Below are 72089 nucleotides of genomic sequence, written 5' to 3'. Positions count from 1 at the left end.
TTCAATTTTCTCCATGCTCTGTTTTTCTTTATTCATGGCTCATATAAATCATTATGGCGATGACAGGCAAACCGCATGCGCGCGCACACACACACACACACACAGACACATGTGCTTCTTCTCCAACGCTTAACTAAAGGGTATAAAATGTGTCCCATTCACTTGCAGAACGAGACATGACCTCAGCCTGCTCAGATCTGGTGTAAAAGTGCTTCAGCAGAATGAAAGTAGCTGTGCGCCCTACTGGGAATGCCCACAAACAGGCACTCTCCGCACCTTTAGATTATTTGAATAATTGGGTGCTGGATGATGGCCCAACAGATTCTGACAGTCAGTATCCCGACTGTTGAAATTCCTGACAGTTGGGATCCCAACTGACAGGAGTTAAGGTGCCCATACAGGTTACAATTATTGTATACAATATTGTATACAATATCGCATCTCATCCGATCTCGGTTTTGTGATGAGATCAGATGAGATGAGATCTAGTACAAAAAGTATGTGCAGCACTGATGAAGGTGCCCATACACGTTACAATTATTGTATACAATATTGTATACAATATCGCATCTCATCGCATATCGGTTTTGCGATGAGATCAGATGAGATGAGATCTAGTGCAAAAAGTATGTGCAGCACTGTTAATCTCCCACGATAATAGAACCTGTTGCAAGCACAGTGGGCCCCCAAGGGTCTTCCTTGCTCTCACCCCCTGTCCGAGTAGCAGCGGTCAGGACTCCGATGTCGGTATACTGACAGTCACAATCCCGACCGTCGGACCGTCATACCACACCCTGAATAATCTTGAGCTGCAGATTCAATTGTCATTCTAACACTATGATGCAATACATGGTGCAGGACTGCGCCTCCCCTGTACCTATCCCACACCACGACTGAGTCAGAGATGGACGCACTGCTGATGTTCGACGCAGGGAAATAATTTTATTTGGTCACATATAAGTCAATCCGCGCATGTGTCCGATTATGTTTTTACAAAAGCGCAGTTGTAATTTCAGGTGCGCGCGAGGAGAAGTGTATCGGTGTTTCTTGGCAGGGAGATGTATTAGAACACAAGCAGATGGTCTGTGTCATGGGCTTATCTGCTTGGTGGGGTGGCGTTTAGCAAAAAAACACTGCTTTGCAAGCGATCCTGGATCAGGCACTGTATACACTGAACTGGCAAAAGTCATTGGATAGCAGTGTGTAAAGGTAATGGTAGGTGGTGCCTCCCTACTGAGATGTCTTGGAAATGGCCAGCATCGGCTGTAAGCCTGACATCTTGTCAGTTGGAACACTGGCTAGGCTGTTCTTCACAAGGCCACGAGAATGATCAGAATTTGAACGGAGCATGATAGTGGGAGCCCAGCAGGTGTGACAATCCATTTCTGAAGTTGTGTGAACATTCAACATTCCTCAATCGATGATGTCAAGTGTGTACCAGGAATATCTCATGGAAGGGTTAACCCAGGGCTGGGCAACACCGGCCCTCCAGATGTTGATGAACTACACATCCCAGCATGCCTTGCATCAGTTTCAGAATGGCCACATAGCAAAACTAATGCAAAGCATCCTGGGATGTGTAGTTCATTAACATCTGGAGGGCCGGTGTTGCCCAGCCCTGGGTTAACCTCACCGGTTCACAGATCAGTGGCTGACCACAGGATCGTCATGATGGTGCCCAGTAGCATCTGCCCAGACTTATATGCAGTAGCCTAAAGCATTCTACCGCCTCCTTGGGATATGGGAGTAGAAGACCCATCAGAGGACACCTGTTAATGCTACAACACCACACACATCGTTAATTGGTGCCTGGAGGACTGGATGGAGAACATCTGGAACTCATCCCACCATGACACATGTATGTCATGGTGGGATGAGTTCCAGATGTTTCAGGCTGATGGGTAAGGTTCGGGTGTGGCACAGACCCTATGGACTCCAGGTGTCAATATGGCACAGCGAAGGCTGGTGGTGGTTCCATAATGGTGTGGGTTATATTTACGTGGCATGGGTGCGCATGGACACGTCATTGACTGGTAGCCACTATGTTGCAGTGCTTGGTGACCATTGCAACCCTTCATGAACTTCATCTATCCTAACAATGATGGAATGTTCCAGCAGGATAATGCTCCATGTCATTGGTCCCAAGCTTTCCAGAACTGGTTTAAGGGGCATTGTGGAGAGTTCTGGTGACATGGCCACCATATTTTCCCAGCATGAACCTAATTGAGCATTTGTGGTGGAGAGGTCCATTCTCACCCAAGATCCCCCACCTATCAGGGCTTTAGGGAACTGTCCAGACGGCATCTCTCCAGAGGTTATCTACCTGTGGAATCAATGTCACATCTTGTAGCTTCGCTGGGGGCTCTACACAATACTAGACCCCTATCCCATTGCTTCTGTATAATAAATAATAGTTATAATAATTGTACCCTGTGTGCTGTACATATTACAGAGGCTTTGTAGTTTGGTTCAAGAGCACAGAAATACATTCAGGGCCGGTGCAAGCCCCCCGCCCGCCCCAGGCAAAAAAAACCCCGCCGGCTGCGGACGATACTGCGGCATGGGGGGGGGGTGGCGGGCGATACTGCGGTGGGCGATCCCCCCCGGAGCGCAGGTGGTGCCGCGCAGAAATCCCCCCAGCGGGGAGCGGGCGGCGCGGGGGGAGCAGCGTTGTTTCATGCCACAGGCGGGATAGGAGAGGGGAGCGGGCGGCAGAAGCAGCGTTGTTTCATGCCACGGGCGGGATAGGAGAGAGGGGAGCGGGCGGCGCGGGGGGAGCAGCATTGTTTCATGCCACGGGCGGGATAGGAGAGGGGTGAGGGAGGAGGAAGGATGAATCACAGACTTACCTGCTCCCCGCTTTCGGGTTCCTCTCTATGGTACCTCGGCGGCTCACTACCGCCCTCCAGCGGCCGGCGCCCTAGGCAAATGCCTAGTTCTGCCTAGTGGTGGCACCGGCCCTGAATACATTGACACCCGAACAATCACAAGCAGTACTGCAAGTGTCATCAAGACACCAGGGGTAACCCACAGTGACTAATTTGTGTCACGCATTTGTCCCAAAGACCTGTGCTCCATCATACAACTGTACCTTCCTTACACATGACTTGTATAAGTCGCTAGTTAATAGCCCGTCAAAATGGCGGCTTCTGCAATGTACTTTCACTTTGAGCTGTGACAGTTTTTACTTTCAATTGGAGCTGTGACCGTTTTTAGCCCACAAACTCACCTCACCCCCAGTTCCTATCTGCTCCTTCCTCCAATCTCTCTGTCTTCGCAGCTCCCTCTCTCCATATTCAGCAAGTTTGAAACAGTGCCCCTGATTGGTTGCCCATAGAAACATCCCATCTTCAATAGAACTTCCACCTTAGTAAATTTACCCCTTTGTGACCAGGAAATGCCGTGAAATAACCCGGTATAAGACTTACAAAGTAGTGCGGGATAGATAAAGGCCATGCTCCGCACAGAATGCTGTCTGCCCTATTATCTCTGCGTCCCTGTTTTTTTAATTGTCCCCCAGTGTGATGTAGTTTAGGGGTATGAGCTGCCCGTCTGTCTATACTTCACATTTAGGGACGTCCTGTGGGCAACTACCCACTTCTAATAACTGCTAAAAATGGTCCCCAGTGGAAATAAATCCAGTGACGTCTCAGGAGCCAAAAGGGGGGTGGTGGGTGTCTGGATGGGCCGCGTGACTGCATAACGGCAGAGTGACCGCACGTCGGGCTACAGCTGAGGGATGACTTTGGGATTGGATGCTGAGGTTCCTGTTACCGGGATCAGCTCCAAGATGACCGTCACGGTCTCCTCACAGGACAAGAATGTGATCTATGTGGGTTAGGGGATTACTGGCAGCGTGTTATATAATCTCTGACTAGACACTGAAATGATTACAGCACTATGAAGGGTGTCTGCATTTACACACTACATTAACTCTTTGTGGCCTTGTCATCGCAGAATGACTTTCCAGTTACACAAGCTGGTATTTATTTATAAAGCGTATTGGGCAGCGTTGGGCATTGGGGCTCTCATAATGCCCAGAAATGACCATCTCAGACCTGCACATAACCTTCGGTACACAGCGTAATGAAACATCAATTGTAGTTGATGGCGGACAAAGGTCCTGATTCTGGTTCACTTGCAAAAGCACATTTTCTCTCTAATGGAAAAAACCATGCTGCACTGTAGGTGGGGCAGATGTAACATGTGCAGAGAGAGTTAGATTTGTGTGAGTTATTTTATTTCTGTGCAGGGTAAATGCATACCTCCCAACTTTGGAAGTTCAGCAGGCGGGATGCTGCTTCTGCGCGCCGGAGGCGTGCCGAAATTTCCCGGGGGCGTGGCCTAATTCGGGGCGTGGCCTATACTCGCGGCTCTTCCACGAGACCATGCCCCCATTTTGCCGCTATGGGGGCATGACCCAGAGGCTCTGTGAGCCTCTAGCCATGCCCCCAGCCCCCTGGCTGCGAGAATAGACGCTGTGCGCATGCGCACAGCGTTTATTCCCCGCTGCTTAGCAGCTGACAGGGGGGGACTCCCAACTGCCCCCCCACACCGCGGGACACTGCCGCCCGCGGGTGGGACAGCGGGACAGGCCCTGACAATCGGGACTGTCCCGATAAAATCGGGACTGTTGGGAGGTATGTAAATACTGGCTGCTTTATTTTTACACTGCAATATAGCTATAAGTTTAAAGTTCAAACCCCACCCAAATCTAACTCTCTCTGCACGTTACATTAGCCCAGTGATGGACTGGGCCAGGAAATCGGCATTTGTGCACACGCGTGACCTTTATGTTCAGGGGCTGTTTATCCTGGCTTTCAGGCGTGTGATGCCCCCCCTCTCCTGGACACCAGTGGCTCACAGAAAGAGACGCCGGACCTGCCACAAGTCCAGCGGCTCTCTCTGTGTGCCGATCGGGAGTCGGAGGTTCCATATTGGTGGAAGAAATTGGCCCACCTGGCCATCGGCCCTTCTGGAATTTGGCAGAAGTCCTAGATGGCCAGTCCGGCCCTGCATCTGCCCCACCTGCAGTGCACATAGTTTTGTCCATTAGAGAGTATTTGCTTTTGCAGGTGAACCAGAATCAGGCCCAAAGTGTATTAGGCAAAAGATAGGCAATGGGTATGTTGACACATGATATAGGTCGACAGGGTCGGACGGTTGACACAATCATTTTGTCTCAAAGTTTGACGTAAGTCGACATGGACATAAAGGCAATGGAAGGTTATACAGGTCAATATTAACAAAAGCCTCATTCATGGAGGATATTTCCTCAGCTATATATGAGCGCCTGACACTGCACCACCCAACTGCTGAATGCTTTTTTCTAGCACATCTGCCAATGCAGAACTCCCAACTGTCCACCAGGTGGTGCCTTTTTATCCTACTCATCGCCATGGGAGTACACATCCAAATCAGGTGCACCACCGACTGGAAAACTATAGAGTGTAATACACTAATCACTGGCAGGGGATTTACTACTTTCGACCCTCCTGTTGCTGAATCGGCATGTAATGTGGCACAGTATGAAGTGGAAACCCTGTGTGCCTGCACACTGCCGACGGCTGCTGCTGTTAGGATGGAGTCAGAGCCGGTGGGCGGGAATATGGCTCTGGGTCTTTTCCCTGCTCCTCCACCTTTAGGGGCTCAGGGTGCTGCTTCTGCTGTGTACTGATATCGCCTGACTTGTGTGTCATAATATGTAATGGACAATCCAGTGTGTGGCAATGTGTAATGGGCATAACGGTGTGTTCCATAATGTGTAATGGGCATTTCTGTGTGTTCCATAATGTGTAATGCTTCCTTTTTTGGGGCCACGCCCCCTTTTCTCCACGCATGGGTCCCACCTGCTACAGGTGGGCTTGTGTGCTCAAAATGCCAGGGCCGATTTCTGGTCCCAGTTCCACTCCCCCCCCCCCCCCCCCCCCCCTGTATGTATATAAATAAATTATCATGTGCTATAGTATGGGTTGAGGGTGTCCCCTGTTTTTGCAGGCTGGGCAGCTTTATCTAGGAGAGCTGAGGAGAGCATTTGTTATAATATTTTCACTTTATATTGTTGTGCTCTACTACTTATACCCCTTTCACACAGAAAATGAAATACCCGGGTGAAGCAGTTCCACCCGGGAATTTCATTAAATACACGGGTCCTTTTTCTGTGTGAAAGGGCACACTCGTGTCGTAAATCCCGTGTCTCCGACCCTGGAATTGACCAGGGTCAAGGACACGGGATTTATGACACGTGTTGGCCCTTTCACACAGAAGAAATACCCGTGTTATTCAGCAAATTACCGGGTAGAAATTGTCAACCCGGTAATTTGTTCTTCTGTGTGAAGGTTGGTCAGGCTGCACACGGCAAAATGACACGGCATTTGAAATGCTGTGTATTTGCCGGGATTTTCAGACTTTTCTGTCTGAAAGGGGTATTATAATGGGATGCAGTTAAAATCCCGGCGGTCGGGATCCCGGCGTTCAGAATCCCGACCGCCGGAATCCCGACCGCCGAAATCCCGACCGCCGAAATCCCGATACTTTCTCCCTCCGTGGGTGTCCACGACACCCCTGGAGGGTGAATAAATTAGCGTGCCGAGCGTAGCGAGGCACCGGGCCCGCTGCGTGGCGAGCGCAGTGAGCCCACAAGGGGGGGGCGATCCACATCCCCCCCTTGTCGGGATTTCGGCGGTCGGGATTCCGACCGCTGGGATTTCATACTGAATCCATTATAATACAGTAGTTTGTTCCTGCCTTTACGTTCATATTTGTCTTATCTATTCTCACACCCTGGTTCTGAACTCATTGCCAGGGGATATATGCTTGTTTGCCAGGGGTTTCATGCGTGTTTCCAGGGGTTTCTCATTCATTGCCAGAGGTGTCTTGCTTGTTAACAGTTGGTTACATGCCCATTGCCATTTTATTTATTTACAGTTTCTTATTTAGTTCAGCAGATTCCGTTGCGCGTTGCAATTGGTAACAGTAATGAAACAAACTGGGAAGTAACAAACTGACATAGAGGTAGGAGGGCCCTGCTCGCAAGCATACGGATTCCCTAAGGACAGACAGACCTATTGGAATCCGCAGCGACCATGCGCCCCCACAGCAACGGCTCCCCCAAGCCACCGCTTGGTCTCCAGTATCATTGTTAAACCACTGCTTGTACATGTCCTGGGAGACAGGAACCTGGCGTAGGAACTATCCAAGGACAACCAGCCTGCATCTAGCTCTGTGGGTTCACCTTACATTCACTGAAGAGCCACACATTTGATTTCAGCTTTTATGTGTTCATACGACTTTTTTGCATTGCATGAATTAAGCCTTCAAACTTTCCATTAAAAGTAAACGCAACTTGCGGGTACAAAATATGTTCTTGAAGGTACAGTATAGGGGAATCCTCAATATCTGTGCACCGTAATATAAAACCGTCCTTTGTGCTGCACAGCCTGTAACACCCTCCCAAAGCCTTCCCAGCAAATGTATCTCCTCCTGTCCTCCTAAATGAAATCTCATTGTTCGCACACTGATAGTAAAGTGGGTGCATTCATGCGTCCAATCCGTAATCCAAGTGTTTCTCTGTAAATAAAGCTATTACTGCGAAAGTAGGCAGCGACTTCCCAAGAGACTATTTGCATGTTTTCTCATTAGTAAATGAGCCTTAATAAATGTACACATCTCAAAGCACAATGGGAACAAAAACGGCTGCGGAAATCGGGCAAATAAATTGCTCATTGTGGCTTGTCCTTTCAATAGAGAACTGTGTTGTTGTAGGTGGTTATAAGCTAAATGAGGAGGGGTGCCCCCTATTTGCCTGGTCAAGCTACAGTGATTTGGTGATGATAAAACCAGTCATTCCTAAGACTAGTTTCCAAAATATATAACAGGGGTGGCAGGATGAGTCGTGGAACAGTTTTGGAACACTTCATAGCTGCCTACCCTCCTGCATTCTGCAGGAGACTCCCTGAAATAGCAGCAATCTCCCTCTCCCCTCATTAGTCTAGCAATCTCCCTCATGTCACCTAGCCCACATTACACTGTTACATCATAGTTACCTCCCCTCCTGCATTCTGCAGGAGACTCCCTGAAATAGCAGCAATCTCCCTCTACCTCATTAGTCCTGCAATCTCCCTCATCTTACCTAGCCCACATTACGCTGTTACATTTTTTGGGGAAAAAAGGAATGAGAGATAGATACATTTACATTGAATCATCAGCACCATTTCCCATCACTTTACCAAGTACAGTAGCTCTTACTAACTGCTTTGGGGCTAATCTACATTTGGATATAAGTAATTTTACATAATTCCTCTCAGATGTAGCAGTACACACCCACGCTTCTAGGTACCACGTTCACAATCTCTCCATATATGGAACTAGACACGCCCTTTGGGTGGAGCATAACACACCCCCTCAATGGGGCGCTGTGCAAAATTCTGCTACCAACTATAACCTCCCTGAGACTAGTTTTCAAAAGAAGGCAAGTATGGGTTACTTCTAATGACATTTACTGTAACAGAAACTCCTGCAAGGGCTTAAACAGGAGATTTCACGCTTCCGTAGTAATTGGAAGTAAGACTTTAGAGAGTCCCTCTACTTATTACATTTCCCGACCAGTGCCCCCATACGCCAATTAGTTCCGGTGAAGTTATTGTCCGCAGATAGATTCTCGGTAGCTGCCGCGTAAATCCTTTGGCCTTGAGCGAGACCTCTTTTTGTCCTTAAGCCAAAACTACAATCTTCTCACTTGTGTTACGTTTCCAATGGCCGGCCCTTACGTGCGCTGGTTGCTAAAGAATAAAAATCAATCAGAATTTGACTTTGTGAGCGACCTTTGCAGGATCTGGACATGACACGTTGGCCCCCGAGGGTATCCTGTAAGAATTACTTGCGGTTTGATTTGTTTTGTGAAAACAAATACCAACGTTTATTAGGAAAAGGGCAAGGTCTATGCGCGTGACTCACCTGACTGAGTCATATTGTCATCAACCGCTCCTCCTTTCCTCTGTAGCCGATATTACTAACTGACGAGAGATTATTGCCAGCACCCATTCATCCTGCGCCGTATTTGCTGTCCTTGGCAAGACTATCCTTAAAGTACATTGCCCAAAGACGATCGAATGCCCGTCTATGCCGGGTGATGGTGAAAGTGTGTCTCAGAGCACAGCAACTTGTGTACATAACAACGGGATAATGTTTGGTCGCTGTGTTTATTGTCGCCGTGTTTAAGAACAGTATACCGTCTGTGGGTGACATTTATAGAGGGGAGAGCGATCGGCGGTGGCGCCGTGGCGGTGGTGGTGGGGGGGGGGGGGGGGGGGGTTTCACTAAATGATTTTTCTCCGGCAGTACTGTTGCTCAGTGTAACATCACTTCCTGTATTATTCATGAGAATTACAGGACATCGTGGGTCAAATGTAATAGGGTGTGAGAATCAAAAAGTGAGAGATTTTGGGACTTTTTGCCATTTTTTTTAAAAGCGGCAATCAATGACATGGCAAAATCAAGCTGGTTTTTCAAAGTAGATTTAAAAAAAAAAAGGGAAATCTCTCCCAAAATTTCTCACTTTCTGATTTTCACACCCAGGGGCACCGACAGGTAGTCTAGCTCCTGTAAAATTGAGTGGCATGGCCACAGGGCAGGGACGGGGCCTCTGGGAGGGAGCTTGGTCACACTCTGTGAAAAAATAATAAACAGGAGGGATTGCCAATTAGCCCCATTGGCAGTGCCACAGACTATGCCACTAAGCCGTCTTATTCATATCACTAATGCAACAATAGAACAATACACAGTACCCTTCTCACAGGCACTGGCATTTCATGCAGTGGGAAAAGGGTCGGGGGCTGGATTGCACGACCTTGTTGCAATGTACTGTAATAGGGTCAGAGTTTGCAAGATTTTTAATTAGTCGCCTAATATCCATTCACGTCCATGTGACTTTCATTTTTTGGGATTCCCTTTTGTACACCCCATCAATACACTCTCACAAGTTAGGGAAGTCTTTACTGCCCTCTTCTGGATGTTTAGCTGAACTACATCATGGACACAACTGACAGTGATACCTGTAATACAGTAGTTGGACATACTGTATACTCCTCACCATTTATTTGTAGGGGGCGTTTTCTGGGTTTGGCCTAGGGTGGCCAATCCCGAGACTTGGGATCCCGGGATTTTGGTCTAAAAATCTGTCGAGGTTTTTTTTATGTTTCTTTTTTTTTTAATGCCGGGCAGCACCGAGCACCTGCAGGAAGCAGCACTGACTCTGCCCTCGGCTGTGTGTAGTGTGAGGTCAGAGGTCATGCACAGCCGCATCCCTATGCCAGCCATGCCTGCCCACCAAGTACCACGTGCTGTAAATTTGTCCCAATGTCTTGCATAGATGAGGCACCATAGGTGCACAGTCATCTAGTAATGTCTTCACAAACTTCTCAAATATATAGTCAGAAAGTGGCAGAAGATGAAGACCGAGGTCAATAAGTAGCATTTAAGAAATAAAACACAAATTCAAGTGAAATTAGAGAAAGTTGTGAGCACATTATATGGACCAGGAGCGTACCTCCCAGAGGCAATGGAGGCTCCAAGCCATACACAACGTCGGGCTCATCGCAAAGGGCAACTCAACACAAGAGCTGTCCTTTGCAATGATTATCGCATATGTTAGTGCATATGCGATAATTATCTATGCAGTAGCCGTCCATGTGCAGTGAAGAGGAGCTGTGGATCTTAGGGCATCCCGTCCAATGGGAGTGTGGCCTGCGGACCAAGCAGGCATTATAAGCCAGATAAAATAGGGCTACAGCCAGGAACCTGCCCTGTATCCCATTGCCCCAAACCACCCCTGTACACATTCCCCCTCCACCCCTTGACTGGATGGTGTCAGGTGTGCTGCTGCTAGTTTTGTTATTTAGCTTTTGCTATGCAACCTGGACTGGGATTTCTGTGCAGCAGACACACCTGCACTGAATCCCTCATTAGAAGACCCTTTATTAGGGTTTCTGACCAGCTGCTCCCTGCTGGTGATATTTCCTGTTTGGTCCTCAGTGAAGGGAGCATGTGCTTATCACTGTGAAATTTGAGTTCAGCTCCAGAGATCCTGCCGGCACCTGCTCCGTGTGTCATCCAGCGGTACCCCTCGATCCTGTCTGATAACAGCTAAGTGCCTTTCCCATCTATGCTATCTCTTACAGTACATTCATCTGAGTGGAGATATATGGGCTCCCATATATATGTATTTATCATCCTGCACCGCATGGGTTGTTCACTTCTATCATTAGTGAAAGTGCTGCATTACTGTATATGGGCATCTGGCTGTGATGTGTAATGTGCACTATTAACACCTTCATGCATTGTTGCATTTACGGTCGCTCGATGGGAAACGGTATCCCCATTTCCCATCTACCTACCTTCCTGAACTGGCCTACTTAAGGGTCACCCTTTGGTAAAATTGTGTACGTTGGACTGCTGGAGGATCCCTTCCTGTGGAGGACAGTTGTGCCACATATTGGTTTTGTTTCCCATTTTTCTACGGGTTTTACTTAGTGTTCCTCTTGTCCACTCTGGAGACGTCGAGCACCTTGTTTTCTGTGCAAGTCCAGATGGCACCGGAGTTGGGGTGGACTTAATTCGCCCCTGCAAATGTGGCTCTTATTGGTGAAACCTTAGCTCTGCAGGTGCCGTTTCTCTCTGGAGGGATTAACAGAGTCAGAGTTGGGATTGTGGCCATCCTCACCTCTATGCTCCTGGTTATTGTCAGTTTCTCTTGTCGGTCCTATGTCCCATATTCAGTTTAGTTTATGATATTTATCTTTATCATTCAGCAACTGCTCCAGGTACCCTATCTGCTATAGTTCCCTATTCTTTCCCTATAAAAAAATAAAAAAGGGGTTAATCCTAACAGATGGACCTGGAACAGAACACTCTGCTGCGGGTATGTGGATGGGGATGTCTAGGCTTTTGTGCATGCGCACATGTTACAACATCAAGGCAGGCTGGGAGCACATTATGAAAGGGAATCAGGAGGCAGTGAGCCCCCACTGTGATATACCGAGACGAAACGCAGCAATGGATCCATAACCTCCCAGTCACCCTGTGCCTAGGCCCAACAACTACAAGAAAACCCCTTAAGTTAAGCCCTGGACAGGAGTTACATCCTCGTTGCCAGGGGTTTCATGTTCATTGAGAGAGATACATCCTCGTTGCCAGGGGTCTCATGCTCGCTGTCAGGGGTTACTAGCTCGTTGTTAAGGGTTTCATGCTCATTGCCAGTGGTTTATTGTTTGATACCAGGGAATATCATGCCCGTTGCCAGGGAGTTACATGCCCATTGCCAGGGGCAATATATATTACTTTCTAGGCCGGACATCTTCATATATGCTGGGGTCCTGTGATTATTTTTATTGTCTGATGGGGTCCCAGAGCAAAATAGTTTGAGCACCCCTGGTTAAGAGGGTATATATAGTTTGGGTCAGGTGGTCCTCTTCCTCTTGCCTTTTTGTAAGCCCTCCGTGGATTTTATTATTTTTGTTTTTGTTGTTGGTACTTATTTCCTAGCACGGCGCCCGTCTCACTGATTGTATGCCTTACTTAAGGCATACAATCAATACAATTGACACGATTTTTTAATTGTATGGATCTCATCTTATGCATCTCATGGATCTTATGCATCCATAAGATGCATGAGATCCATGAGATCCCTGAGATAAAAAATCGTGAGCCCCCAATAACCATTGTTAACGCCACCAGCACTATCAACGCCAACCCGAAGCGCGGCGAGCGCAACGAGCCCGCGAGGGGCGGCGGTACGCGTCCTCCGACCTTTTCATACCCCCACTATCCACGTCGGCGTGGAGTTGATTCTATATAGTGTGGCGAGCGCAGCGAGCCACCGAGCCCGAAGCGTGGCGAGCGGCCGCGGACTACTTCACATGTATTCCGCGTCCCCTCGCGGTGCTCGCTGCGCTCGCCACGCTTTGGGCTCGGTGGCTCGCTGCGCTCGCCACACTCTATAAAATCAACTCCCCGCCTACGTGGATAGTGGGGGTATGAAAAGGTCGGAGGACCCATACCGCCGCCGCTCGCCACGCTTCGGGTTGTCGTCTATAGTGGGGTGGCATTAACAATGGGGGGGCCATTTCACCCTTGGGGGGGGGGGGGGGTTAGCAATTAAAATTGGGGTTTTGTGGGCTTTTTACATTGATTCCAATGTAAAAATCTCCCCGATTGCATCGTCTCATGCATCTTATGCCGCACAAACACATAAGATGCATGAGATGCTTGCAATGTAAAAATCTTGTCAATCTCGTCGATCGCGTCAATTGCATCATCTCATGCATCTTATGCCGCACAAACACATAACATGCATGAGATGCTTGAGATATCAGCCCCACACATACAATCTAGATCGTGGGCGCCGTGCTAGGAAATAAGTACCTTGTTGTTTTTGCACTATTTTGGATGCGTTTTATCTTTTTGGTTCTCAGTGTAATTTTGTTGACTTTTACAGCCAGATTGGTGGGAAGTCGCTACCAGCCAGCGGTCAAAGAATGGCATAAGCGGTCATTGTGGGGCACCCCCTTTTGATAGGACGGCGGGTGTGTCCTTCCCATGCAGGTGGAAAAGGGGCGTTCCTGTGCGGGAGCTCCCATTGCTCTGCCAGGTTAAAGGGTGGTGAGTCCCGCATGATGCAGGTTGTGCTGGTAGGAGGCGGTGGTGAGCCCCTCCTGGAGTCTTTGGGATATAAGATCAAGTTGACTGGGCTGGCGTTTGGTAGCGACTTGCTCTCTGCCAGCCTCCAAAGTTAGTTTCATTTAGGGAAATCTAGTTTAAATTTCACTTGCCAAATTTAGTTCAAATTAGTTAAACATGGTCACCAAACAATAAATGATTGGCTACCTTTTAAACTTAGCACTTGTTTGTTCGTGTCGTTGACACCAAAAGCTGCCCCCCCTGTATAATAATTTGTGTCATGGCATTACTATTATTATATTATACAGGGGGAGCAGCCTGTGGTGTCATGGCATAATACAGGGGGAGCAGCCTGTGGTGTCATGGCATTATGCCATGACACCACAGGCTGCTCCCCCTGTATAATATAAAAGTAATGGCATGACACCACAGGCTGCTCCCCCTGTATAATAATTTGTGCCATGGCATTACTATTATTATATTATACAGGGGGAGCAGCCAGTGGTGTCCTTTCTTTTACGCAATGGAGCAGCCTGTGGTGTCCTTCTCTTATTATTATGCAGGAGGAGCAGCCTGTGGTGTCCTCCTGTTATTATGCAGGGGGGGGGGGAGCAGCCTGTCATGTCCTCCTGTTATTATGTGGGGTGGGGGGAGCATCCTGTGCTGTTCTTCTGTTATTATCATGCAGGTGGTGCAGGCCGCCTGTGGTGTCCTGGTATTATTATGCAGGAGGAGCAGCCTGTGGTGTCCTCCTGTTATTATGCAGGGGGGGGGGAGCAGCCTGTCATGTCCTCCTGTTATTATGTGGGGTAGGGGGAGCATCCTGTGCTGTTCTTCTGTTGTTATTATTATGCAGGTGGTGCAGGCCGCCTGTGGTGTCCTGGTATTATTATGCAGGCGGAGCAGCCTGTGGTGTCCTCCTCTTATTATGCGGGGGAGCATCCTGTTGTGTCATTCTCTTATTATTATGCAGGTGGAGAAGACCTATGGTGTCCTGGTATTATTATGCAGGAGGAGCAGCCTGTGGTGTCCTCCTGTTATTATGCAGGGTGGGGGGAGAATCCTGTCATGTCCTCCTGTTATTATGCAGGGGAGGGGGGGGCATCCTGTGCTGTTCTTCCATTGTTATTACTCCAGTTGGGTATAATCAACTCCAGGGCGAATCTTTTTTATTAATATGAAAAACCTCCATTTAACGCTGTTACTTATGGGCCAGTGCTCTGGACTGGCCCCCCAGGCTGAAAGTTGCCAGCCAGCCCCTGGGTGTAATACACCAGGAAGTAAAGCAAGTGGGAGACACAGACAGGTGGAGCCCAGCTCACTGGGGTCCAGATGCACTAAGTTTTAAAAGTGATAAAATGGAGAGTGATAAACCAACAGCCAATCAGCTCCTACCTGACATGTCACAGACTGTGTTTGAAAAACGCAAGACAGGAGCTGTTTGGCTGCTGGTTTATCACTCTCCATTTTATCACTTTTGAAGCTTAGTGCATCTGGCCATGATCTTTACTTCATGAATCTGGTGCTGTAAAATGAAAGTTAAAAGTACTACACAGCCCAGCAAACACAGATCTAATAAGTAAAAAAACATGTGCACTGCCTAGCCAAAGTCTGTGTGTCTGTGAGTGAGAATGTGTGGTCATGCTGCACACCTTTCCATACCTCCCAACTGTCACGATTTTAGAGGGACAGTCCCGATTTTCGGGTCCTGTCCCTCTGTCCCACCCGCGGCAGGCATTGTCCCGCTGCGGGGGGTGGCAGTTGGGAGACCCCCCCAATCTAGTAGAATAGACGCTGTGCGCATGCGCACAGCGTCTATTCTCGTATGAAAATGAGGTCGCGGCTAATTAGCATAAGCTGCGACCTCATTTGCATACGCCCCACCCCCTTTTCGGGCGCTCGCACGGCTTCGCCGCGCGAGTGTCCCGATTTCTTCAAGCCAAATGTTGGGAGGTATGCCTTTCCGTAATACTATGCTGCTTCTGATACTGGGTACACTCCTGTGCGCAGCATCCAATCCTGTGGTGCTTCCAGACTGTTCTGCAGCAGCCCTGATTCAGCAGCAGCACTCAGCACTGCAGCTCCACCTCCAATGCAATTCTCTGGAGTTAGTACATCTCAGCTGCCACAGGTGGCAGTGCTGAGCTCAGACATGGTGTGGATTGCACTCTGCGGAGCTGTAATACCCCTTTTACACCAGAGTTTGGACCCGGGATATTGCCGCTCCAGTCCGGGGCAGGGCATGGTGTAAATGGGCTTAAAAAAAATAACACGGGTACTGTTCCCCGGGAATCTGACCCGGCAAATGTTCAGGGTCGGACACGGGGCTTATCCGGGGCTCAGGTTAGTGTAAATGGCCATTATCCGGGTTATTTGGTGGGTAGAGGGGCGCGAAGAGCTGATTGGAGCTTCTGCGGCTCTGGCAGATGATGTCATCTGCTGGAGACCTGCACAGGGCGCATGTAGCAGCGCAGCAGCAGCGTTACCGCGCTACCACGCTACAAGCACACTCCACAGCCTCATCTGCTGCAGCACACACTGCCTGTGCAATGTGTTCCACTCTGGCTGACCCCAAATTGCTGAAAAGTACAGCACAAACTGCAACACAGCTACTCCGTCTGCCATCTTTGCTGCAATGCTGGGAGCAGAACCCACCCCCTCCCTTTTCCCTTTCTTGTGACCTCATTTCAAACAGCCCAAAGGTCCATTTTTAATGACACCAGCAAGGAAAGACAGGGCTGATCCGTTTTCAGTGTGAAAAGGCCTTACCCGGGAATAACCCGGATTGAAGTGCAGTGTAAATGGGGTCTGAGGCAGGGCATGCCCTGGCAATATCCCGTGTTCGATTTCCCGGGTCCTATCCGGTATTCTGGTGTAAAAGTGGTATGAGTCAGTACAGTTCCTCTCTAAGCTACCATGTGTGGCATTGCTGTGCTCAGGCAATTGCATTGTATGAAAACGAAACTAAAAGAATTACCATTCACCTTTTAGAGAGCAATGGCTCACTGTCTCTTTTAAGTGAGCAATTCAAAGGACCCGCCTCGCTCACGACCGACCCATCTCTAGTGCCTTTGCCATCGATGGTTTTCAGTGGAAAAAAAATGCAATTGGCCATCGATAGTGGCTGTACACCAGGGAAGGCAGGGACAAATGCATGGCTGTACACCAGGGAAGGCAGGAGCAAACACATGGCTGTACACCAGGGAAGGCAGGAGCAAACGCATGGCTGTACACCAGGGATGGCAGGAGCAAACGCATGGCTGTACACCAGGGAAATCAGGAGCAAATGCATGGCTGTACACCAGGGAAATCAGGAGCAAATGCATGGCTGTACACCAGGGAAGGCAGGAGCAAACACATGGCTGTACACCAGGGAAGGCATGGACAAATGCATGGCTGTACACCAGGGAAGGCAGGGACAAATGCATGGCTGTACACCAGGGAAGGCAGGGACAAATGCATGGCTGTACACCAGGGAAGGCAGGGACAAATGCATGGCTGTACACCAGGGAAGGCAGGGACAAATGCATGGCTGTACACCAGGGAAGGCAGGAGCAAACGCATGGCTGTACACCAGGAAAGGCAGGGACAAATGCATGGCTGTACACCAGGGAAGGCCAGGCCCTGAACCAATATTAGCATAGAGTCACACAAGCTACTAAGCTACTGCGGCAAGAGATGCACATGCGGTTAAATAATTTGGGGGGGTTTTGTGGGGAAGGGGGGGGTGCACACTTTTAAGGAGACTTTTATGGAGGGGATCCCCGATAACACAGTATTTACCACACACATGAGTTTTATGAGTACTAATATCCAGGAAGCCTTATACACTGCCAGTGGCTAGAGGTGGAAGCCTCGTCTCCTGCTCCTTGTGCTCATGATGCAATCACTGTGTCAATCTCTCGCACTGGTGATGTAAAGACACTGAAAAGAATGAACACCTGATGCCTCCACAGCTGCTGCAGGGGAATACAGGGCAGAAACCTATTGACCGTAGGGCATAGAAGCAGGCTAGTATACGCTGCAGTGCACCATGGGGGATAGAGATTGGTCACGGTCGTAGGCAGCTCGTGATTGGTTGCAGAGCTTATGGTACTTGTGGATTATCACGGCTCCCACGATGGCCATCGTATGCAAAAAAATCGCATCGCATGCGATCGCATACGATTTTGCACTGAAAAGCATCCAAATGCATTGGAATTAGTATTAAACATGTTCAATGGCCCCCAACTGGCATTTTTGAGGCTATACCACCCCCACTATCAACGTGAACCCGAAGCGTGGCGAGCGCAGCGAGCCCGCGAGGGGCAGCGGTACGCGTCCTACGACCTTTTCATACCCCCACTATCCACGTCGGCGTGGAGTTGAGAATAGAAAGTGTCGCGAGCGCAGCGAGCCCGAAGCGTGGCGAGCGGCCGCGGATACCCTCACAGGCTTCACAGGTGTCCGCGTCCCCTCGCCACACTTTCTATTCTCAACTCCACGCCGACGTGGATAGTGGGGGTATGAAAAGGTCGTAGGACGCGTACCGCCGCCCCTCACGGGCTCGCTGCGCTCGCCTTGCTTCGGGTTCGCGTTGATAGTGGGGGTGGTACAGCCTCAAAAATGCCAGTTGGGGGCCATTGAACATATTTAATACTAATTCCAATGCATTTGGATGCTTTTCAGTGCAAAATCGTATGCGATCGCATGCGATCAAATCGCATGCGATTGCATACGATTTTGTAAAAAAAAACATCAAAAACCGGTAAGCATCGCATCGCATGCCATCGCATGCCACTATATGGCATGCGATGGGAGCCGTGATACTCCACAAGTACCGAGCTTATTTCCAAGGACTCACTCATTTAAAAAAAAAAATTAAATGGGTTCCTAATATCCCTCTACACACATTAAAAGTAAGGTGGAGCTGGTCCAACCTCCACCTTGGTCCTGCACAGTAATTTAATAAAAAAAGCATTATAGTTTGCAGGTGTCCAAAACCTTACCAGTGACCCTGACTCTGCCTAATGGGGGAGAGGAGGATAATTTGGTGTCAGAGGTAAATAAGAGCCTGATTCATGGCTGCTTGCTGTGCTGCGTATATTTGCGGCCTAGCAAGCAGGTAAACTCCGCCCACCGAGTGACAAGCAGGGGGGGGGGGGACACTATCAAAAAGGTTGACATACATTAGGTTGACATTGATAAAAAGTCGACACGATTAAATGGCCGACACAAGAAAAGGTAGACATGGGAAAAGGTCGACATAAGTTTTCGATGATTTTATATAAATATGACTTCGCACTTTACCATCCAAGTGGGCAGAGTTAGGTTATGATAGTGCCTGAAGCAAGGCCAGCGCAGTGATAAAGTGAAGAGGTGACGTGGCAGTTAGGAGCTAATTGGCTGGTTGTTTATCTCTCTCCATTATATCACTTTTTGAAGCTTCCTACATCTGGCCCATGGTGTCCATGTCGACATAGACACAAAAAGAGTGAAAAACCTGTGTCAACATTTTTACGTATAGTTACCTTTTCCATGTTGAGCTTTTGATTGTGTCGATCTTTTGTCCAAGCTACCCTAATGTGTGTCAACCTTTTTTCCTGTGTCTACCTAATGACTGTCATCCAATAGTAGTTGACGTTTTGACTGTCCATCTAATATACCATAACATCCCTGGGGAAGATATTTGTCAGTGGAACATTTCCCGTTAATAAGAAGACCAGAGTTAATACAAAATAGAGATTTATTACAGACGAGACACAAGACTTCTTCCAGTAAAAACCGACGTGTTTGTATGGTAAAAATCCAGCTGAATTGGCCCAAAGAGGTTTGAACAATCTAACAATAGAGAAAGCGAATCACATTTCCTCAACAATAGGAAATTGATCTTAATGATACATTCAGGCTGTCTCTGAATCCTTAGTGCGTTAGCGCACTCGAGTCTATTATTTGTCATCACCATCATTCAAAATCAGGTCATCTCTGCTGATAACATCCATTCAATGGTAATAAATACCCACCCCCACCCCCGCCCCTACCACCGCTACTTCAACTCATTGTTTGTCGATTCCATAGCGACAAACTTCATTTCGTTATTGACCGTTCCAGACGTGATGCTCCCGTCCCTGACTTTATTCCGGAACATAAAAGGGAAAGCTTTCTTGAAGGATTTCCTGAAGCTGGCGCCCATGAATCCGTACACGATGGGGTTGATGGACGAGTTGGCGTAGGACATACAGTTGGCCCAGGTCTTGATCTTGTACGTTGCGTAGTTGGCTTGGAATCCTGGGTAAAAGCCCTGAAAGAGGCTGAAGAGCTGAATAGGTCCCCAGCAGATGGTGAAGAGGAGGACGATGACAATCACCATTTTGGAGATTTTGCTTCTCATAGCGATGGTCCTCTCAGACAGTAACTGGACCTGGTGTAGAGCAAAATAATATCATTCAATCAATGGGATAAGTTCACACTCGCAATGGTCCTGATTGGTGATCACTCAACTGAGAAAAAATGAGGTATTCCTCCATCTCTGAATCACACTGATTATTACCCACGAGTTAAAAGGCTGTCAAAATGGCTGCTTCTGCAGTGTACTTTCACTTTGAGCTGTGACAGTTTTTAGCCTATAAATTCTCCACCACCCCCAGTCCCGATCTGCTCCGACCTCCAATCTCTGTCTTCACAGCTCCCTGTGGTCTCAGTGGCACTCCCGAGAATTTTCCTGGTTTTGCTCCAGTGCGCAGACCGGCAAACCCGGGAAATTCTCGGGAGTGCCACTGCCTGCGCTCCCTTCTCCTGGGCAGCGAAGCTGAGCTGAACGTTGAGGTCAGCGCCGCACTCAGCTGCCCGGCTCCTGCTGTCCGGCCCTGCCTCCCTCCCCCCCTGCTGTGTGCGGCGTGACCTTGTAACGTCACGCCGCATGTTGCCGGGGGCAGGGCCGGGCAGCGTTGATAGACTCTTCAGCGGCGGTGCCTGGACCCGGGGTCACAGTGGTGGTTTTTATTTTAGGGAGCGCTCCCCAGAAAAAACTCGCCCACTCCCTAGAAAAAAACAACAACACTGAAGGGGTTAAATATAGCCCTCATAGGGAGAGGGAGAGAGGGGGGGGGGGGGGGGGGGGAGATGCTTTATAGCAATTTAGGTGCTTATTCCCATTTTCCTGATGATGGTGTCATGTTAGAGAATGGCGCTGTTCAGGACAGGATCACGTGTAGACATATGTAACTATACAGGTGACTATTGGTTATAAATTCATTCTCCTACATGTACTTAACACTTTACATTCCTCTGTCACACATGTAAAAATAGAAACCAACCAACTAATCAATTAACTATGCTAAACATAAAGCAGCCCGTCATATTGAGAGTCCACAAAATGGAACAATTCCGGCGCCTTAAGCTGCCCATGCACTAGCGTTGTCTTGGGGCAATCCCCCAATCCCCTGATGGTCGTGATGGGGGATTGGGGATATTAAACACATAAAAATCCTGATCAACCAATCCAATTTTAGAATGATTGATTTCCCTGATCGCCGACGGATTGCCAAATATTGCTGGCCGCTGACTGGCACATCCAGTCGGCGGAACGGAGTATCGGGAGATGGAACCTGCTGATGCATGGGCACCTTAAGCCCATATTTTTACAGTGCCAATGATTGATAACTTAATCGACAAACATACGTAATAGGGGAAGACAGGGTTGGGAACAGTGACAATAGTAATAAATAGTCCTCAAACATGGATTATATATATCTGTAGTGATAACAGCATGTCTTAATATGATACTCCCAGCGATTTTTCCAGCACGCCCACTGCTTTTCTTAGCACTCCCACTAAACGTCCGGGTTCCACCCCCCAGACGCCTACTTCCTGTCAATCCCCTTACAAACGACATGCATACAGAAATAGTATCAGGATTACATTGCAGGATGGACTAACACATGTGTACTGCAAACTGTACACATGTGCAATGTACCGATAATCGACCACCATGCGTATTCGCAGCCATGTCAAACATAAATATGCCATGGAAGCGGCGTAACTATAGCACCGCAGCCCCCGCCACCGCGGGGGGCGCTGTGCATATGGGGGTGCCGGGGGCTGCGGTGCTATAGTTACACCTCCCCCCAATCCCCCGCAGGTTTACCTATTTCGCTGGTCCCGGCTGCTCCGTTCTTCTGCTGAGGACCACCACAAAATGGCCGCCCCCATATAGCATACAGTTCTCTGAAACTGTCTGCTGTATGGGGGCGGCCATTTTGGGTGGTCCTCAGCAGAAGAACGGAGCCGCCGGGACCAGCGCGAAAGGTAAGGCTGCGGGGGATTGGGGGGGTTTGAATGGGCGGCGGTGGGGCGCCCCCCCCCTAACGGCGGGGGCGCCCAAAACGTAGCTACGCCGCTGCATGGAAGGTTGGGATGCAAAACAACCATGTGATTATCCATTCATTGTGATGTCACCTCAGATCTGGCCATTCAGGTTGAGCATCGAATGTTACAGTCTTTCACGTTTGGTCAACTCGTGTTCTGTATGACCAGATGCGAAGCCTCCGAGCTGTGCTCAGGACAGTGGTGTAAGATGTCAGTATAAAGAACAAATACAAATGGGTAAATTATTTTTCTGGAGTCATAAACTTTGATGGATTTACGATATGTACCTGATAGTTGTTGTCCATGGGCTCCACTACCGGTTGTCCCACTCTCTTCAGCATTAATGAATAGCACAAGCAAATGGTCAGGAGCGGCAGCAGGTAGACCGCCAGAAACTGGTACAGGATACAGGCTTTCTTTAGCGCATCTGACGGGAACTGCTCTATGCAGTACGTCCGCGGGCCGTACCAGTACCCCTTCTGGATCTTCTGATAAGGGATGATTGGCGTGGACAGCAGGAGAGAGCCTGTTGATAAAAAAAGAGGAGACCATCAAGGATTCTGATATCACACAAAAACAAGTTTAGGCAGTGGGGGCCGATACAGTCAGGGCCGAATCCAGATTTTTGGTGCCTGGGCCAGATAGAGAATTAACACCTTCCACCCCCACAAATATTTAGGGGGCTGTGTTACATAGAAACATATAATTTTTGACGGCAGATAAGAACCATTTGGCCCATCTAGTCTGCCCCTTTTTTTTACCCTTTTTAATCCTTATTTCTTTGTAAGGATATTCATATGCCTATCCCAGGCATGTTTACATTGTTCTACTGTCTTAGCCTCTACCACCTCTGATGGGAGGCTATTCCACTTATCCACTACCCTTTCTGTGAAGTAATTCTTTCTAACATTTCCCCTGAACCTCCCTCCCTCCAGTTTCAGTGCATGTCCTCGTGTTCTATTACTTTTTTCCTTTGAAGAAAAATTCCCTCCTGTACTATGTTAAAACCCTTGATATATTTGAAGATTTCTATCATGTCCCCCCTTTCCCTTCTCTGCTCCAAACTATACATGTTAAGATCGTGTTGTAGAGGTACTGGAGATTTGAGCGACGTACATCATAGAATATCCAGTCTTTTACCTTATAGTGGCCCCGGAATGATGCTAACCAGTGGCGGATACAGGAGTGGATCCAAAATTAAAATAGTGGCGATACACCAACCGCTGACAAACATCACTGGCCAGAACTCACTGGCAGTTGGTTCATATCCTCTTTAAATTCTGGACTGAGCTGCAGCCCCTTGTGGGAATGTCATCCCTGTGAAACCACACCCCTTTTGATAGGCCATGCCCCTTACCAGGAGTCCTGCTGCAGGAATTAAGAAAGTTGAGAGGTATGATGCTGGGGTGCAGTGGCGTATCTACAGCACCGCAGCCCCCGCGGTCACGGGGAGGCGCTGGGTAAGTGCGGGCGCCGGGGGGCTGCGGTGCTATTGTAATGCCCCATTCCCCGCAGCGTTACCTATATTCGCTGCGGTGGTCCCGGCTTCCCTGGCTTCATTCTGCTATTGCGACGGGCTATCATAAAATGTCCGCCCCATATAGCAGCCAGTTCTCTGAAACTGTCTGCTGTATGGGGGCGGCCATTTTGTGATGGTCCGTGTTTCATATCAGGATGGGAGCCGGGACCAGCGCAGCGAATACAGGTAAGTATGCGGGGGCATGGGGGGGGGGGGGGGGGGGCATGGGCGTCCGGAGGGGGGGGGGGGGTGAGGGGGGGGGGGGTGTTTTATTATCGGCGGGGGGCGCCGAAATATGATAGTTACGCCGCTGCTGGGGTGTGTAGTTCCACAGCAATTAGCGGGCCACATGTCCTTCCTGAGAAGACTTAAATGCATATATTTGCCAGTGGTGAAGATATGAGGCAGTAACGCTAACCATTTACAAGTACTTTACGACTATGACAGTAAAGGTGCATACACACTGTACAATTTTTTTGACCAGTTTGGTTGAAAGACATTTCCATTGAACCCAGTGTCCTGAAAGATGCTGACGAAATATATTGACGAAAGACGAAAGATCTAGCTACAGTTTATAGGCTCTTTTTGAAAGATATCCAAATTGAGCTGCACGCACAGTTGACAAACAATCTTGATGAACAACTGACGGGTATGTGCATCATCATTCTTCGTTTGTCTGTCATCAATATCTTTCGTCAACATCTTTCGTCCAGGACACTGGGTTCAATGGAAATGTCTTTCAACCAAATTGGTCAAAAAAATTGTACAGTGTGTATGCACCGATCTGCGGAATGACAGGAATAGGATTTATACCGGGTGGTATTCTGCAATTAGAAAGAGTGGTAACAGTTCTTACCTATCCAGATGCAGATGCTGACAATCATGGCTACTCTCGGCGTGCGATGTCGCAGCGACCGCAGTGGATATAGCGTGGCGTAGCATCGGTCCGCGCTCATTGCTGTCAGCGTTATACAGGTGGCCTGCACCGTTACCTGGGTAATGAAGACATTGTGTCCTTACATAATACATCTCTGGTGTCACCAATTTTACAAACATTCCATGTTTTCAGGAGATCCTCAAAGTTAGCACATGAGTAAAAAATAATTTAATTGGTCTTTGACAATTAGCGAACCAACCGGCAATTCACCTGGTTCTATGGGAGGGGCATATATTAGTCTACAACAGGACAGGCCAACCTGTGGCTCTCCACTACAAATCCCAGCATGCCTCGCCACAGTTTTAACACTCCCTTATAGCAAAACTGTGGCAAGGCATGATGGGATTTGTAGTTTGACAACCTCTGGAGAGCCACAGGTTGGCGAAAATGGGCTCCAGTGAGTGTCATAGGGTGCAGTGCGTTGAGGGAACACACTGCAGTGCTGACTCGGGTGGCCAGCGGCCATCTTGCTTCATAAAGCACAAATTATCCAGAGCATCCGTATTGAGGGGCGTAGGTCAAAAATATAAAAATGTTTATTTATTACAATTTACAGTAAAAAAAAGTCCAATATTATTTATATTATAGTTAAGGAATTCAATGTAGAAATATGCCTAATACCGGTATATAGAACTCAGGCTCTTCAACTTGTGATTGTGACAGAAATACACTTATTTCACTTCCCGGTCACATACAGTATTATGGCCTTGGCCATCTTACGGCTTCTGGCTGGCTGCTCAGGATCCTGAAAGGAGACGGATCCTGTCACAACCAGAAACCACAAGATGGCCGCCACCCATGTCAGCAGCCCTGCAGTGGCATAAAGGCACTGGCCAATCGGTATTAGATCCCTCTGTGCACTGAACCCCACGTTTTGGAGGATCTCAAGGAACAATTTAGATAAACCCCAATCACAACTGGTTGAGTAGTTTAAGTTTATCGCCAACATACATACAAAGGATTTTATTAATAGTACAGATTTCACAAACCCTGCACTAGGGGCCTGATTCAGGTTGATTGGGTTCCCAGCACATTCGCACATGAACCTGAACCTCTAGGGACCATGAATCTGTACTTCACTTTTCCTGGTGTAATTCTGCCACAACAATTACTAAAATAATTGTTGAGATGTTCCTGAAGTTCCTTTGCTTGTACTGAACCTAATCATGAATTATTGAAAACATGATCCTAAATAATCCTAAACTGCCCCCATCACACGGTCACAGAACGTCACACATTCTTACAATACTCACTTTGAGGTTCCCAACATCAGTGTGGGACAGATGACAAATGGATGGGAAGATGAAAGGGAATGGTATAAGGAGGAAACATGACCTGGGAGATAAAGGAGCGAGAAAACAGGACTGGAATGAACACGAGTGTATGGTGTGTGGTCAGTCACCTGCACAGATATCATATCCAACACATAACCCCATGGAGACTATGCCCTGCTTGGTGTGGGATTAAACGTCAACAGAATGTCGACATGGACACTAGGTCAACAAGCACAAATAATGCTTTGGTTATAATGTCGACACAGGAATGTTTTTGCATATTTTAGCCTGATCCTAGACGCAGCCAGAACAATAACACAAAAAAATGTACTGTCGGCATTTTGAACCAAGTCGATATTTTAACAATGTCGACATGTGTGAATGTAAACATTTTCCTTGTGGTCCATGTCGTCATTTTCAAACTCTCAACATGATTACTCACTGCCACCTCTGATAACTATGATGTATCTGCGGCCACTATAGTGGGTTCTCTGTTTCCTTGTACTTCAGAAAGGGCCTAATTCATGTCTGAATGCAATGGCCGATGTTGACGCCACGAAGCGATCGGCAGGCTACACACTGCACATGCACCAATGTACCTTTGCAATTGTACTTTACTATAGAGTGATTGACAGGGAAGGAGCGTTTGTCAGAGATAACGGGAAATGGCAGCAAAAATCTGCCTTCAGCTGCGATCAGTACATAGAGAAATATGACACGATAGGGTAAGCTGTCGATGTTCCGCTTATAATCTGCATATATGTACACGATTGTGAATGAGTTTGGTTTGATTCCCCCAAAATACAGAAGCCTTGATGGGGCTTGGGGGCTATTCTGTAACAATCGCACCCCAGCTCCGCCCCCCTTTGCCACCCATCGCATACATAATTATTGCATATGTTCTAACATATGCGATAATTGTGGCAAAGGACAGCTCTTGCATTAAGAGCTGTCCTTTGCGGTGAGAGTCGCCGGGTCCCAGCAGGTCCCGGTGGCTCCCCCCTCCCTCCCTTACCCGGCGCTGCTGCTGCGCCGGGCTCTCCTCCTCCCAGCACCCGGAAGAGGATCATAGTGCAGGGAGGAGGTCACAGGTCCGGGGCAGCACAGCTCTGTACTGCCCGGACACAGGGGGGGGGGGGGGGGGTGTCGGTGTGGGGCGGCGGGGGTCAGTGTGGAGTGGCAGGGGGTCGGCGTGGGTGGCGGTGGGTTGTGGTGAAAGCCCATAGGCTTCTATGAGGCATCGCCAGATTTTTCTGGCGATGCCCCCCACCGGGGGATGCTTAGAGCATCCCAAAATGCGGTAAAAACCCCGATAACAGGGTTTTTACCGCATTTTTAGTTTAGAATTAATCATAGAATTACCCAAATATATGTAACCAATATCTCTGAATTTTATTACCATGTAGTGTAGGGCATTTGAGGGCAAAGGGGATTTGTCAAAATAGGTGTGAAAATTGCCAAGCAAACTTTTTTTGATCAACCCTTTCAGGGGGTGATTCTGGTTGGTTTGCAAAAGCAAACTCTTTCTTTAATGGACACAACCATGTGCACTGCAGGTGGGGCAGATGTAACATGTGCAGAGAGAATTAGATTTGGGTGGGGGTGTGTTCAAACTGAAATCTAAATTACAGTGTAAGAATAAAGCAGCCAGTATTTACCCTGCACAGAAACAAAATAACTCACCCAAATCTAACTCTCTCTGCACATGTTACATCTGCCCCACCTGCAGTGCAGCACAGTTGTGTCCTTTAAAGAAGGAGTTTGCTTTTGCAAACCAACAAGAATCACCCCCTCAGTGCCAAGGCTGTAAGCGATCCTCAAAATAACTGCTAAAAATGCCAGCGCCGCTCACAATGAATTGACTTGGCTGTATCTGTATTTATTTATACTAAAAGAACAGTCGCTGTGGGCGGTGTGGGCATTTTTAGCGGATATTTTGAGGATCTCTCACAGCAACGTTGGTTAAGGGCGGGATGCACTAAGATCCGTCACCCCTCCCCACCGCACATCGCCGGCTACCGCATAGATAATTATCGCATATGCACTAACATATGCGATAATTATTGCAAAGGACAGGTCTTGCATTAAGAGCTGCTCTTTGTGTTGCGCAGACGATGTGCATCGGGTCCCCAGTGGCCCCCCTCCCTCCATTACCTGGCTGATGCTGCTGCTGCAGGGCAGGCTCCGCCTCCTCCTCCCTGCAACCGGAAGGGGATGTAGGGGCTAGGGAGGAGGAGGTCACTGCTCCGGGCAGCACAGCAGTCTGCTGTCCAGACCCAGGTGAGGGGGCGGCCGTGTGCGTGGGTGGTGGAGCGGGATGGCGTGGGTCGCAATAAGAAGCCCATAGGCTTCTACGGGATATCGCCAGCCCCCCACCGCAGCGAAGGCCGGGTGTGTGGGTTTTCCTGCATATCAAAATGAGGTAAAAACCCTGTTATACCGTTCTAAGTCTGGTTACTGATGTCATTCAGTGTGCTGGGGGAAAACGATGTATTTTGCCGTATTTTGGGCATCTATCAACTTTTCTGGGCAGCAGTTTCAATAGCATTCCGAAGTCTAGAAGATCGCAATTCCAAATGCAGTTGTGCCCAATCATGCGCTAGGCAGTTACTCCAGGCAGTGCGGTGTATACAGAGACACATTCCCCGACAACTATAGCTACCAACAGCCTGCTGGCATTGTAGCTAGGTAGGTACAAGAGTTTCACTCAACATTTTGTGTATTGACTTCAGTAGGTCAAATGAGTGTTTCAGAACCGTCTTGCATGCATTTATTTTGCTTCTGGGTGTTTATGCGCACACATGATTCATGTTTATAAGGCAGAAAAGCAAGCAAATCCATACTGCACTGCAGAAGGGGCAGATGTAACAGGTGCAGAGTGAGTTAGAATTGGGTGGGGTACGTTCAAGCTGAAATCTAAAATGCAGTGTAAAAACATTTGTGGGTTACAGTACATGCAAAAGCAGCCAGTATTTACCCCGCACAGAAAAAAAATGGATGCGCTCCCCTGTGGAATGAACATGGTTCAATCCAGACACAAAGTTTTGTGCTTTTCTTACAAACATGAACCAGGGTCAGAGCCACCCAGGTGGCATGTACGATTTAGCTCCCCCCCCCCCCCCCATACCCCCTGGCATGTACCTGCTGTAAGTAGGCCACGAACTTGCACATGAAGTCTCCGAACACCCAGCTGGGCAGAGGGTAAAGCGTTGCAGTGAATGGCACGCAGCACACTAGGAACATGATGTCCGTGGAGGCCAGATTAGCTGGGGGTACAGAGAGACAGAGAGTTACCATAAATGTGATCCTCAGGGGTCCTGCCATCCCTGCACACACACTGGGTCTCCGCGTTGTGTGGTTGGGAACTGGAGACTGGGCGTCCATTGTAAGGCGACTGCAACAAGGCATTACAGTGTCAGCGGTCACACAAGTCTCCAGCTCTTGGGATACCATCCATACCTGAGCTGGCATTTGCATATGTTATCTATGATGTCATTATAGACTGCCTACCCATGCATTGGCACAATGCCCAGGATCTCCTGTTACACAGCAGCCAAGCATCACACTGTCTGGGCATCATACCCGCTGTCTTCTTACCTGTAGTGCGGGCTGTTGCAGTATACTTTATTATGAACTATTGTTTTTTAGGGCACCACCATATATCCAAGGGCTGTACAGTAATAAGAGCACAATTACATAAATACGTGGGATAGCATTAAACACAGTGATAACAACCAAAGGATAGAGAAATTCACTGATTCTGGGTGATAATCGAAAGTATGGGCACACTCGGGTAAGGGGTGGCGAGGGAGCAGCAAACAGTACTCCATAAGCCGGTACCAACTGAGCGGATGGACAGACAGGTTCATAGTCACTGGCCAGAAGAGTAGAGATGGTATAGAGAGACAGTACCAGGAAAGGACAATAGAAGATGGAACTCCCCATGATAGCTTACAATCTAAAGGCCCGTACACAGGCCAGTGATAAGTGGTGAGCGCTGATATGCTCTCCTGCATCATGCTGGTGGCTGCAGCTCATCCGCTGGTATAACCAGTAGATGAGTGACGGGGTAGGCGGCTATCCATATCATCCTGCTATGGAAAGTCGTCCACCCCCGGCAGAATCGCTTAGTGTGTATACACTGAGTGATGTTCAGCCCAGCGATATTCCCCATTATCGTTGTCCATACGCACTGAGCAAAATTGGCCAGTGTATGTGGACCTTAAGATCGAGGAGAGTAACCGGGAGGGTGAATGGGGACAGTTATTAAGTAGACAGAGGTGCTGAATAGAGTTAGGCAGCATTAGGGACCACCAGTTTCAGAGATGCATTGACGCTGCCTGTGACAAGGCCTCCATCCACTAGTGTAGGGAACGGGAACCTTTGGCCACAGAAAAAAAGATACTGACAGTTCTCAGGCGCTCCTCACTCTCAATTTGTCTCTATGTCCAATAAAGTTTTACTGGTATCTCTCAATGTACATGTAAAAAGAGAAAGAGGATTGTTTCAGATGATTCATTCCCCCCCCCCCCCCCCCCATTGAGCCTTTGGTGTCTACTTAAAATAAGTGGACAACTACATAGGGTACGGTTCCTCATTTGGGAATTCTTGTTTTGGTTCACCTAGAATGTGATGGTATTACACTGTGTATGGTCTCTTTTCTCTTTTTACATTGAGAGATACCAGTAAAACTTATTGGACACAGAGACAAACTGACAGTGAGGAGCGCCTGAAAACTGTCAGTATCTTTTTTCTTTGATTGTATGCATTATATGTGTGGTGACATATTAACTGTATAGTTCCAGGTCGCCCTCAGCGCATTAATCCATTCCCAAATCCAAATTTCACATGGGAACCTTTGGCCCTCCAGCTAGTGCTAAACTACACATCCCAGCATGCCCTGCAAAAGTTTTAGCCATGTGGCCATGCACTAGTGGAAGGTATTACATGCGGTATCTAGCATGCGATACCCCGTCAACTCACCCGGCGACTCACATTGGCTGGATCGCATACAATACATCGTATGCGCTCCTTTTGCTTACAGTGTATTGTATGCGGTTCCAGCACAGGCTAATGTCTGCAACAAATACTCATGGCAGCCCCTTCTGATCTGTGATTACGAGGCGCATGGGAATGCACCTCGGATCGCAAGAAAAGGACATGCGATATGACACTCTTCACGCAATCCGTCGCAACAATGTGTCGGAATCGCAAAAAAAGTGCCCATATTGCTCTAGTGGATGTTCGCCTTTACTTATACAGTATCTTTACCAATATATTGAACTAAGATCTATGAATTCCTATTATCATGTGGTGTTTAAGGACCATATGTATCAAGCTTCAAATAGTGATAAAGTGGAGAGTGAAAAAACAACCAGCCAATCCGCTCCTACCTGTCATTTTTCAAACGCAGACTGTAACATGGCAGTTAGGAACTGATTGGCTAGCTGTTTATCACTCTCTGTTATCACTTTTTGAAGCTTAATACATCCGGCCCTCAATTTTATTACTGATAATTGTTAGAGTTCATTTTTTATGTTGTAGAACAGGCATGTCCAAACTATGGCCCGCCAGCTGTTGTGAAACTACAAGTCCCATCATGCCTTTCCAAAGTCTTGCTATTAGGGAATGCTAAAACTGTGGCAAGGCATGATGGGACTTGTAGTTTCACAACAGCTGGAGGGCCATAGTTTGTAAATGCCTGGAGTCTTGGATGCATATTTGTAGAGGTAGAGGCTGGCAGGAAGTCTGAATAGGGCAGGGGGGTGCAGTAGTAGGCAGGCAGGAGTGAGAGTAGGTGATCAGAGGCGACTGACCTAGGAGGGGAAAAATCTGTATTGGAGTAATTACTGTATTAAATATGAGGAACTGTCTACTGTCCGTCAGCACCATGGACAGCACATGTGGGGAATGGGTGAACAGCAAGTTGCATCCTCCAGGCAGAAGAGCGTAAGACATATCCTCATATACACATGTCCCCTCCACACTAACCACAGTATGTTCTGTACTTCATGTACAGCCTTGAATTGCTTTATAACAATTGGAGCATAGTTAAACCATTATCTCCGTGCTGTTGCTGTACATTTTTCTGACATTGTGATCCTTGCACAAATTTGTGACAGCAGAAAATAGAGATTCATGGAATTTCCACTTATGTAAGTGCATTTTGGACATGAAGATTGTGTGTAATCTCTTCCGCACTCCTTGCTGTCATATTACCAGAAAGCAGCGGGTGAGACTATAATTGCGCAGCAACTCCTGAAATTGCCAACATTTCCCCCATCTCGTGGGGCGTTCGGCACTATAAATGGAGTCTGTGCCTTTGGGTAACTGAATTGTTACAAGGAAGTTGTTATGCAAAACTGCAGGCACGAAAGTGTAAATCGTGCCGCAATCATGTAAACTATTCGCACATCAAATTATGACAGTGTCCTCATTTCTGATGTTGGCATTCTGCCCGTGTCACCATTTTGCAGGAGTTAATGGTGTCGACATTTTTAACCATGTTGATATCACTGTTCACCTTGTCAACATTGATATCACTTACTTCTGGGGGTGCAATAATGAGAAATAATATCAGAATTTAGAAGTTACACATGTATTAGTGACACTTTTATATAAATATTATTCAAATAATAAAAAAAATTTTTTTGCTTATACCAAAACTTGTTCTTCAGCGCCACCTAGTGGTCGTATCGGGGGCAGCATATAATTTACAACATGGATTATCTATTGCCAAATAAATGATTTACTTTAAAATGTTACACCATGGAATGCCATGCCAGAGACATCAATTCCCCTTTAATTCTGTACAGCAAGTAGGTTACCAAGGGTAAACAAATGTAAACTTTTAATTATTTTATTTTTTTACAAGCAGAACTAGATTTCATTCGTACTGTAGCGCGTACTGACTGCTTCCTGCTGAAAATAGGCCCTCACTCTGGTTGACTCTCAATGCAGCGGTATTTCGCTGTCTTGCGAGGCAACTAACGCTGCCCGCACGAATGCCCCCCCACCCCCTGGATGCCAAATGTTCCCGCTGGCCTGCAAATGGATGCCGTTTTGGAGGTGCTGAAACCCAGGTGTCTAACTATCACAATTTGGCCATTGCCAAGATGCTCAGATCCTTACCCACATTTCGTGTTTCCAACACATCAACTTGAGGAATTAAGTGTTAAATTACTGCCTAATATATCCAGACAGTTTGCTGGTGTTCACTATACCGATGTTAGGGTGTCAAATGTAAAAAAACCAGGGTAGGTTAGGGGGGGCTTAGGAATAGGCTGTGTGTGTGTCTGGAGGGGGGGGGGGTGTTAATGTTAGGCTGGGAGGAGAGATATAGGCCCTTATTCTGAATCGTGCGGTACGGGCCGCGTGCGGCCGTACCGCCGATGTTTTCAGTCTGCACATGCGCAGAGGTCAATCTGCGCATGTGCAGCCCAATTCGCCGCAGACGTAGTTCGTCCGCCGCAAAGGGGGCGTATAGGGGCGTGAGGGGCTTCATACCCTCATTTCCCTATGCATACGCCCCGCGTTTCATGGGCGTTCCCATGCAAACGCGGGGCGTATGCATGCTAATGAGGGTATGACGCCAGTGATGGGGGCGGAAAGCTGACGTCGCCGGATGTCAGCTCTCAGCCCCCATACAAGCTATCACACGGACGATTGTCCGTGTGGTCTCAGCTTGCGGGACCTGGTGGGGCGTGCGGCCCTGCCTTCGATGGTCGCCGACCATCGAATGCAGGGGGCAGCTCCCACCATGGTGGAGGCGTACGCCCCACCATTTTCTTGCGGATCGCCAGCCGTCCGTGTACGGACGGCCGTGGCGATCCGTATCGTGGGCGGGGATTGGTTTGTGCGGCCGGAGCACCGTGTGCGGCTCCGGCCGCACAGATCTGAATAAGGGCCATAGTAAGGTAATGCTGGGGGGAGGGATGGTTCCCAAACTGTGCCGTGGCCTCCTGGGGGGCTTTGGGGTACTTGCAGGGGTGCCCTGGATTGACGGTCGATGACCAATTCAAACTATTTATGGCCAAAATCTGATACTCAGGGGCGCTGTGATTCAAAAACATGTGGGAGCCACTGAGTTAGGCACTTAGAAGGGGGATTAGGGTTAGGCTGCGAGGTGAGGAGGGTTAGGTTTAGGTGGTGGGGTGCAGAAGTTAGGGTTAGGCACTGGCAGGGAGGGTTGAAGTGGGGCAGGGGGAAAGTATGTATACTTACCAGACCTCTGTTGGAATTCCTGGCTTCCACTCTATGTCCTCCATCCCTACCTGCCAGGTGCCTTTGTAATGTGACAATCAATGCTATTCCCTTCCCCTGTCAGTGGTGTGAATGTTATCAATGATGGATGTAGTTAATGAGCAAAACTTCCCTTCTCCAGGCACTGTACGATAAACACTAGAACTGTACAATAAACACTAGAACTGTACGATAAACACTAGAACTGTACGATAAACACTAGAACTGTACAATAAACACTAGAACTGTACGATAAACACTAGAACTGTACGATAAACACTAGCACTGTACGAGAAACACTAGAACTGTACGATAAACACTAGAACTGTACAATAAACACTAGAACTGTACGATAAACACTAAAACTGTACGATAAACACTAGAACTGTACGATAAACACTAGCACTGTACGATAAACACTAGAACTGTACGATAAACACTAGCATTGTACGATAAACACTAGAACTGTATGATAAACACTAGCACTGTACGATAAACACTAGAACTGTACGATAAACACTAGAACTGTACGATAAACACTAGCACTGTACGATAAACGCTAGCACTGTACGATAAACACTAGCACTGTACGATAAACACTAGAACTGTACGATAAACACTAGAACTGTACGATAAACACTAGCACTGTACGATAAACACTAGAACTGTACGATAAACACTAGCACTGTACGATAAACACTAGAACTGTACGATAAACACTAGCACTGTACGATAAACACTAGAACTGTACGATAAACACTAGCACTGTACAATAAACACTAGAACTGTACAATAAACACTAGAACTGTACGATAATCACTAGAACTGTACAATAAACACTAGAACTGTACAATAAACACTAGAACTGTACGATAAACACTAGAACTGTACGATAAACACTAGAACTGTACGATAAACACTAGAATTGTACGATAAACACTAGAACTGTACGATAAACACTAGCACTGTACGATAAACACTAGCACTGTACGATAAACACTAGCACTGTACGATAAACACTAGCATTTAATGTAACAGTATTAACTATGTATTTGTTTAACTGTAGCATACATTTAGAGCCCTGTTTTAGGAATGTATGTGTCTTACAATACAGATGTACCACATATACAATAAATAATGGACCTTGTTCTGATCCGTTCGCAGACGGCGTTCATTCTCACGACGATGTTTGTATGCGCAGCTGCATTTCTGGGGAAGGGGGAAATACACTGGATGTGTGTGGCCACGACGAACATAAGGAGCTTGGAGATGACTTAAGGCCCATACACACTGGGCGACTTTGAGCTGAAAGTCACTCAAAACAGCAGGTTTGAGCAGCTTTCGGCTCATGAGCACTCGCGCAACATCGCCAGGAAAGCCATTCATCTGCTGGTTATACAAGCAGATGAGCGGCTTTCAGGACAGCTTTGTATAGCGCTCCGCTACGCAATGCTGTCCTCCCCCCTCCGTCAGCGCCAGGCAGGGGGAAAGCCGCTCAGTGTGTATGCACTGAGCGCCTTTCCCCACAGCGATGAACGTGATCATCGCTGTCCATACACGCTGGTCATAGTCGCCCAGTTTGTATGGACCTTTATTCAGTAACAAGGATGTACTTAGGACACGTGGGCATGCACTAAGAATTAAAGAGACAAAATTCCATACGGAATTGAGAAGAGGTTTCTTCGCCGTGAGAGCGGTAAAGTACTGGAACCCTTTGCCGGAAAATGTGGTGACGGAAAACACAGTAAAGGAGTTTAAAATAAAACCGGATTCATTTATGGACATAAAGGGAACGATATAGTTATTGTCTAGGCAAATAGACAATTAAATAGGTTCAACTCGATGGACTAACGTCTTTTTTCAACCTAAATTACTATGTTACTAACTAATTACTATGTTACTAACTAATTACTATGTTACTAACAGACTGTTCGCCGGGTGCACGCACCCAAGACTATGGGTGGGGGGCAGTGGCGGATAATCATGCCCATGGGAACACACATTCCATGGGCATTCCCTTGTAAACCCTGGGCATTCCCATGGAAATTGATGGGTGACGTGGGTGCCGGGGCAGGATGGCTGCCCGCCCATTTCCTCCTGAATGTGCACCCATATATAAGTGACCTGAGAGACACTTTATATATATGCGTGCACGCATCACATCTTACGATGGTCAAAAGATGTAGGAGGTTCCCCTGGCATGCGAATAGATGTTTATGTGCGAGGGGGGGGGGGGGGGGGGTTGGGGGCGGCCTGCAAGGGGGTGTTGGGGGGCGGGGTAACACCATTAACAGGGCAGGTTCTGGTTGACTAGCAAGGGTGCAAATTCGAATCCGAGCGAATCAACAAGAATAACCCCCAATGTGTCATTTCAATATTGCTTTGTTCTATACATTTTAGAAATTGATTTCATGTTTTAGATGTTTCAGTGCAACTATGCAACACGTCTGTCAGTCCTGGGGCTTTTCCACAAGAGCTGTCATTATTTTTGTGTCATTCATTTGTGATAAGTCTCTATGGTAGTGTCACAATCAGCTTCTGGCTAATATAACATCGGCAGCCAACAGAGCCCCCGGGGACAGATCATTCCCTGATTTTGGTGATGAAATCTAGAAGGCACAGAAATACCCAGCTACAGTATACGGTACATTCAGTGATATTCTGTTGGTAAATGAATACAATGTCATACATGCAACATATGAGATTCATACCTCCCAACTCTCAAATACTGAGGATCGGGATGGGGAAAAGGGGCGTGGCCTGGGAAAATGGCCAGTGCTGTGTAAGTTGCTGCCCATGGTTCCGTCCCTCTGCTGAACAGCTGTATGCAGGGAAGACTCCCAACCGATCCCGACCACCACGGGACACTTCCTGACCTGGGACGGACACGGGACAGCCCCAAAAACTGGACTGTACCCCAAAAATCGGGACAGTTGGGAGGTATTTAGCGTTATGTATAATAGGTAACATAAAATAATGATCATTGTTTGGATACGTGTGGTATAGAAAATCTATTTTGTTTACGTTGCTACCAAATGCTCAACAGGAAATAAGTGGACAGGTAAAAAGGTTGGCAGGGTCAAAAGGTCAAAACAAACGGTCAATATGAATTTGTTCGGTCGCACCTTGTATGTTTGTTAATATGTCACTACCATCAGTGGAAATGTTTACCCCCGCGGGCTCGCTTCGCTCCGCGCTTCTGGTGGCGCACTGTTACTATTCCCCATTAAAGGGGTACATTTACTAAGATGGGATTTACTAAATTGCAAAACCCTGCCATCGGGTAATCGCCACCTAGCCAGAGTGATACCCCTGAGCCTGCCAATAACTGGATCGGCGATTATCCTCCAATCCTGGAGCAGGCCGCTCACCATCGGATGATTTCCCAGTGTGTGCGTAGCTCAGGACTTACTCAGCGGCTGCAATAGAAGCAGTTGGATCAGGGCTGGTGCTGACGTCACACGCCCTCCCCTCCGCCTGGGCACGCCTGCCTCTCCCCTGACACTCCCAGAAAACAGCTGGCACCACCCCAAATGCCAAGTAGCATTTACAGTTTATTATACCAGCGTGTAGTATATACAGTATATTGTACCAGAGTATAGTATATACAGTATATTATACCAGCGTATAGTATATACACATTATATTATACCAGTGTATAGTATATACAGTATATTATACCAGCGTATAGTATATACACATTATATTATACTAGTGTATGGTATATACAGTATATTATACCAGCGTATAGTATATACAGTATATTACACCAGTGTATAATATATACACATTATATTATACCAATGTATAGTATATACAGTATATTATAGCAGCGTATAGTATATACACATTATATTATACCAGTCAGTGGCGTAACTATAGCTCCGCAGCCCCCGCGGTAGCGGGGGGGCGCAGAGAAATTGGGGGCGCCGCCGGGGGGGCAGCGGGGCTATAGTTACCCGCGGTCTGCGTCTCGCCCGGCTCTCTGCATATAGTATATACAGTATATTATACCAGCATATAGTATATACAGTATATTATCCAGCGTATAGTATATACACATTATATTATACCAGTGTATGGTGTATACAGTATATTATACCAGCATATAGTATATACAGTATATTATACCAGCGTATAGTATATACACATTATATTATACCAGTGTATGGTATATACAGTATATTATACCAGCATATAGTATATGCAGTATATTATACCAGCGTATAGTATATACAGTATATTATACTAGCGTATAGTATATACAGTATATTATACCAGCGTATAGTATATACAGTATATTATACCAGCGTATAGTATATACAGTATATTATACCAGTGTACAGTATATACAGTATATTATACCAGCGTATAGTCTATACAGTATATTATACCAGTGTACAGTATATACAGTATATTATACCAGCGTATAGTCTATACAGTATATTATACCAGTGTACAGTATATACAGTATATTATACCAGCGTATAGTCTATACAGTATATTATACCAGTGTACAGTATATACAGTATATTATACCAGCGTATAGTCTATACAGTATATTATACCAGCGTATAGTATATACAGTATATTATACCAGTGTACAGTATATACAGTATATTATACCAGCGTATAGTATATACAGTATATTATACCAGTGTACAGTATATACAGTATATTATACCAGCGTATAGTATATACAGTATATTATACCAGTGTACAGTATATACAGTATATTATACCAGCGTATAGTCTATACAGTATATTATACCAGCGTATAGAATATACAGTATATTATACCAGTGTACAGTATATACAGTATATTATACCAGCGTATAGTATATACACATTATATTATACCAGCGTATAGTATATACAGTATATTGTACCAGCATATAGTATATACACATTATATTATACCCGTGTATGGTATATACAGTATATTGTACCAGCATATAGTATATACCGTATATTATACCAGCATATAGTATATACAGTATATTATACCAGCGTATAGTATATACAGTATATTATACCAGCATAAAGTATATACAGTATATTATACCAGTGTATAGTATATACAGTATATTATACCAGCGTATAGTATATACAGTATATTGTACCAGCATAAAGTATATACAGTATATTATACCAGCGTATAGTATATACAGTATATTATACCAGCATAAAGTATATACAGTATATTATACCAGTGTGTAGTATATACAGTATATTATACCAGCGTATAGTGTATACAGTATATTATACCAGCATATAGTATATACAGAATATTATACCAGCGTATAGTATATACAGTATATTATACCAGCGTATAGTATATACAGTATATTATACCAGCGTATAGTATATACAGTATATTATACCAGCGTATAGTATATACAGTATATTATACCAGCGTATAGTATATACAGTATATTGTACCAGCATAAAGTATATACAGTATATTATACCAGCGTATAGTATATACAGTATATTATACCAGCGTATAGTATATACAGTATATTATACCAGCGTATAGTATATACAGTATATTATACCAGCATAAAGTATATACAGTATATTATACCAGTGTATAGTATATACAGTATATTATACCAGCGTATAGTATATACAGTATATTATACCAGCGTATAGTATATACAGTATATTATACCAGCGTATAGTATATACAGTATATTATACCAGTGTATAGTATATACAGTATATTATACCAGCGTATAGTATATACAGTATTTTATACCAGCATAAAGTATATACAGTATATTATACCAGCGTATAGTATATACAGTATATTATACCAGCATAAAGTATATACAGTATATTATACCAGCGTATAGTATATACAGTATATTATACCAGTGTATAGTATATACAGTATATTATACCAGCGTATAGTATATACAGTATATTATACCAGCATAAAGTATATACAGTATATTGTACCAGCATAAAGTATATACAGTATATTGTACCAGTGTATAGTATATACAGTATATTATACCAGCATAAAGTATATACAGTATATTATACCAGCGTATAGTATATACAGTATATTATACCAGCATAAAGTATATACAGTATATTATACCAGCATAAAGTATATACAGTATATTATACCAGCATATAGTATATACAGTATATTATACCAGCATATAGTATATACAGTATATTGTACCAGTGTATAGTATATACAGTATATTATACCAGCGTATAGTATATACAGTATATTATACCAGCGTATAGTATATACAGTATATTATACCAGCATATAGTATATACAGTATATTATACCAGCATATAGTATATACAGTATATTGTACCAGTGTATAGTATATACAGTATATTATACCAGCATATAGTATATACAGTATATTATACCAGCATATAGTATATACAGTATATTGTACCAGTGTATAGTATATACAGTATATTATACCAGCGTATAGTATATACAGTATATTGTACCAGCGTATAGTATATACAGTATATTATACCAGCATATAGTATATACAGTATATTATACCAGCATATAGTATATACAGTATATTGTACCCGTGTATGGTATATACAGTATATTATACCAGCATATAGTATATACAGTATATTATACCAGCGTATAGTATATACAGTATATTATACCAGCATATAGTATATACAGTATATTATACCAGCATATAGTATATACAGTATATTATACCAGCGTATAGTATATACAGTATATTATACCAGCATATAGTATATACAGTATATTATACCAGCATAAAGTATATACAGTATATTATACCAGCATATAGTATATACAGTATATTGTACCCGTGTATGGTATATACAGTATATTATACCAGCATATAGTATATACAGTATATTATACCAGCATATAGTATATACAGTATATTATACCAGCGTATAGTATATACAGTATATTATACCAGCGTATAGTATATACAGTATATTATACCAGCATAAAGTATATACAGTATATTATACCAGTGTATAGTATATACAGTATATTATACCAGTGTATAGTATATACAGTATATTATACCAGCATAAAGTATATACAGTATATTATACCAGCGTATAGTATATACAGTATATTATACCAGTGTATAGTATATACAGTATATTGTACCAGCATATAGTATATACAGTATATTATACCAGCATATAGTATATACAGTATATTATACCAGCATATAGTATATACAGTATATTATACCAGCGTATAGTATATACAGTATATTATACCAGTGTATAGTATATACACATTATATTATACCAGGGTATAGTATATACATTATATTATACCCGTGTATGGTATATACAGTATATTGTTCCTGCATATGGTATATACAGTATATTATACCCGTGTATAGTATATACAGTATATTGTTCCTACGTATGGTATATATACACAGTATATTATACCCGTGTATAGTATCGGAATCGGTACATCTGTCATAATGAACTTAGGTCTACAGTCATTAGGTCGACTGGCTGGAAGGTCGACCTGATTTAAGGTCGACATTGGGCCAATGTCGACATGACTTAAGGTCGAATTTGCATAAAGGTCGACATGAGTAAGGTCGACTGGTCATAAGGCCGACATGGGTTTTTCACTGGTTTTTTTTATCCGAATGTCGACAGTCGACATGGACACAGTTGGCAATGAGAATCGGACCCTTGCTTCGCTCGCCACTTTGATAACCTCCTCCAAGCCCTAGTGGATGGTAGGGCATGAAATACTGCCTTTCGGCACATGTCGGCTCAATGAACAGTGAAAAATCTCATGTCGACCTTATGACCAGTCGACCTTCCTCATGTCGACCTTTATGCAAATTCGACCTTAAGTCATGTCGACCGTGGCCAATGTCGACCTTAAGTCAGGTCGACCTTCCTGCCAGTCGACCTAGTGGGGTCGACCTAATGACTGTAGACCTAAGATCATTCTAATAGATGACCGCTTCCCATTGTATATAAAGTATATTGTACCAGCGTATGGTATATACAGTGTATTGTACCTGCGTATGGTATATACAGTATATTGTACCCGTGTATGGTATATACAGTATATTATACCAGCATATAGTATATACAGTATATTATACCAGCATATAGTATATACAGTATATTATACCAGCGTATAGTATATACAGTATATTATACCAGTGTATGGTATATACAGTATATTGTACCAGTGTGTAGTATATACATTATATTGTACCCGTGTATGGTATATACAGTATATAGTGGGTCACTTACCTCTTAAGGAGGTGAGTCTCTAATAAGTCTCTCCTGCCCCCACATGTGGGTGACTTACCAATGTGGGGGGGGGGGTGTCTCTAATAGCCCACTCCTGCCCTCTTCCGTGGGTGACTTACTAATGTAGGGGGGTCTCTACTAGCCCACTCCTGCCCCCACCTTACTTACCAATGTTGGGGGATATCTAATAGTCCTTTCCTGCCTCCATCTCTGGGTGACTTACCAATGTGTGTGTGTGTGTGTGTGTGTGTGTGGGGGGGGTTAATAGCCCTCTCCTGCCCCCACCTGTGGGTCACTTACCAATGTATGGGGGAGAGGGGGTCCTCTAATAGCCCTCTCCTGCCCCCACCTGTGGGTCAATTTCCAATGCATGGGGGAGGGGGTCGTCCTCTAATAGCCCTCTCCTACCACACCTGTGGGTCACTTTCCAATGTATGGGGGAGGGGGGGGGTCCTCTAATAGCCCTCTCCTGCCCCCACCTGTGGGTCACTTTCCAATGTATGGGGGAGGGGGTCGTCCTCTAATAGCCCTCTCCTACCACACCTGTGGGTCACTTTCCAATGTATGGAGGAGGGGGGGGGGGATCCTCTAATAGCCCTCTCCTGCCCCCACCTGTGGGTCACTTTCCAATGTATGGGGGGGGGGGGGGGGGGGGTCGTCCTCTAATAGCCCTCTCCTGCCCCCACCTGTGGGTCACTTTCCAATGTATGGGGGGGGGGGTCGTCCTCTAATAGCCCTCTCCTGCCCCACCTGTGGGTCACTTTCCAATGTATGGGGGGGGGGGGGGGGGTCGTCCTCTAATAGCCCTCTCCTGCCCCCACCTGTGGGTCACTTACCAATGTAGAAGTTGGTGGCCGTCCTCATCTGCCTGTGCTTGGAGATGACATATATGACCAGCGAGTTCCCGATCAGTCCCACCAGCATGATCAGCGCAAAGAACAGAGGTACCAGCCAAGCGTCAGTCAGAAACGGCGGCGAACCGGCATCGGTACGGTTCGCCAGCGAATCGTTGCTCAGACTCCAGTTCCCAGGGAAGCTGCCGTTCTCGTACTCCCATGAAAAGTTCAACATCTCCTCCAGCTCCATCCACAGACAGAGAACACCCCCGGAGCGGGTCACCTTGCTGCTGGGACTCCCTCTACTGCTCCCGGTGCGATTCGGCAGAACACTTGCTTTGTAGAATGGAATTTACAAAGAGCGCAGCGACTGCAACATTGTATCCACTTCCACTATTGTATTTACTGCAACATTGTATCCACTTCCCTGTAACAGGCTGCAGCTGCCTCCTCTGTGCTGCCCATGCTGTGTACTATATGATGATACATGGTGATCCCCCGGCTTTATAGTGGGGCACAGTCACACGTGGAATCTGAGAAGCCAGAGGATACAGCCCCCCCTTATCCCGATGTGTACTGTGGGCACGTCACCAGCGGAGGCTAAATGGCCAATCAGTTTGGGTGGGGACTGGCTGCTTCCATTATTCCATTGTTTAGCACAGAGAGACATCAGTAATGTCACATTTATATCAGGATCACACAGCAGATTGCACAGACATGTGGTGTGTGAAGGATTGGGGACAGTATCATGGACACATATCTGAGTATGGCAGGGAGGAGGGTGCAACTGAAACCAATGTACAAGTTGCAATTTTTATTTTTTTTACAGGAGTATTCAGAATTCATTGTCAGTGTTTTTATGCTTGTTACCGGTGGGTTACCTGCTCTTTGCCAGGGAGTGACATGCCCATTGCCAAGGGGTTTCATGCTCATTTCCAGGGATTTCATACTCGAATTGTCAGTGTTTTTATGCTTTTTACCAGTGGGTTACATGCTCTTTGTCAGGGAGTTACATGCTCTTTGCCAGGGAGTTACATGCTATTTGCCAGGGAGTTATATGCTCACTAGGTGATTCATCGCGCCCTACGGGCGCTCGTCACACCGTCGTAAGGGGCTGCGCCCCCTTAATGAACATTTGTATATGAGAAAGATGGTTAGAATTGTATGACAGATGCCTGTATTGCAACTTGAGTTATAGGTGAAATGTGTTAAATAGAGAGCATATGATGTGGAAGGGGGGTGTATTGTTTTGTTTAATTAAAAAGCGGTTACAGAGTAACATGTACATTGATAGTGTGGAGGGTACAGTGACATTTGTGGGTGTGGGGGGGGGGGGGGCTGTGTGTGCATGTTGTTTAGGTGTGTGTGTGCAATAGTACAGTAGGGTGTTTTTAAGTCAGCGGCTCCCCACTGGCGGAGGTCACGACACAGGAAAACAGGAGGCTGGGTAGTGATAGGGGTGTGTGGGAATAAGGGGGACTAAAGAGGAGGGTGGGAGATACTGTGCAGCTTCTGCCAGTGGGTGAGGGTCCAGTGTGGCAGCACAGGAGTACAGGACGGTGGCCCTGAGTCAGTGTCTCCTCCTACTAGGTGGGAGTTAGGGTGCATGGAGGCTGGGCTATGAGGCATGATAGGGGCATGTGGGCAACACAGCGTCAGCGACTCCCCAGTGGTGGAAGTTACGGATCAGGAGAGCAGGAAGCTGGGTAGTGATAGGGGTGTGTGAGTATACGGGGACTAAAGAGGGGCTTAGGGGTGCCGTGAATTGCGGGAGTGGCACGGGAGGGGCGCGGGGGTGCCGTGAATCAAGGGAGGGAGGGGGCACAGGTGTCCGCAAACCGCAAAGTGTGGGAGGGTGCGTGAATCGCGCGGGGGGGGGGTGGTTTGCGAATTGCGGGAGGGGGGTGCGCGGGGGGTGACGTGAATCGTGGGAGGGGGGCATGAATCGCGGGAGGGGAGGTGCGCGTGGGGTCCGTGAATTGCGGGATGGGGGGGGGGGGGCACGGGGCGTGATGAATCACCTAGTTGGTTATATATTCTTGTAGAAGGATGGTAGGATGTTGCTGTCATTCAGAATGCATTTACATAAACAGTAATAGTAGCAGTAAAAGATCTGACTTAAAACACCTACAGTAAAACAGAACAGGTGTTGTATATTATACAATGTCTTGGTTGATGATGTCTAGGTTGACGTGCACATAGTTGTCACTGGAAAAAAATTGCCACAAGAAAAAATCAACACAGAAAGGTCAACACATGTAAATGTTGACATAAGTGTGGCACTTCATTGGTGTCCATGTCGACACATGAGAATGAATATGAAAACATAAAAAAAAAGAAAAATAAATCTTCAAAAACTCATGTCAACCTTTTTTCATTGTCGACCATAGCCGTGTCAGTGTTTTGTATGTGCCATTTAATCCTGGGGTTGCCGTGAATCGCGCGCGGGGGGGGGGAGGAGGTGAGGGGTGTCCGCGAATCACTGGAGGAGGGGTCGTGGGTGGATGCCGTGAATTGCGGAAGGGGGGGTCGCGGGGGGTGTGGGTGGCGTGAATCGTGGGAGGGGGCAGGCGCGGGGGGTTGCAGTGAATCGTGGGAGGGTGGGTCGCGATGGCGAGGGTTGTCGCAATGACAGGAGGGGGGGTCAGGGGGGGGAATCGTGGTAGGAGGGGTCGCAGGGGGTAAAGCGAACCGCGGGAGGGGGGGCCCGGGGGGTTGGCGCGAATCTTGCGAGGGGGGGTCGCGGGGTGCCGCGAATCGCAGGAGGGGGGGTGTCACGGGGTGGGGCCGGGAGTTGCGGGGGGTGCCGCGAATTGCGGGGGGGTTGCAAATCGCGGGAGGGGGTCGCGGGGGGGGGTGCCGGGAATCGCCACAAGAAAAAAATCAACACAGAAAGGTCAACACATGTAAATGTTGACATAAGTGTGGCACTTCATTGGTGTCCATGTCGACACAGGAGAATGAATATGAAAACATTCAAAAAGTGAAAAATAAATCTTTAAAAACTCATGTCAACCTTTTTCATTGTCGACTATAGCCATGTCAGTGTTTTGCATGTGCCATTTAATCGTGGGGTTGACGTGAATGGGGGGGGGGGAGGGAGGTGGGGGGTGTCTGCGAATTGCGGGGGGGGGGGGTCGCGGGGGGGGGGGGGGTGCCGGGAATCGCCACAAGAAAAAATCAACACAGAAAGGTCAACACATGTAAATGTTGACATGAGTGTGGCACTTCATTGGTGTCCATGTCGACACATGAGAATGAATATGAAAACATTCAAAAAGTGAAAAATAAATCTTCAAAAACTCATGTCAACCTTTTTCATTGTCGACCATAGCCATGTCAGTGTTTTGCATGTGCCATTTAATCGTGGGGTTGCCGTGAATGGGGGGGGGGGGTCTGCGAATTGCGGGGGGGGGGTCATCACGGGGGGTGCCGCGAATTGCAGGGAGGGGGTCACGGGGGGTGCCGCGAATTGCGGGAGGGGGGGTGGGTGCCGCGAATCGTGGGAGGGGGGGCGGCGGGGGGTGCTCACCTGGTGTGTCTGGTGAGTAGCTGTGTCTTTGCTGTGTAACATGGGGAGGCAGAGGGTGTCTCACTGGGCTGGTTCTCTGTCATGTGAGTCAGTCATGGGAGTCAGAGGCTCCACCCAGCGTTAGAGAGTCAGACACACTTTGAGTGACAGATGTAGCCAAATATATAAGAGATTGCCGGTGAGTTACATGCTCTTTGACAGGGAGTTTCATGCCCATTGCCAGGGAGTTACATGCTCTTTGCCAGGGAGTTAAATGCTCATTGCCAGTGAGTTACATGCTCATTGCCAGGGGGGTTATGCCCAGTGTGTATGGGCCGTAACTCTACTAATGCTATGAATGTGTCCATCACGTGGATGTGGAGGCCAGCTCTTGGCTTGTTTGGCATGTGTACGTATATGGGACACTTTTTTCAGGTACATCTTTTCAGAGACACAGGGACGTGCTGCTTTCGGAGTCCCTGACCAAGCCGCTGCTCTCGCCGGTATAATTGCATACTGCACTGTGATTTTGGACACCAATATTTACATGTACCCAGCAACGCTTTAAGAGAGGTGGAAGCCCGTGCGCAGCCTCCTCCATTTGGGCCCCATCTCTGACAGCCGCAGCGTCCCACTGCCCAGCGCAATACAGTCTGAGGACTAGAGCGCTCAGACTCTTATTGCGTAAGCACAGACCTCCGGAAAAAATGGTACAGTGGCCATTTTTCTGGCGATTCTGTCAGTGCTGCTGCCTTCATCGCGGGACTCCGGAGGGAAAGTATTTAAATATGGGTGCAGTGTGGGCCCTTGTGGGACTCGGGCCCGTATGCCCAGCACACATTGTATACATTATAAATACGCCACTGCCTGGACCCATACTTGCCCACTTTCCCGCAAGTGCCGGGACACTCATGTTTTTTGGGGCACAGCCACTTTAGAGTAGCCTCTTTAAAGTAAAGACAGGATGGAGAGGAGGAATTGTGGTGCTGTATGGAGGGGATTGGGCTAAGTGATGAGAATGTGTTCCACTTAGCCCCGCCCACTCCCACAGACCTGCATTTTTGGGGCGGGGCCTAGGGAGGGGTTATCTTACCGAACTACTCAGTCAAGCTGCGTCTGCTCTCCGGGCTTCTCCCAGAGATGTGATTTCAACTGTAGGCAAGTATACCTTACAATGTACGCTCTCACGAGCAGGGCCCTCTCTCCTCATATGCTTTTACCTCTCTTAGAATAATATTTATAGATTTCTTTTGATTTTTTTTACTCCATATTCCTAGTTCTTGGCCACACCAAATATGTACTGTAATGTCCTGTCCCCTAATGCAACTGTCTTTCTTTCGCCATGTCGCATTTTCTGGCAAAGCTGGCGGATGGCAGGGGTGGGGACGCACGAGCGTTTCGCTCGCACCTTTCCAACCCTGGTGACCTTAGCCATGTCGACATATTAAATGTGTCTAAGCCCTGTTTTTGCTCATATATGTAATGTCAGGCGCTGCAGAACCCCTGTTTCGACATAAATAAACACCAATATAATACCTGTATCCCATTGGGCCAGTCCGACCCCGGTGTGGAGGATTAGCTGATATTAAAGATATTATTTATTAAGATTCTAATTATATAATTTGAGATTATGGGGGGTATTTAACCCCGGATCACAACTGTCGGCTCTGGCTGGCCCGGTCCCGTTCTCAGCCCGCTGGACTGCATCTCGGCAGGATTCAATCTCACGCCTGTTGAGTGCCGAAAAGGGGGCATGGCCGAGAGAAACAGCCCTGGATCGTCAAGATCCAACTCTGACCTCGACAATTCACGGCTGTTCGGCTTGTTTTGCCGGGATGCCTCTTCAATGCTGTCGGGAAAGATAGCTTGCAATAGGCGCTCGCTGCTATTTCTCACATCGGAAATAGAGGCGAGGGATTGAAAGTTGCGCACAATAACGCACGTTTTCTCAATGATAACAGCCCTCGTCCTCCTTATCTGTGACTGTTAATGGGATCATCACCTCGCTCAGAGTTTATTTGGAAGATGCCACAAAACGCGTCAGCGCCGTACATATGATACAGACACAGAAAGCATCTGAGATTGGTGATGGAGACGCAGACGTTAGACAGGGGGCACAGAGGGCTCCGCTCATCAGAGCTTACAGCGATTTCAATGAATGTGAAATAATAAGAGGGCTTTTATGTAACTCGCTAATGAACCATTAATGAATCCGAAGCATACAGGCAAAACAAGAAAATCAGATACTGTAGTGTGAAGCAGCTATTAGTGCCCACAGGACACAAGGAAGGAAATGCATCCATCCGTCAGTTACCGGCTCAGTGTTCTGTGACACGTGTAATATAATCAGCAGAGATCACACAAATAAGAAGCTATTTCTAAGATTAATACTGCGGAATTAACAAAACCATATCCTCTCGGAGTATTCAACACATGTATTGGTGACTGCAGTACACCTGACTGCTGGGCCTGCCATTTCGCAGGGGCAGCATTTAGTTAAGCCACCGCCCCACTGGGGTGGAATCCCACCTTGCGAATCAATGTGCACCCGGTGCGTTTGATTGTGTAGAGATACACATCCATTCGCAGCCGCACTAAATTGTTTTCCCCGACACTTCCTGCGTTTTTCTTACCACTCCCACAAAACGGCCAGGTTTCCACCCCCGCATGCCTACTTCCTGTAAATCACGCGCAGTGTATCAATAATCGCCCGCTGTGTGGATTCGCAGACTTTACATTCAGGGATGAACCAGAATGAATATGCTGAGGTGTGGAAATCGCTATTTGGCCATTTCCGTACTTCCGCACATGTGTGCAGGCATCCCAGGCGGGGGGGTGTGTTTGACTAAGGACTGTAGGGGGGTGGCGACTGATCATTTGGGGGAGCGGTCCAGACACCGCAAGCATGTCATCACACGTAGCCACTGCGGCACCAAAAAACAGTCTGAATTAAGTCCCTGAATGGCAGTCACATAGGGGAACATGTATTAAGCCTTAACAAGAGATAAATCCAAGAGTGATAAGGAGAGATAAACGTCCAGCCAATCACCTGCTAACTGCCATGTTACAGGCTGTGTCTGAAAGAGTCAGTAAGGATCTGATTGGCTGGACGTCTATATCTCTCTTTACCACCCTTGCATTTATCTCTTGTTAAGGCTTAATACATCTGCCCCATTGTCTTTAAATACAGATGTATAAGGACGGGGGGGAGGGGGGGGGGGTGGTGTTATATATTAAGGGCCTGATTCAGATCTGCTGCTTACGCTGGAGAACGATGCCTGCCTGGCGAGTTAACGCCGCTCCCCACGGCTGCACAAATGTCCATGCCAGCATGCTTACACCTCCATTCGCATGCAGGCATATCGGTTAAAATTCTTTCAATGGTCCTCAACCATCGAATGATTTTTTTTTTGCACGTTCGCAAAAAACGCACGTTCTGACTTTTATTTACATGGACGAATTTGGGGTGGGCGTTGATGGTATGTGACCCCAGCCGCCTGAGCAGGCTTCAACGTGCCTGTGCTGTCATGATTGCTGGGCGTTCCCATGGGACATCGTTCTACCCGCCCCCTCTGTGCGGACGCCTTGACAAGTGTGATACTCACCAAAGGCATTCGCACTGCGGGTCTGCACATGCGCAGACTCACATGATCGGTCCCCGGATCGAATTCGCTATTTAGCGAATAAAGCTGAATCACCCCCTGTCTACGTCGATAGTCAAATAGGTCAACACCGCATGCTGAACATACACATGGCGGACTTGTCCCGGTTGATGGATCTACTGTGTGTACGTTGACAGTCAATGGTCTGACACCGAAAGATCAACATGCGCTAGGTCGACATTGACAAAAAGTTTGAAACAAGCAAAAGGTCAACCTGACAATAGTCGACATATGAAAAGATGGACACAATTGACGCTCGTTGGGTTCAAATTTGGCCCCGTCCCCGATGCGCGATTATGCGTTCACGCAAACCACGGGAGCGAACGTCTTATGCGAGTTACAGACTTGCCGAGCCGTTCGATCCAGGAAGGGAGAGGGGCGGACAGGGAGCGGCCGCAGCGGAACGCCCGTTGTTTTATGGGCATCCCCCTAAAACCGCTGGGCGTTCCTCTGAGAACCAGGGTTCCCTACTTTTAAAGCCTCCTCTCCGGGAGAATCCCACAAGGAGCCTGCCAGCAGCACTTCGGGAGGTGGGGCCTGATGTAGACATCATCAAACCCCGCCCCCCAGTACTGCATATCCCGCAATTCGTGGGTCTTCAGGGAGGGGGTGGGGCTAAATGACGCAATTTGCTTCTTTGGCCCCGTCCCCTCCCCTGAAATTGTGGGAAATTAACGCTGCCAAGGGGGAGATGCCGGGGGGGGGGAGGGGGTGTGTGTGTGTTATCCCGGAGGGTTGCCCATCTTTCCAGGGGGCCGGGAGGGGGATCCGATTTTCAGGAGCGTCCCGGCCATTGCGGGAGGTTAGGCAACCCTACTGAGAATGCAGGCGTGGCATCGAGCGGCGTTTACCTGTTTTGCTCGGCTGCGATTACACGTAGCCTAGCAAGCAGGTCTGAATCAGGCGCAGTATGAATGTATTACCATTCTTAAAATTAGAAGGGATGAAAATTGTTATTATGGAAATACAAGTCCTGTAGCACAATATGTACAAATGAAATCAGGTCAGCAAAGTGATGACGCAAATAAACATCAAAACTGCTATTATGAGGCCACAGAGGACAATATATAATTATAATAATAATAGTAGTAGATAAACAAAAGTCTCATCTTTTAAATACTTTTTAATATGTATCCATAAAGGAGAAAAAATACAGTACCAGGATCTATGTAATGTGACAATAGCTGTGTGCACCGGATGTCAGCTGCCCGCCCATATCCATCGCAGCGTACACGCATATGGAAGTGACTTGAAAGTCACTTATATTTGCGTGTACCTTCAACATCTTTGGTCGGCGACCATCAAAAGATGTGGGAGGTTACCCGCAGCATGCGAATGGATGTTTTGCGCTGCGAGGGCGGGCAGGCGGGCGGACATTTGCAGGGCGGGGTTTGGTGGAATCACAAGGCTGTGAATTTGCAGCCTTGCAAATCAACAAGAATAACCCCCATGATGTCAAAATCCCTGCAGTTGAGGCCCCAATTGCCAAGAGACTGACGGTGGGGGGGGGGGGGTTAGGCTCACCAGTGCAAGTATGGTGGGCCGGTTAGGTACAATTAAGAATTTGGCAGCCGGTAGCCTGTAACGCCTAACGACATTGTAACTGCCATTAGTTATGAACTGCGCTGTGTCACCGAGCCAGGCCATCATTGTCATCAGTGTGCCAGGTCCTACGCTTCCATCAAGAATTCGTTCTCCCAGTAGCAGCCTTTCCCAGAATTTCCCCAGAGTGATGACTAGGGTGGCCAATTCTGGGATTGGGATTGGCGGGATCCCAGGATTTGGCCCCTAAAATGCCAGGCATTCGCTCAGACGCTGCCCAGCTTCTCCCGTCCGGGTCATCCCCGGCAGTGCAGCTCTGCGTAGTGTGATGCATTCAGAGGTCACGCTGCGCAGGCCGCACAGCCCGCCTAGTCCTGGGCATGCTGTGCTCCCATTTCATCATTCAGCCCGCCCTCCCACCATGGCTGCATCGCCCACCCACCCCCCGGCTTCACTGCCTGTTCGGATTCAACGCCAGGCCACCCTCCCGGCCTTCACCGTCCACCCACCTACCCAGCTCCTCCCTAACTGTCCGCCCAGCTCCCGGCCGCACCGCACATGTAAGTAAATATGCTGGGGAGGGGGGGGGGGGGGGTTAATTAGGGAAGCCAATCCTGGGAGTTGGCATTTTTCAATCCCGAATTTGGAGATTGAAAAAATGCCCCGGGACTGGCATCCCTGGTGATGACATACATATGACATTTCATGCTGGCACACCTCCCATTTCAAGTGCACACACCGCTTAGAATGTGCGACCATGCCCATTGTTGTATCCGCCTTTGTCACGAGCAATAGTCCGGTATCTTTGCTACTAGCACCATTTATTAGGCCCTCGCTAGTGATGTCACAAATGGAGGATGATGCTGATGACGCGCACACTCATTGTCAGTGAAATAGTGCACACACACTAGATTTAGATTCGATTTTTAATTCCGACCCATCGGAATCATTAAAAATTCTGTCTAGTGTGTATCCAACTTAAGGGGGTGATTTTAGTTGACTCTGTAAACTGCAAAGCTCACAGCTTACTGAGTCCTTGTGCCGCCGCCCTCAACCCCCCCCCCCTGCCCCGCCATATCCCTTCGCATGTGCCCGCAGCAGGGGAAATCATTCCATGGTGAACCAGAAATCACAATCAATAGAACCACTCTGTACTTTGTTTATGGACTTGAAAATCACATTTGGCACCACTTCCTGACAAGGGAGCAGAATGACCCTGAGTTTTGGATGGTGATCCTGACATTTTTGTCATGGATAAATTATACAATTCAGGGAGATGTGATTCCGAAACATACTGAAAATAATTCTAGTGTCATGACAAACATTGAGTTCGGCTGAGAGGTTGAGCAGTTCTAACACCTCGCTAAGGAGGAAATAATTCCCCCCCAGTCAGAGCCCAGCACACTCTCCTGTGACTGAGGCTGAGCCAAAACATCCTCTGCCATCATTACAGATGCAGGGACAGTGCCTTTGCACTGCCATTAACCCTTTAGGTGGTGCAATCAGAATGATCAAGCCCCCTTACACTGGGGGGGCTCTGCCTGCTCATAAATATGGGCGTGCGCAGCACATTTTATTAGGGGGTGCACCGTCAAAGAGGCGAGTCTAGCACCACCTATTGAGGTGTCTAACCCCACTGAATGGGTGTGTCTAATAGCGCCAATCAGGCATGTCTAACATCACCTACTGGCAATCGCTACAATATAAAACGTCTCTCAGCCAAACCATAATCTCCTGCCTATCGCAGTTTTAGACTTCTATTTACTCTGTGTAACAGTAAAGGTAAATAAAGTCAACAAGATATATGTAGGACGCAGGTACGTAGTGATATAACAATGGTCTAGTACAATTAATAATGCAAACCACACATAATTGATTGATGGGCGCTTCTTTTAATGGAATACAGTTCTAAAAAGCAAAAGTCTTTGGTAAAAGGTATTTCTGTATTGCTAGCGGCAGGGAGGGGTTCATAAGGTTGGCACAGCATTAGGGGGTGCCTGTGCACCCCTAACACTCAATGTGCGCAAGCCTATGCTCAGAAATTATTTACAAATGTAATTACATTGAAATGTTCCACAAGGTTAGGGTTAGGTTGTGGGGGAGGTTGGGATGACTGCTGGGATAGTGAGCGCCGGGTTTTGTACCCGCCCCTGCAATACAAGTACTCAAAAATATTTGAGCAGTATGTTAGATGCGCCATTAAAAATATCTTAACCTAGTAATCTATTGAGCGATCATTCTATCTATTCACACCACCCAACCGTCCCGATTTTTGCAGAACCAACCCACTTTATTGGGGCGGGCAGTGTCCCGTGATTTTTGTGGTGGTGGTGGTGGGGGGGGGGGGGAATAGACCATCTATTCCTGAAAACAGAGGGGAAAACAGAGTTGTAAAAATGAGGAATGTCCTCATGGGAGGGATACAAGTTGCAGGCCACGCCCCTAGTCACTAGGTCATGCCCCCAAATTTCAGGTGTGCGGGAGTCTCGTCTGCCACATTCAGAAAGTTGGGAGGTATCTATCTATCTATCTATCTATCTATCTATCTATCTATCTATCTATCTGCACCAAAGGTCAACAGAAAGATTTGTCCACCTCTATAAAGGCATTTGCTGTACATGTGGAACTCTCTAAAACATGAACTCAATAATAACAAATTCACTAAACAGAATTGTAAGGTGTTTGGAAGCGGCTTGACACCGAAGACCAAGTCCTAGGTGGCAGTGATATGTGATCTCCGCCACAGAGTCTGTTGATGTCCTTCAGTTCTTTATTTCTTAATCAAGGTTTCTCAGCTGAATTGTTCCTTTACAGTTGTCTGGAGAAGTGCATTTGTTCGGTTAAGTGCATAGTTTAACAAAAGACCGTATTTCAGTGTGCGAGGCAGGAGCGGGAGGTATACAGTACCTATCATTTTTCGTTTCTGCGTGGTTTGTGTTGCTAAAAGGTTATTATTTCTCTTTGTGCTTTGACAGTGTGTCCTTTTTTTAAAATCTATTTTAAGACATCTATTTAAAAACATTATTATGTACTTATTTGTGCGCTTACATGTTTGTGTTTATATTACATTAACTGTTTCTAGTTAAGAAATACGCAAACGCTTCTTTAAAGTGATTATCGCCATGTAGTTAAGTCTCAAAAACGGAGCTATTAACCCTTCCACTCGAAACCAGGGGCGACTTATCTGACATCTCCGTTTCTGTTGGTAGAAAGGAAATAACAATTTTTCAATCTAAGGGGGAAATTTACTAACGTTTGTATTGATTTGAGTTTGTATTTTCATTACAAAAATGTATCTCTGTAATTTACTTATCACGAAACCCAGCAAAGTTTGCACAAAAAAGAATGAAGATCATGGTAGAATGCACATGTACAAATCAATAGATCATCAGCCAAACTCAGCAGGACTTTCCATAGGCACCAGGATAACGCTGAAATTTAATAACATTCCTTTCTACAAACACTGCCATGAATTAGACTCAAAAGGCACTTTTCATAGACCACCTTTTGGCTGGCGTGTATTAGAACCCAACAAGTCAGCTCTTGCCAGGGTCCCCGGGGGGGAGTAGGGATCTCCCCACTAAAAGGATCACCTATGGGCCAGGGCTGAAGCCTAGTGGGTGGTGGGCGCCAAGTATATAGCCATTAAGTGTAAGACTTAATATTGTTTTATATCTAGAACTACAGGTCCCAACAAGCCTCCCAACATGCTGGGGCATTAAAGGGCCCAAAGGTATCTGTAATTCTGTAAAACAAATATTACATTAAACACAATACACATACACCCTGTGAAAGTAAAGCTTTATCACACAGACGCACGCGCGCACACACACACACACACACACACATTTATATACATAATTACTACAACAACTTCCCCCTTAGTCCTTTGATCCTCTACTCCAGTAGTAACCCATAGGGTATCTGTCAAAAAAATCCATACTCACCTAAACCAGTGTAGATTGGTCCTCTTCGATCCATGTAGGCATTCAGGGGTTAAAAAAAATAATAAAACTGTGAAGTCTTAAAAAACGCAAACTGAAGAGAATACATGTGCACATGTGTCACTCAGGAGGAGCTCATAGGCTTCTATGGGGGAAAACCTCATAGAAATATATGTGTGGGAATCTGCGGTGTGAGGTAGACCACAAGGATAATTAGGCCAAACTATAACCTTTATGGTCTACCGCAAACCTCTGGGATCCATGGTGATTCTGAGCATCATGATACGGCCTCCCCAAGCAGGCTACTGACCTGCACCAGTAACAATGAATACAGAAGACTCCTTGCTTTAAAGTATCTTTTAGTAAGACGTACTTACCTCAGTCACTCACAACCTCATTGTCACACGCAGCCGCGGCGGTGCGCGGCGGGCTTACTACTCACCCGTTCGCGCCCGCCGTCGGCTAGCGTGTAGTGGTCTCCAGGTCAGCGGCAGCAGGCAGCGGCAGTCTGGTGGGCAGCAGGCAGCGTGGGACGCCAGCAAGTGTAGTGGTATGTGCTGTAGGGGCGCCGGGAGGCCGGCGCCGCCATCTTGATTAAGGGCAAATAGCAGATTGGTCCTTGTCTGAGGTTTCCGCCCATACTGACCTGACAGCCAATGGCAGCCGCCCTCTAGGGATATAGGGGATCTGCCTAGGCCTGTTCAGTGTCAGTACAAAGAGTCTCCAGAGGCGTTCACAGCTCCCAGCTGACTCCGGCTCTCTGACTCACCTCTCCTGACTTGGTGCCTTGCTTCAGTGCTCTGTGTTGGTCTCGATTCAGCTTAACCCCATCGCTGCCAGATCTCTCCACAGTCTGGTCTCTGCCTGCATCCCTGAGCTTCCTGGCCTAAGTTCTTCAAATCGTCTGCTTCCAAGCAACTTCCCATTCTTCTGTCATCATCCATCTTCTTTCAGTCTTCAAGGATCCCTCATTACCATCAAGTACATTCTCTTTCCGGATTTCTTCATTTCCCAAGACCCCAGCCTGCAGTCCGCAGTGCTTGAACTGTCATTGTTTAAATGAACTTTTTCTTCTTTACAAAGTGCCGTGCCGGCTCAATTCTTATTACTGCTAAACTGCCACTTGACAAAGTATTCAAGCGTGTATTGTTCTATTTATGAATTCTATTATTAAACCTGCACGATTTAATCCTTCCTCCTCTGGTCCGTCTCCGGTTGCTACACACCACACGACTTCATCCAGCCCTTCAGTTGTGACAGTTTGTACTGACCCGATGGAGTCGGGTGAAGAACAGGCTTCCATGGCGGACGCACTTCACAGCATCATGGCTCGTCTGGAGCAAGTGGAGGCTACCCAACGTCAAGTGGCTCAATTCCTTCAGGTCTTGGCTTCGCCCCCGGCGGCTCCCTCAGTTTCTGTGGCTCCAGCTCCAGAGGTTCCAGTCCCTGTTCCTACACCTGGACCAATAGTTCCTCATCACATGCAATTACCAACCCCCAGCAAATATGATGGTTCTCCGAAAGGATGCCGTGGGTTTCTGAACCAATGCGATGTGCATTTCACCTTACAGTCTTCTCACTTTCCTACTTCCAAGGCAAAGGTGGCTTATATTGTGTCTCTCCTAGCAGGGTCAGCTTTGGACTGGGTGTCCCCTCTCTGGGAACGTGCTGATTCCCTGCTCAATGACTATGAAGCTTTTATTACCTCTTTCCGTCACATCTTCGACGAACCTGGCAGAGTGTCGTCTGCCGCTACTGAGATCCTGAGAATTCGCCAGGGTAGTCGCTCAGTGGGACAATATGCTGTGCAGTTCCAGACTCTGGCTTCAGAACTAAAGTGGAACGAAGAGGCTCTCGTCTCTGCCTTCTGGAATGGGCTGGCAGCTCGTATCAAGGACGAATTAACTACCCATGACTCTCCTGCTACTTTGGCTGAACTCATCTCCTTGTGCAACAAAGTAGATCTACGGATGCAGGAGCGTCAACTAGAGAGAAGTCGCTCCGACCGTCTCCGCCCTCGTCTCACCACCAACGCTGTTCCTGTTCCTAGACCTGGGCCCTCCACAACCACACCACCAGACGAACCCATGCAGATCAACCGCTCTCGGCTTTCCTTTGAAGAAAAATCCCGTAGACGTCGTGAGAATCTTTGCATGTACTGCGGTTCTTCCGCTCATCTGTTGTCTTCCTGCCCACTGCGTCCGGGAAACGACCGCTCCTAACCTCCCCGAGGGAGGCCAGGTTAGGAGTTCTGCTTTCATCTCCCTCTTCAACTGTGCCCACCATTCCTGTTACTCTTGTGTGCCCTCAGGGAAAAATCAAGGTCCAGGCTCTACTAGATTCCGGAGCAGCCGGGAACTTCCTTTCTTCCTCTTTCGTTCTTCAACATTCCTTGACGGTGCAACCTTTGGCCCATCCGTTGGCTCTCACTGCAGTAGATGGGAGTCGCATCAGCAGCGGGCAAATCACCCTTCAAACCGATCCAGTGACAGTTCTCGTCGGTGCCTTACATCAAGAGACTCTAGAATTTTTTGTCCTTCCTCAGTCCTCACACCAGGTAGTCCTGGGCCTACCATGGCTTACTAAGCACAACCCTCATATTGATTGGACCAGTATGGAGATCACAGCCTGGGGTACGAACTGCCTAACTACTTGCATGCCTCGTGTCATTCCACTCCATCAAACTAATCCTCAAGAAGTAGGAGGTTCCAGTCTTTCATCTTCACCAGCTCCACCCTTGTCGTTACCCACACCATATCTTTCTTTTTCTGACGTCTTCAGCAAAGGAGGTGCCGATACCCTGCCGCCTCATCGTTCCTGGGACTGTCCGATAGAGTTGATACCTGGGAAGTTCCCACCGCGGGGCCGCATCTACCCCTTGTCTCTGCCAGAGACCAAAGTCATGTCTGACTACATTCGAGAGAACTTGGATAAGGGGTTCATTCGCCCGTCCACTTCGCCAGCCGGAGCGGGGTTTTTCTTTGTGAAAAAAAAAGATGGAACCCTCCGCCCGTGTATCGACTACAGGGGCCTGAACGATATCACGATCAAGAACCGCTATCCTTTGCCTCTGATCACCGAATTATTCGATAAAATCCGAGGGGCTTCCATCTTTACTAAACTGGATTTAAGAGGGGCGTACAACTTGATCCGTATACGATCTGGAGATGAGTGGAAGACGGCGTTCAACACCCGAGACGGCCACTATGAATACCTGGTGATGCCCTTTGGTCTTTGCAACGCTCCAGCCGTCTTCCAACAATTTGTAAATGACATATTTCGAGATTTGTTGTATCATTCCATTGTGGTGTATCGCGATGACATTCTCATCTTCTCATCAAACCTCCATCTCCATCGGCAAACAGTAGCTGAGGTCTTGCGGCGCCTTCGCCAAAATAAATTATTCTGCAAGCTAGACAAGTGCGTCTTTGAGGTTACCTCCATTCCATTCCTTGGCCACATCCTCTCCAGCACTGGGATAGAGATGGATCCAGAGAAAGTAAGAGCCATCTTAGACTGGACAGCGCCCACCACGCTCAAAGGCATCCAGAGGTTCCTGGGCTTTTCAAATTACTATCGTCGTTTCATCCGGAACTTCTCCACCCTTGCTGCACCTCTTACTGCTCTAACCCGTAAGGGCTCTGATCCAAGTCAGTGGTCACCTGAAGCCTCTCAAGCCTTCCAACAACTAAAGGATGCTTTTGTCTCCGCCCCAATCCTTCTCCAGCCAAACCTCGACAAACCCTTTATTCTTGAGGTGGACGCATCCTCAGAGGGGGTAGGGGCAATCTTGTCACAGAGAGGGGAGGACCAGGTGCTTCATCCCTGTGTCTTCTTTTCCAAGAAGTTTCTTCCAGCGGAGAAGAATTACCCCATTGGAGAGCAGGAGTTACTGGCAGTCAAATCAGCGTTAGAGGAGTGGCGGTACCTCCTGGAGGGGGCACGACATAAAATTACGGTGTACTCCGACCATAAGAACCTCTCATTCCTCAAGCAGGCCCAATGTCTTACAGCTCGTCAAGCCCGCTGGGCCATGTTCTTCGAACGCTTTGATTTTCAAATCAAATTCAGACCCGGGACGATGAATGCCAAAGCCGATGCCCTTTCACGCTCTTTTGAAACTTCCGCTGATCTTGAGACTCCTCCTCGACCCATTCTCGATCCTCTGGTCTTTGCTCAAGTAACAGTCCAGCCTTCACCTCCACCAGGCAAGACCTTCGTTCCTCTCAATCTCCGGAAGAGAGTGCTGTCCTGGGCACACGCTTCCCGTTTCGCAGGGCATACCGGGGCACAGAAGACCTTAATGTTCCTATTGCGGTCATACTGGTGGCCTACCATCCGTCGTGATGTAAACTCCTTTGTCGCTTCCTGTGTAAAGTGCACTCAGCATAAGTCCTCCAGAACGTCTCCTGTCGGTCCTCTTCTACCTCTAGCCATACCAACAGAACCATGGTCCCACCTGTCTATGGACTTTATCTGCGAACTTCCTCCCTCCAAAGGGCATACAGTAATTTGGGTGGTGGTCGACCGCTTTTCAAAGATGGTGCACTTCTTCCCATTGAAAGGTCTTCCATCTGCTCCAGTGTTGGCTCAGCTCTTCATTTCCACCATCTTCAAACTCCATGGGTTGCCCAAAGAGATTATTTCGGACCGTGGCGTGCAGTTCGTCGCAAAGTTTTGGAGGGCCCTCTGTTCTGCTGTACAAGTCAAGCTCAAGTTCTCCACTGCTTTCCACCCACAAACCAACGGGCAGACAGAACGAGTCAACCAAGACTTGGAGGCCTTCATTCGTTTGTTCGTCTCTTCCTCTCAAGACGACTGGGTAGACCTTCTGCCTTGGGCGGAATTTGCGCACAACAATTCTTATCATTCTTCCTCCGGCACCACTCCCTTTTTCACTGTCTTTGGCAAGCATCCCCGATCTCCGGAGTTCTCAGATCTATCATTGTCCGAAGTCCCTGCAGCTGCTTCTTCCCTACAACGGTTTGCAAAGATCTGGTCAGACGTCCATACAGCTCTCCTCAAAGCATCCGCTCGATATAAAAGGATGGCGGACAGGAAAAGAAGAGCAGCTCCTAAGTTAAAGGTTGGAGATCGAGTATGGCTGTCTACCCGCCATATACGCCTTCGGTTACCGTCCATGAAGCTGGCTCCTCGGTTCATCGGGCCGTACCCGATCACTCAGGTGATTAATCCGGTGGCCTACAGACTACAGCTCCCTCCTTCCTTAAGAATATCAAATTCGTTCCATGTGTCTCTTCTGAAACCTTTGCGTTTGAACTTATATCAGAAGAAGGTGCCTAAACCGCCCAAAATTGGCTCGGAAAGAGAAACAGAGTTCGAGGTGAGGCGCATTATCGACTCACGTTGCCGCAATACCCATCTTCAGTATCTGGTAGAGTGGCTTGGATTCGGTCCTGAAGAGAATTCCTGGGTTGATGCTGCAGATCTTCATGCTCCTCGTCTGGTGAGACAGTTCTTTCAAAGAAATCCACACAAGGTGCGTAGGTGCCCTGGGGTCACCCAGAAAGGGAGGGGTACTGTCACACGCAGCCGCGGCGGTGCGCGGCGGGCTTACTACTCACCCGTTCGCGCCCGCCGTCGGCTAGCGTGTAGTGGTCTCCAGGTCAGCGGCAGCAGGCAGCGGCAGTCTGGTGGGCAGCAGGCAGCGTGGGACGCCAGCAAGTGTAGTGGTATGTGCTGTAGGGGCGCCGGGAGGCCGGCGCCGCCATCTTGATTAAGGGCAAATAGCAGATTGGTCCTTGTCTGAGGTTTCCGCCCATACTGACCTGACAGCCAATGGCAGCCGCCCTCTAGGGATATAGGGGATCTGCCTAGGCCTGTTCAGTGTCAGTACAAAGAGTCTCCAGAGGCGTTCACAGCTCCCAGCTGACTCCGGCTCTCTGACTCACCTCTCCTGACTTGGTGCCTTGCTTCAGTGCTCTGTGTTGGTCTCGATTCAGCTTAACCCCATCGCTGCCAGATCTCTCCACAGTCTGGTCTCTGCCTGCATCCCTGAGCTTCCTGGCCTAAGTTCTTCAAATCGTCTGCTTCCAAGCAACTTCCCATTCTTCTGTCATCATCCATCTTCTTTCAGTCTTCAAGGATCCCTCATTACCATCAAGTACATTCTCTTTCCGGATTTCTTCATTTCCCAAGACCCCAGCCTGCAGTCCGCAGTGCTTGAACTGTCATTGTTTAAATGAACTTTTTCTTCTTTACAAAGTGCCGTGCCGGCTCAATTCTTATTACTGCTAAACTGCCACTTGACAAAGTATTCAAGCGTGTATTGTTCTATTTATGAATTCTATTATTAAACCTGCACGATTTAATCCTTCCTCCTCTGGTCCGTCTCCGGTTGCTACACACCACACGACTTCATCCAGCCCTTCAGTTGTGACACTCATACAGTTAGGGGTTTATTTACTAAACTTTGGGTTGTCAAACATGGGTCTTCTGGTTGGGTTGAGGGCCAAAATTTAAAAGGGCAATGATTAAAGCATGGCTAGGAAAATCATTGCCCTTTTAAATTGTATGCGTAAACATAATCATGCTTAATGAATACAACCCTAATCTGAACCCCAGCACATAGTAGCACTCCGCTTAGCCCAAACTCTAATATAAGCCACTATCCTGCCGTATGTAAGGCGTATGTCTTACAGATAGTCAACCTCCAGCTGGTATTTTGCTATTTAACATTCGGAATGATTCAGACCTGTTCGCTAGGCTGCATATGTAGCGAACAGGTAAACGCCCCCCACCACCCGGCTGAACGCCCGCCCCACCGATTGAATACCCTCGCTAACATGCATCCTCTCACATGCGGCCCCACAGGTGAAAAATCGCTCACCATCAAATCATTTTTTCACCCGTTCGCATATTATGGCCGCAGATCGTCGAAATTTGATGTCATCTGACACCTGCATCATGTGACATCATAGACACACCTGCGGCTGCTGGGGTACACCGAGCATTTTTATGGTCGTGCCCATAAGAGCGCTGGGCTTCCGCCACCTGCCTGCTTCCTTCCCACCCCTCTTGGAGAGAACGGTCTGGTGAGTGTGAAACTCACCGAAGCCGGTCGCGGTGGGGGTTTGTGCATGCGTACATTCACGTGCAAACTCCGTCCATCGTGGATGGGTCGGAATTAGGTCTGTTACGAATGGGTCTGAATCGGCCCCAATGAGAGACGTCTGTACACTGGCCCTTATTCTGGTTCACTCGCAAAGGCAAAATCCTTCTCAAATGGGCAAAACCATGTGCATTGCAGGTGGGGTAGATGTAACTTGTGCAGATAGAGTTAGATTTGGGTGGGGTTTTACTTCAAATTAGATCTTTATTGCAGTGTAAAAATAAAGCAGCCAGTATTTACCCTGCACAGAAACAATAAAACACCCAAACCTAACTCTGTCTGCACATGTTACTTCTGCCCCCCTCTGCAGTGCACATTGTCCATTTGAGAAGGAATTTGCCTTTGCGAGTGAACCAGAATAAGGGCCAGCGTGACAGGTTCCGGTGTGTTCCCCCTAGTCCCATAGGCTATAGGGAGCCACTAATGGGATTTTTGCTTTGGGCTGACTAATATCGGAATGAGTTGTCAAGGCTACTACAGATTGGATGCCTAAAACCCTCTGTCAGATATGGCATATTGTGGGTACAGGGGGCATTACTCACAACATGTTAGACTATGATGGATATGTTCGCCTAGAACATGTCTAGTCAGTAAGTAATTGGAGTTTTGACTGGTTCCATGTAAATAATATTCAGTTCAGGCCTCGTCAGCACTGGGCACAGCTGCCTATATTCCCTCTGCCAACCCACAGCCGAGGGCATCATCTCCCCTGCTCAGTAGTCATTATGAGACAGATGTGCGATATGAAGCCAAAGCCAGACAAACATGCAAAGCAATGCCCAGAATATGCCACAAAAAAGCTAATCAGTTCTTCACTGCCGCTATTGTTTTACCTTTATTTTCTTCTATTTACCCATATTTACGGTTCATGCACTAATTGATCATAAATGATTTGGGAAACAGTAAAAAAAAGGTTTTGCTTAAAAAAAAATGATTTAACCAATAATATTGCTTAGATGTAAACAGGGGAGGAGCCAGAGGCGGGGCTTCAGCACAGTTCAAATCCAAATAGGGAAGCAACAGCAATTGCCATCAACTGCCATTCCAACCTGACTCACTGGCAGTGGGTGTGACTCCTCTGTTTGAATTTTGAACTGTGCCTATCCGGGGAAGGTAGGCAAGACTTCCGCTTGCTTACAAGAGCCCCCACACTCCCCCTTTCCCGCCTACTAAAAGTCCCGAAATTCATGGGTCTGCGGGAGGGACGGGACTAATATGATGTAATTTGCATAATTTAAGTCCCACCCCTCAAATCACAGCATTTGTACTACAAGGGGGCGGAGCTTAATGATGTCTCCGTCATCCCCACTCCCTCAACGTGTTTCCTCTCCGGGCTTCTCCCAAAGAGACAAAGTTAAAAGTAGGGCAAGTATGGCCTACACGTGGGAGGATTTCAGGGCATTTTGTAAGCTATATGACCAGATCCCCTAGAAGTATGCCCCTACCAGGGCCGGTGCTATCACTAGGCAGCTTTTAGGCAGCTGCCTAGGGCGCTGGCCGCTGGAGGGCGCCCTTTTTCAGCCCAACATTTAAATGCTTTACATTTACTTGTGGCAGCAGGTCCCTTGTGGTTTCCAGGGGTGAGGATTGGGGACAAGCGCCCCAGCAGTCATCCGGCATCTGTCCCTCACCAGACGGCGCTATGGATCCGCCGGCAGCAGCAGCAGCGCTTCCCTGCTAGCATCAGAATCGGGAAGCAGCGCTGCCGCTTCCCCACCAGCAGAAGCAGCGGCAACCTGGCAGATGGCATCGGGAGAAGATGTCAGCAGCGGGGTGCAGTAACCCCCCCTCCCTTGAATGTTATGCCAGCAGTAAGGCTACCTAAGTTGTAGGTATCACGATGTGCCCTTGTTGTGTGGGGTGGGGAGATATATGTATAAATGGAGTGATGCATTGTATGTATTATTTATGCATGACTAATACATACACTCAAACAGTATGAGAGAGGCATTAAAAGTATGTGGGCCATGTATGTATTGATGTATGTACTGTAAATATGTGTGTATGTATGGAGGTAGTGTATGTATGAGGGAGGGAGAGTGTGGATGTGGCAGTGTATGTATGAGGGAGGCAGAAGAGGAAGATGGATCACCTGACTACCCTTTATATACCTCCACCTAAGCTACCACCCCTTCCACACCTGATTGGTTACCCCAACTACACTGCACCTCTATGGGTAAGTGAACTCTGATTTCTAGGTTTTGTCATACCATCCCAAACTGCACAGACTCTTATATTCCCTCATGCCTAGGCAGCCCTCGCTTTCTCTTATTTATGTACTGTATGTATATCCTATTTGCAGTGTGACCAGCAAGTGAGGATGCCTGTGGTGCCCAGGCACAGCCACCTGCAGGGGCTGAACATTACATTGGCGCTGCTGTACCTGCCTGTCAGCGGACATCTTATTGGAGGGTTATTTAAAAGTTCCTGGATGTCATTGCCAATTGCTGTTTAGACAGTAGCAGGGTGTCAAGTGTGGACTTATTATCCAGCTGCTGTTATTTACTAAATCTGCCTTTTTTTCACTGTTACTGCTTTAATTGAAATGGCTGTGATACTGTACCTGTGGTGATTGTCTCTACTCCGTACCGCCCACATCTCCTTAATCCCTCCCAGCAACCCTGCTTCTCTGTCAAAGCCCTGCCACCCGGTGTCTTATTTCCTCACTATGCCATCCCTACGGCCCCATCTCTCTATATCCTCCCAATACCACCCTGCTTCTCTCTATCCCTTCCCTAACGCCCAGCTCCTCTCTATCCCCTTAGTACCATCCTGCTCCTCTCTATCCCCTCAGTACTGCCCTGCTCCTCTCTTACCCATACCTACCAGCCTGCCCCTCTCTATCCCATCCCTACCACCCACTTCTCTGTATCCCCACCCTACCACCCTTCTCTATCCCCTCACTACCGCCCTGCTCCTCTCTATCCCCTCACTACTGCACTGCATCTCTCTATCCCCTCACTACTGCACTGCATCTCTCTATCCTTTCCCTACCAAACTGCATCTCTCTATTCCCTCCCTACCTTTCTGCATCTCTCCTATCCCTACTGTTCTGCATTTTCCTATCCACTTGCCCCTTTTTCAAGGTACATGCCAGCCTTGAAAGTTGGGATTTCTTCTTGTACATTATGTATAGCACATAAGACACATCCCACAACCTATGCACTTTCTCCTAAGTGGGAAATTGCGAGGGGGGGGGCTGGCAGAAGTTTTGCCTAGAGTGCCAAGAAACCTTGCACCGGCCCTGGCCCCTACATCGCTCCAGCTCCATGTGTAGGGGTCATAGTGTCCCCGCGCCTTGCTATTGGCCAGTGATTAATATTCAGCATGCTGCATAAATGTAGTTAATCGCTGGGCAGGGCCGCTGTTCTTACTGGAGAACACTGGCCCTGACAGATCGCTCAGCACACAGCGCTGTCACATCGCTGTGTGCTGAGCAATCTAGCAATGCTCAGCGAATCTCCCCGCGTGTATGCCCCGTTAGAGATGCACATGTAACAGTACGTTTTCCAGGAGAGCTGCAATGTTCTGAGCGATGGAAACTGTATACAGTATCTCTTATATATTTGGCTACATCTGTCACTCAATGTGTGAGTGTGTTTATAACGCTGGGTGGAGTCATAGGCTAATAGCCTATCAGAGCCTCTGACCGCCCACACACACTCACATAGTGACAGAGAACCAGTCCACAGTGCCAGACACCCGCTGCCTCCCCATGCTGCATCCCCCCCCCCCCACACACACACCCGTGACCCCCTCCCGCGATTCACGGCACCCCGCGACCCCCCCTCCTGTGATTCGCGCCCTCCCGCGATTCGCGGGGCCCCCACGCCCCCCTCCCGCGATTTCTGGGCCGACCCATCCCACGATTTGCGCCACCCCCCTGCGACCCCCTACCACGATTCACGGCAACCCCCTGTGGCCCCCCATCCCATGATTTGCGCGCCCCCCGCGATTCACGACCCCCCCCTGCGATTCACGCCACCCCCGAGCCTCCTCCTGCGATTCACGCCCCCCCACAGACCCCTCCCGGGATCTGTGGACCCCCGCCCCCTCCCGCGACCCCTTCCTGCGATTTACGGCACCCCCCGCGACTCCCACAATTCGCAGGCCCCCCACGCCCCCCCTCCCGGGATTCGCGGCACATCCCCTGTGACCCCCTCCCGCGATTCACGGCACCCCCGCGCCCCCCCTCCCGCAATTGGCGCCCTCCTTCCCGATTCGGGATCCTGTACCGCCACAAGCAGGTGCCGCCCCTAGGTGGGAAATCCGGCCCTAGCTGCCATGCTGCAGGTTCCCCCACTGCCAGAAATGTCCCCACGGTACTCTGCACCAGCACAACAACTTTTTTCAATGTCTTGCCCACATACCACTATTATACAGCCTCCTGCTCTCATGCACCCCCTCCCAGTGGGAGGAGACGCTCACCCACTGCCGGGAGCTGCAGGCCCGTCGACAGGGGGGTCAAAGGGGACATCTGACCCGGGCCCCAAGGGTCGTAGGGGCCCCATGATCACTGCCTCTATGAGACTTTGCATACTGCACAGTAGAAAAGGGCAGCGGCACCCCCTCACCCCCAGCGCCACCTTCTCCCATCCCCCAAATGCTAGAGATGTGCACCTTCTCTTCACTCACCCAGAAGCCAGCGATTTTGTGCTGACCTCTTCCCTGCCTAGCAGCCCCTGTACCTCCTCTCCTCCTGCAGCCGTAAGTCCATGGCCCCTCGGCAGCCCTGCCGAAATGGACAGTGAAAAGAAAAGGTCAGTGCACGGGGCAGTGGGTTGCTGATTTGCCACTCCCCAGTGCTCTGGTGTTGGCGCCTCTCTCATACTTTGGGGGGGAGGCAAGCTGCTCCCTTGCCCACCCCGGTCAAACCCACACAGCATCCCCTCAGCAGTGGCAGTTCAGCAGGATTGGAACTCTGCAAGCTGCGGCCGCTCTCACTGTCACAGCTCATCAGCTCCGCCTCCTTGAGCAGCTGAAGAGCTCAAGGAGACAGAGCTACCAGGTCCCGGCCACGACACTGAGAGCGGCCGCAGCTTGCAGCAGCTGCTGTACTGACAGCCTGCGGCTCTTTTAACAGCAATAATGTACCAGCCAGGTGGTTAGTGGCACTCTGCCGCCTGGCTTAAGAAGGAGCAGATCTACAACTGAGAGGGGAGCGGGACCCAGCTCACCGGGAAATAACCCGGCGTCCCAATCCGCCCCTGTAACCCTAGTTGTGGTGAGTCCCTGGCACATGTATATATAATGTGTGAAGAAATAATGTAGTGGAAGGATGTCTAGAGGGTTTATTTTTTGGGAGGGGCCCCAGAGATGTCTATGTACCGGGCCCCAAAATTTCTGTTGCCGGCCCTGGGGAGCTGCATACTTTCCCCCACCCTCCTCCAGTTCTAGGGATGCCCATCGACCATCAATGATTTCAAATCATCGATGGTTTATGGCCGATGTTGAATACTTTTGCCATCGATGTGGGAGGACCAGATGGTTTCCATACATCGATGGCAAAGGAGAACCGATCAAGTTTCAATTTTTTTTTATGGTGCCGGGACATGGAGCATAGCTCCGCCCACCCACACCCGACATACCTCTATCACTGCCCTGCCTCCTGTTCTCCTGCCCCGTAACTTCCGCCAATGGGGACCCGCTCACCCTGTGTTGCCCACATTCCCCTATCATGCTTTACCACCCAGCCTCCTGCTCTCAGGCACCCTAACTCCCACCCAGTAGGAGGAGACACTGACTCAGGGGCACTGTCCTGTACTTCTGTGCTGCCACACTGGACCCTCACCCACTGGCAGAAGCTGCACAGTATCTCCCACCCTCCTCTTTCATCCCCCGTATGCCCACACACCCCTATCACTACCCAGCTTCCTGCTCTCCTGATCCGTAACTTCCACCACTGGGGAGTCGCTGACGCTGTGTTGCCCACATGCCCCTATCATGCCTCATAGCCCAGCCTCCTGCTCTCATGCACCCTAACTCCCACCCAGTAGGAGGAGACAATGAATAAGGGCCACCGTCCTGTACTGCCACGCTGGACCCTCACCCACTGGCAGAAGCTGCACAGTATCTCCCACCCTCCTCTTTAGTCCCCCTTATGCCCACACACCCCTATCACTACCCAGCCTCCTGTTTTCCTGTGTTGTGACCTCCGCCAGTGGGGAGCCGCTGACTCAGAAACACCCTACTATACTATTGCACACACACACACCTAAACAACATGCACACACAGCCCCCCCCACACCCACAAATGTCACTGTACCATCCACACTATCAATGTACATCTTACTCTGTAACCGCTTTTTAATTAAACAAAACAATACACACCCCCTTCCACATCATATGCTCTCTATTTAACACATTTCACCTATAACTCAAGTTGCAATACAGGCATCTTACATACAATTCTAACCATCTTTCTCATATACAAATGTTCACAAATTAAGGGGGCGCAGCCCCTTACGACGGTGTGACGAGCGCCCGTAGGGCGGGATGAATCACCTAGTATGTCTGTATCTGCATTGTTAGTTGTCTTTGTGGTAGAATCTTATGAAGTGCCTACAAATCATAGTGACATTTGTGTCATCTTGTTTATGAATAAATAACGTCTCCAGCTGTTCCAGTCTGTGCGGTGTCCGTTACTCGTGTCATTTCCTACACGGGGAACTCGCCACACGTTTGCACTGAAGATTGAGTTTATCCTGTTATGTTAATTGCTTTGCTGAGGTGATGAAACGCTGCACATACTGTATATATCATCAGAACAGTGATAAGGGGGCTGATTCCCAGCCGCACTCAGCGCCGATGTTCACGGAGCTGAAAGCATGAAGTTGAAAGTCATGTTCTGAAGAAAAGAGGCTACCACCCCCCACCCCCCACCCCCCCAGGTCATAATTGTGGGGGTCTCCCACAATTATGTCTCCCTGAGCAGATGCACTTATTACCCCGTTCTCACTGCCGCAAAAACCCGGGTTTTTGCCAGGGCAAGCAGTAATTTCCTGTGTCCTGTCTCAGTGTGAAAGGGTCTTTGTGAAATTCCCGGGTGTTATGCCCTGGGAATTACACACAGGTTTTTTGCAGGGTTTTTCCTGGGTAATACATGGGTGTATGGCAGTGTGAACAGGCTAGACCCGGGTTTTTCTCACAAAATACAAAAAAGCAAGTTCATTGCATTGCTCAAAGCTGCTTTTTAAACAGCCAATCAAAGATACTTTTTAAACATCCAATCAAAGCAGCTCTTAGATGCCACACACTTGATGGCAGGCATACCAGGGAAGCAGTGTGAACGGGGCAGACACAGGAATTTCCCGGGTCTAAGGTGCAGTATGAATGGGGTCTGTAGAGCTGAGATGCTCTATGCCCTGCCAAAAACCCGGGATTTTGCAGGGGCGGCAATGAGAACGCAGCATTAGATGCTATGGGCAGTGATCACCTGCTGCTTTGCAGAGCAACAGTGATCACAGTCCGTCCACCCCCCCCCCCCCCCCCCCCACCCTGCAATCGGGACAGTTGGGTTGAGAGGTATGGAAGTGGCTAATACGTGAACAGAGATGATCCGTCTTATGGGCATTTCATGGGAGAAGGGAAGAAGTCAAAGCCGACCCCTTTGAGTCACCTGGGACTTTCCCTGCAGCAGGATCACATGCGGGCCTTTTGCATGTGATAGAGTATATCGCTTGTTATCACATTCCCCACTGCCGGGAGGCTGTACGAGTCAGAGGCCGGACGTGCAAGCATGTCCGATCTCCGACTCCAATGTGCATGGGTCAAACACATGCGATTTGGCCACTTTTCCCCTGATTTCTCATCCCAATCAGAATGTGGTGAAAAAGTGGCCAGATGGCGCTAGATTTAGGGATTGGGAAGAAATAGTCAGCATTATGCTAGAGCAGCAGAGGTCTGACCTGATGGTCACATGACCGCCAGGATTAGGAAGCTGCGCTGGAGCCATTGTAGCCTCCAGGAGCAGCTAAGCGACAGCTAGGCCACCAGTGCTGATATATGCCGACGTTCTAACATGTTGATATTTGTATCTGTGATTTGATATCCGTAACTTTAGTTCCGCTACTGTTATGTATGGCGGTTTCCTGTCCTGTAACAGCCACAGAAATAGAAAGTTTGTGGTGACCTGATTACGGAGAAGAAAACAAAAAATGGGACATATTTGCATAAAATAATTGGCACGACGAGGGACTCCTATTTATTATTCATAAACATTGGTGGTATTGTTGTTTGATGCTGAACTATCCAGCCCGAGGAATTGGCGCCAGTCCTGGCAGTGTAGGGATTATGGGTATTAATCTGTGTGTGGAAGTTGGACATTCCGCATTACATGATATGTTCTCTCCTTAGTCCTTAGTTGAGTAGGAAACTTGGAACAAAGCAATGTTCTAACAAATGGCTTCAAGTACAGAAAACCACTATGACAAAAGCTAAGATGCCACCTAAACTTACTGTATCCTTGTTTCTCTGGCTGGGGAGTCGCTGACGCTGTGTTGCCCACATGCCCCTATCATGCCTCATAGCCCAGCCTCCTGCTCTCATGCACCCTAACTCCCACCCAGTAGGAGGAGACACTGAATAAGGGCCACCGTCCTGTACTGCCACGCTGGACCCTCACCCACTGGCAGAAGCTGCACAGTATCTCCCACCCTCCTCTTTAGTCCCCCTTATGCCCACACACCCCTATCACTACCCAGCCTCCTGTTTTCCTGTGTTGTGACCTCCGCCAGTGGGGAGCCGCTGACTCAGAAACACCCTACTATACTATTGCACACACACACACCTAAACAACATGCACACACAGCCCCCCCCACACCCACAAATGTCACTGTACCATCCACACTATCAATGTACATCTTACTCTGTAACCGCTTTTTAATTAAACAAAACAATACACACCCCCTTCCACATCATATGCTCTCTATTTAACACATTTCACCTATAACTCAAGTTGCAATACAGGCATCTTACATACAATTCTAACCATCTTTCTCATATACAAATGTTCACAAATTAAGGGGGCGCAGCCCCTTACGACGGTGTGACGAGCGCCCGTAGGGCGGGATGAATCACCTAGTATGTCTGTATCTGCATTGTTAGTTGTCTTTGTGGTAGAATCTTATGAAGTGCCTACAAATCATAGTGACATTTGTGTCATCTTGTTTATGAATAAATAACGTCTC

General features: G+C 47.8%; 1 protein-coding gene across 1 annotated transcript; it reads right to left on the bottom strand.

The window, feature by feature from the left end:
* Positions 1-19381: 19381 nt before the first annotated feature.
* Positions 19382-43802, bottom strand: LOC146026681 (G-protein coupled receptor 54-like). The gene is made up of 5 exons (XM_083157528.1): positions 43111-43802; positions 28892-29016; positions 24396-24531; positions 22308-22546; positions 19382-20074 (listed from the first exon to the last, which is right to left on the bottom strand). The coding sequence occupies exons 1-5, from the start codon at positions 43358-43360 to the stop codon at positions 19700-19702; spliced, it is 1125 nt and encodes a 374-aa protein (XP_083013654.1). The 5' UTR covers positions 43361-43802; the 3' UTR covers positions 19382-19699.
* Positions 43803-72089: the final 28287 nt, after the last annotated feature.

This window comes from Crinia signifera, chromosome 8, assembly GCF_055691185.1.
Source record: "Crinia signifera chromosome 8, ASM5569118v1, whole genome shotgun sequence".
In the NCBI taxonomy this organism is placed as follows: domain Eukaryota; kingdom Metazoa; phylum Chordata; class Amphibia; order Anura; family Myobatrachidae; genus Crinia; species Crinia signifera.
The sequence above is the reverse complement of the archived record's forward strand: the minus strand, read 5'-3'. Positions and strand labels throughout refer to the sequence as shown.

Bases quoted from the DNA above. Each gene is read 5' to 3' on its own strand.
- LOC146026681 (XM_083157528.1), bottom strand. From the start codon at position 43,360: ATGGAGCTGGAGGAGATGTTGAACTTTTCATGGGAGTACGAGAACGGC. The intron at 22,547-24,395 runs GTAAGAACTGTT...TTTTATCAACAG, and splicing joins CAGCATCTGCATCTGGATAG to GCTCTCTCCTGCTGTCCACG. The intron at 20,075-22,307 runs GTACATATCGTA...GCTCTACACCAG, and splicing joins CCATGGACAACAACTATCAG to GTCCAGTTACTGTCTGAGAG.